The sequence below is a fragment of the Anser brachyrhynchus genome, assembly GCF_964034855.1.
Source record: "Anser brachyrhynchus genome assembly, chromosome: 14".
Lineage (NCBI taxonomy): Eukaryota > Metazoa > Chordata > Aves > Anseriformes > Anatidae > Anser > Anser brachyrhynchus.
This window is the reverse complement of record NC_137709.1, coordinates 3,361,815-3,431,499: the sequence shown is the minus strand read 5'-3', so window position 1 is coordinate 3,431,499 and position 69,685 is coordinate 3,361,815. Positions and strand designations below refer to the sequence as shown.

Below are 69,685 nucleotides of genomic sequence, written 5' to 3'. Positions count from 1 at the left end.
AGCGGCCGCGCTGACAGCCGCGGAGAGGGACACGCGTGGCCACCGAGCCCATCCCACGAGCTGCTTTTTTCATTATTTTTTTTTCTTCTTTTATTTTTTGTATTTCGATTTTTTTTATTATTATTTAAATAGTTATTAATCGATCGGGTCGAAGGGAAAGGGGGGACTCATCGGGGAGCGCGGTTTTGCCGGAGGTTTCTGAAGTAATGTCAGCTTTTGCCCGGGTTTGTTTTCCAGCTCGGGAGGTGCAGGCACGGAAAAAGATCTCTCTGTCAAAGGAGGCGGGTGGGGGGGGGGGAAGGAAAAAAAAATTAAAAATAAAATAAAAAAAAGCCCCGCAGAGCAGGAGAGGCGGCGTGGGGCCGCCGCGGAGGGGATGTGCGCGGCCGCGGAGAGGTTTCGCGCAGAGCTGCGCGCTCTGCAGAGGCTCCGGGCGCCCTGAGCACCATGTGCAAGGGCTGCAGGGAAAGCTGTGGTTTCCCAGTTTGTATTCAATTAAAGTAGCAACATTTCTAGGATGACAAGGAAAGCTAGGAGAAGGAAACAAAAGCTGCAGGAAGGAGCGTGATACCCGTTCTCCACCGAGACCTTCTCGGGAGAAGTTTATGTCTCATTTCGTTTCAATTTTTTTTCCGAGATGATGGTGCTCTTCTCGCTTTTAGCAGGTCCTATAATCTAGAGAGTGGCCGCGGCGCGGGCCAGTCCCGAAGTGGCACACGGTGATAAACGGGGGCTGGTTTGTGCCTCCCAGGCTGATTCGCAAACAAAGTTAGGGACCGGCGTCTGGAAGGGACTGCGAGATTAGAGGGGATTATTTGAGATTAGAGAGGGAGATTTGCTCCATTTTGCACTACCCCTGTATGTGACCCCTCGGTGCCGGGGCAGGGCTCAGGACCTGCCTGCTTTTCTTCTCCGAGCAGCTACAAAATACCTTCCACGATTTCTTTTCTTTCATTTTTTTTTTCTTTTTATTTTTCCTTTTTAAATTTTTATTATTTTTTTTTATTTTTAAAGGCGCAAATGCCAATTAAACGTCACGCGTGCTGTGTTTTGAAATTGTAGCAGGGCCGGGCTCGGAGGCCGGATTTTTACCGAAATCACGGCCAGGCTAAACCCGGCGCGGGGGCTGCGGCCGCAGCGCTTTGCCTTGTGCTCCCCCTGCCCGGGACCCTCTCGGCCCGGTTCCTGCGAGCCTTTCCCGGCCGGGAACGAGAGCAAAGGCAGCCCCGAGCCGGAGCCGTGCGGGTTTCTTTTATTTTGCTTTCTCTTTCCCGCGGCGCGGCCGGTCCAGCCCAGGCCGGGTAGCGATGTGCTGCTGCTGCTGCAGGCCGTGCTGGCTCTGCAAACCCCTCACCGCACACAGGGGCTGCGATCGGCCCCCACACCGCTTCGGGGTTTCCATTTCAGCTCTGCTCTCCCCCCACACACACCCCTTTTATTACGGGGGCGAAAAGCTATCGCTGGGTGACTTTGCAAGGACGAGCCCTCCCGGCCTTCGGATGCAACCCGCGATTATTTGTAGCCTCCCGGCCACCTCGCAGGGCTCGGGGCTGCACAAAAGCCCCCGAGCCCCCCCGGGCAAGCCGCCCCCGGGAGCCGGGCAGCGGGCCCCGAGCCCCGCCGGCTCCCCTTAGGCAGCAGCAGCAGGACGGGGCCGGGGGGGGGGGGGGTCGGTGGCAGCCCCCAGCCCCGCACCGCAGTGCCGGGGGGGGGACCCCGAGCCCCGGGCGCACCTTTCCCGGCCCTGCCCGTCTCGTTCCGGCCTTCCCACCCCATTCCCCGCGCCTAAACGCGGCCAAAGCCGGGCTGGGAGAGCAGAGAGGGGCGATAAGAAAGGGGAGCGGGGCTCTGTCCCCCGTGGCCGTGGGGCCTGGGAGGGATTCCTGCTTCCAGGCCGCGCAAATCCCCACCGCGAAAGCGCGCCTGGCTTTTTGTTTGTTTGTTTGTTTGCTCTTTTCGATAGGATTTTTTTTTTATTTATTTTATTTTATTTTATTTTTTTGCGGTGGGCTTTGCTCAGCCTCGGGTTAAAATAAACAGTGAAATCCTAAAAGCAGCTGAAGAAAATAAAAGAAAAAAAAAAAAAGAAAAAAAAAATCTGGGGAGTGGAGAGGTAGAGAGAGGGTGCCTTTTGCAATTAATTGCTGCTGCCTTTTACACCCCTACCTTGCCAAAGTTTCCTGTCGCGGCCGAGCACAACAAAGAAAATGGAGCAAAGATCGCGCCTTAGGTTTAAGGGAGTAAAAAGGTGCCGTGGTCGGGCAGAGAGGCCGGTGCTGCAGGGAACCCGCTCTCCCCCCCGGTTTTTCTCGCCCCTCGGGCCCGCTCCAAACCGGGCCGCCCCGGGGGTCTGGGTCCGGGCCGGGCTGGGCGCTGCCCCCCCCCCCGGGACGGGGAGCCCCTGCCTCCGTGCCGCGCTGGGTGCAGGGCCCCCGGGAGCCGGGTGGGTGCCCCCGGCAGGGCGGGCAGGGCCGGGGGCGGGGGGCGGCGAGTCTGCTTTGTGTGCCTGCATTTCTGTCTGAACAAAACGCAAACTAAAAAAAAAAAAAAAATAAGGAGGAAAAAAAAAAAAAAAAAAAACACCACGACACCCCACCGCAGAAAAAGAACGAAGCGGCGAGCAGAAAAACGAGGACGGGGCCGCCGACGACCCGGCGAAGAAGAAGAAGCAGCGGCGGCAGCGGACCCACTTCACCAGCCAGCAGCTGCAGGAGCTGGAGGCCACCTTCCAGCGGAACCGCTACCCCGACATGAGCATGCGGGAGGAGATCGCCGTCTGGACGAACCTCACCGAGCCCCGAGTCCGGGTAAGAGGGGTGTGGGGGGGGGGGGGTGCGGGGGGGCAGGGGAACAACCCCTCGCGGGAGCCGCTCCGGCCCTCCCTGGCCGTGATTTTGAATTGCTAAACTCGGCGGCGGGGCCGGCCAGGAGAAATTCACCTCCCGGCCTCGGAGATGCTGCCCCCGAAAAAGCTGCGCCCGGAGCCGGGGGGGAGGTCGGAGGAAGCCGGCTGCGGGGCGAAGCCCCCCCCCCCCCCGGTGGGCACCCCCCTCTCGCCCCCTTGGCTTCGCCAGCGCACGGGGAGGGCGATGTCCCGTGGCACGGCACTGCTCCCCCGCAACGCGGCCGCGGAATCGCGGCTCGGCCCCCGGGGACCGGCCCCAGCCCCAGCGCGGAGCCGTGCGGCCCCTCCGCGCCCCGCCGCGCATCTCCCGCGGCTCCCCCGGGGGCTCTTTGCAGAGGCCGTCGGTGGGCAACGTGAAGGGCAAGGGCTGCGGGGCGCTTACACTGCACAGGCAATAAGCCCTGCAGACGCGGAATTGTAAGGAGAAGGAGCCTGGTCTTTATACGCCTCGGAGCCGATGGCACCTCGGAATATATAGATATATATATATATATAGCCCCGGCTGTTATTTAGGGGGAGATTTACGCGTGAGATAGCGAGCGGCCAAAGCGGAGCGGCTCGGGCTGTGCTCACCCGCAGCCCCCCCGCTCTGTGCCTGCGCTGACACGGCTCGCCCGGCTCCCCTTGGCGTCCCCCCCCGGGACATTCAATTCCCCCGCGTGGAAAAGCGAGGCGGCAGCGCCCGGAGCAGGAGCCGGGGAGAAAAAAGGGGTGCGGGGAGAGCGGGGTCCCCCCCCGACCCAGAAAATCCGTTTTTGTCCCGGTCCTTAAACATCGAGTGGCCGAAACGGATGGCGAAGATTTTGTTTAAAATCTTGCAAGAGTAAACAGCCGCTGCATCGGAAAGCATTGTCCTAATTGCGTTTAAAACAAAACAAAGCCGGAGCGGAGACTAAACTGCATTAATATTGCTGGAATATTTCAGGAAACAAATAAAACTAATATATGAGTAGCCATTAACATAATTTCGTTCTCCCTCTGTGTGGAGATGTTTTGGTTTGATGTTCTGAGATTGCAGATTGCAAATCTAACCTTAATTTGCTGTGAGGGCCTTCCTTTAAAATGTCTAGGAGCCATAATTAAAACTATTACCCTCATTTTCAGGAAATTCCTGTCTGGAAGCACCTTCCGAGGAGTATATTACAGGTTTCGAACATGTTGGCTTTCGTTTCCTCTTCATATTTATACGGGATTCTTTTGATTATTGTTATTTTTTTTTTCAATAGACCCCGCCATCCCTTCCCTCCAAGTTTCCATCCCTGAGCCCACGGTTTACTAGGAGTTGCGCCATTCCTGCGCTGGGAGGGGAGGCCCCGGGAGCTGCCCCCGCGCCGGCTCCGGGGGGCGCGGGGAGGGAGCGCAGCCTCCGCGGGGCCGGGCGCACGGAGCCGCGGGGAGCCCGGGGGAGCCCGGCCGGAGAGGCTGGCGAGCCGGCAGCGGGGCCGTGCTGCTTTCTGAACCTGGGAAGAGAATTTGGGACTGCCCGGCCCCGGCCAGCTCCTCCTGCCCCGGCTCATGGCTCGCATCACGGGGGGCTCAAGCGCTTTGCGAGGGCTAAAAAAAAAAAAAAAAAAATACGAGAGAGCCTGGATCAGGTTTTTGCATCAAACACCAGGAGCGGCCCCCGCTTCTCTGTTCCCTAGTCAGGGCTGTAAATTCTCATTAGATATAAAGGCAGAGGCTGCATCCATCCAAGGGCGATGCAGGGCCTGATTTTTTTTTTTTTTTCAAACCTAAACATACTAATCCAATCCCCTTTTTTATGATCTGTAACAGGGGACTTTTATTACACAGCATTAGCATTCGGAAACACGGCGGAGCCGGGGCGAGCCGGCCCTAATCAGAGCGGGCCGTGCCTTCGCCCCGTGGAGAGGGGCGAGGAGCGGAGGGGGGGAGCCGGGGGGACGCGGCCGGGACCGAGGCGCGCACCCGCGGGCACCCGCGCAGCGGGGCTGGCAGATGCCGCCGACCGCTCCCTGCGCGCACAGCCGCGCAGAGGGATGCGCGGATTTTTGGCTCCCGTGGAGAGGGGGCTGGGGGCCGCGCAAGAGGCTGTGCGCGGCCGCGGAGCCCCGGCCGGAGCCTGCGGAGGTTGGGGGGCGTTTGGCCGGCCCCCGGCTGTCCCCTGGCCGCCCGCTTGCTCGGGGCGGGGGGCTCCGGGCGCGCATCTTTGCGCGCTGCGCGCATCCTCTGCGCGGCCGTCGTGCGCGCCTCGGCGCTGACCGTGCCGTGTCCGTCCTTCCCGCAGGTGTGGTTCAAGAACCGCCGAGCCAAGTGGAGAAAGCGGGAGCGGAACCAGCAGATGGACCTGTGCAAGAACGGCTACGTGCCGCAGTTCAGCGGGCTCATGCAGCCCTACGACGACATGTACGCCGGCTACCCCTACAACAACTGGGCCACCAAGAGCCTCACCCCGGCGCCTCTCTCCACCAAGAGCTTCACCTTCTTCAACTCCATGAGCCCCCTCTCGTCGCAGTCCATGTTCTCGGCTCCCAGCAGCATCTCCTCCATGAACATGCCGTCCAGTATGGGCCACTCGGCAGTGCCGGGCATGGCCAACTCCGGCCTCAACAACATCAACAACATCAGCGGCTCCTCGCTCAACTCGGCCATGTCCTCGCCGGCCTGTCCCTACGGGCCGCCGGGCTCGCCCTACAGCGTCTACCGGGACACTTGCAACTCCAGCTTAGCCAGCCTCAGACTGAAATCAAAGCAGCACTCCAGTTTCGGCTACAGCAGTTTGCAAAGCCCCGGCTCTAGTCTAAACGCCTGTCAGTACAACAGTTGACGGACTTGACACAAACCACCTCCGACAAACACCGCCGACAAAGCAAAGCAGAAACTAAGCGACGTTTAACGGAAAAGAAAAAAAAAAAAAAACAATAATAAAATAAAGTAAGAACCCGATGATGACTAAAAGCAAAACCCGAGCAAAGTGAGAGAGGAAAAAAAAAGTAAAAAAAAAGAAAAAAATATATATATAAAACCCGAAATCTCCGCGGACTTCGATTGTCGAAAAAAAATACTAATGAAAACCGACGACACAACCAACAAAGCAGCGCTTTTTAAAACAAAACAAAAAAAATTAAAAATTAAACATCAAAAAAAAAAAAAACGTAAACGGACCAGAAAACTTTTGCAAGAGACATCGAAATCTGGTACATGGATGAGTTGCAATTTTTCTCTGGATTATGCGGGTTGTATGTGTTTACTTGAACTTGCACAGGAGTTTGTAAGGCGGCCGCTTCCCCGCGGGGAGAGCGGCGAGGGAGGGAGACGCCTCGGTGGTAAGAGCTGGTGGGACGGTTCTTGGCCGCTTGTCGCACGGGAAGAGTTTGGTTAATGTTTACCACTGAGAAACAGAATCACACTCAAAAACGACAAAAAAAAAAGGGGGGGGGAGAAAAAAAAATATAATTCGCAGAGGAGTTTCTGCGGGAAAAAATGGTAAAAATATTAGGTATGAAACTATTAAAAATAATAATGACAAGGGTCAACCACTTATATAAGGTTATATTTATATCTGCCGTTACATTGTGCCGGATCATTGTCCTTGGCCGTTGAATAAACTGTTTTTAAAATGCATGATTCTTGATGTTTTTTCTTTAGTTGGAAGCTATAATCCAGTCATTCCTGATACTAAGCAGCTCAAGGTTCCTACCTCTTCATCCTTTCCAAAAGACTGCAGTATCCCCGGTTGTGAGAGAGCACAGATACCCTCCAGCGATGCAAAAACTGTTCAGCTTTTCCCCATCCAAAGTCTTATCCTGATAATGAAATTATCATTCACCTTTATTTAAATGCAGGTTTTTTTTTTCTCTTAAAAAAAATTAAAAAACATTTTTAGAGTGTCTAAAAAAAAAAAAAAGACCAAAAATGGTCTATTATGAAGTGAATCCAGATACTGCATCTCTGCTAGAGAAACAGCGAGCCTCGGCGTCCGGAAAGGTTGCTTAGCAAAGCTGAAAGCGTTCCTTGCTTTTCTAACTGTGAAGGAAAAACAAGGAACCAAAAATGATCTTAAGGTGTTATTATCTTAAGGTGTTATTATGTAAATGTAGATACTTTAACAAGTGCTTGTTGGCAAAAAAAGAAAAAAAAATGAAAAAAATGATAAATATGATCTTTATTAATACGCATACAAAACGCATATGAAGTTTAATTGCAGGCATATTTGTTGCTTATTTTTGTCGATACTTATTACCTGTAGATGACAAAGAAACATAATATAAAATGCACACGGTACTTCTTTCCCAGTGTATTTCACACCTGTGGTAAACGTTACGCTGGATGTTTCAATTATGCTGTTGTGGATAAGGATGCAGTATATATATTGTTTTATAAGTTATGTTTTGTGATTTTTTTTTTTCAAAATTAAGAGCATGGGAATAAAAAAGAAAAAAATGGAAAAAAAAAAAAACGAAACGAAATCTAGAAATGCCTTTAATGTTCTTTTCTGGCTGTGTTTAAGGGATCGACTGAGCGAGGAAAGCAGCTTTCTCCCCCCTCCCCGCCCCGCGGTGGAGTTTTGGGGAGGGCCCCTCCGCTTCCTCCCGGTAATTGCGCCGTCTCCCCGCGCCCCCCCGCCCCCCCCCCCCCGGAGCCGCCGGCCCGGGGGGACGAAGTCTCCCTTCCCCGGGGAGGGGGCCTGCCGCCCCCAGGGGCGGCCGCGGCGCTGGAAACCCTACCCCCTTCTAATTTTATGGCAGGCTTTTACCGCTGCTGTTTTGGCGACCCGGCGGGGTTTATGGGCGCAGCCCTCCTGGCCGCGTGGATTTCTGCTCCCACGGAATAATAACGCCTCCAGCCGTGGGATCACCCCCCCCCCCAAAAAAAAAAAATGAAATATATAAAAAAAAAAAAGCTAACCCTCGCACCCAGACGCCCCCCCTCGCTGTCACAGCTCCGCTGAGCCGTTTGCCCGTTTTGCCCAGGTGCGTTTTTCTCCTGCTCCCCCAAATCCCCCCGGATTCAGGACCCACACCTTCTTCTTCGATGCGTTTAATTTTTTTCCCGAGCCGTCGCAAGCACCGACGACCCGGCCGGCAGCAGTTACCGTTACAATCACCGTTTTGCGGAAAAAAAAAAAAAAAAAAAAGCCGCAACTGAGCCAACGCCTCGCTAATTTCTCCGCGCCGGGGCCGGCCCCGACGGCAGCCGCCCTCCTGCGCGGCGACAAAAGCCACCGACGGGGCGGCCTCTGCGCGCCCCCTGCGCGCTCTTTGCGCGCTCCAAGCGCGTTATTTTTGCGCGGAGGTCCCTCCGCAACCCGGCCCGGGGAGCTGTTCCCTGGCACCGGGGTGGGGGCACCGAGTCCCCGGCCCCCTCCAGCCCGGGGTCCCCGGTGCGCCCCGAGCTTGTGCCGGGGCTCGGGGGCGCACGGAAAGGGGCGCCCGGCGGTGGGAGCCGGGTCTCAACGGGAGCGTGGTCGCTTGGGGGGGCATGCACGTCAGGAGAGGAAAATTAGTGCTTTTCCCCTCCGGTTTCATCAGCCCGCGGGGTAGCTGAAAGCCCCGGGCTGTAAATTTAGCCTGGTTTTTTGTGTGTTCGTTTTTTTCTCGCTCCTGGAGGTAGCACGGCTAGTCCCAAATCAGAGCAGCGCTCCCGCTCAGCCAAATCCTGCCGCGAGTTGTTGCCAGAGCCCTGAAACCCCTGAAATTCAGCGTGTGCGAGGGATGCAGCCTGCTTTGGGTTCCTGTGCCCGTCGCCGGCACCAGCATCCCCCTTCCCCGCCCGTGTGCCAGGGAAAAAGCACCCGGGGCAATGGGGGCATCTCGGCTCAGTTAGGGCTGGGGGAAAGGGAGATTTCGAGGAGGCTTTGGGCAGAAAAGCAGCTCCTACACCTTCGCCGTGTACTTGTCCGGATGCCCTGCAGCAGCCTTTGGGTCTCCCCAGAATTGTCACACCGACTCGCTGGGGGGGGTTGGAGCACGGTTTGGCACCTCCCGGCCCTCGCACGGGGACATGGCCTCGGAGGGCGCCTCCGCAGCCCGGCTGTGTGCCCAGGCTGGCAGCAGCTAGGGGGGGGGGGGGGGGGGGGCTGTCATTTCACGGCCCCCCAGACCCCTCGAGGGAGGCCCCCCCACCTCTCCCCGCCGCTCTGCGCCCTTGGGTTTCGGAGCTCCCCCCGCCAGCGCCGTGCCCACGGGTATTCCCACGGCTTCCCCCCAACTTTCTCTCCCTCTCCCCACTCTTTCCTTGGGGGGGGTCCCCCCGGGGACTCCTGGAGCTGCCCCTCTTCTGCCCAGCGTGGCTCCGTCCCGGAGGGTCTCTGCCCCTCGCCGGGCTGCGGGGAGCCCCCGGGCTCCTGCCCACCGACGGCAGCCCCGCGTTCCTGGAGGTGAGCGGGTGCTTGGAGCCAGAGAAAGAGCTGAATCAAGTTTTCCATTTGTTCTGGGTGTGCTGGCTTACCTATTAGCATTTCCAAGGCAAGGCTGCCTGGGGAGCACTTTGCATACCTACCTGGGCTATGGGTTTGCCTGGGAGCCCTGGCCGGTCCTGAGGGGTCCCAGGCGGCCAAGCCAGAAGTTGCTGCACTGTGGAGGCTCCTATTGCACAGCCCAGATGAAGTTCACAAAGCCTTTATGCCTCAGACTGCGCTGTTCGTTCGAGATTAAATGTCTTCTAATAAAAAGCTGTGGTCAGTTTAACTCCAAACTGCATACTTTTCTTTATCTGTGGCCTGGAACTCTGCAAACTATGCAAAGTCCCATTTAAATTAATGGGATGCTTCAGTACTGATTTTAATGGGATTTTGTATAATAAAAATAACACTTAGAAATGCCCTAACATTTTGCTGCAAACTTGCAACAAAAGTCACTGGAACTGGGATAATAAAATACAGGCTTTATTTGAAACCTATGAAGGTTTTGTCATTAACTTCAATGGCACGGTTTCAGGCCTTATTATTTTAGTTTACCATTGTATATGTAAAAATTATTTTACCAATTAAGCAAGAATCTGTGACAACTTTTCTGACCCAGTCTGGCAACTTGTACGTGAAAATTTAGTTTGATATTATCAAAACGGCCAAGATATTCAGTCTCATAAACCAGCCTGTATACAAGGACAGAGAACAAATAAAAATAAGAAACTACACAATGTTGTTGCTCAGTAAGAGTTTGTCCACCGAACAATGCGAAGTTGTTACCTCTAAAAAATACCTCAGATCCTTCTTTTAATCTAACCGAGAGAACGGTTTTCTGCTCACCCTCGTAGAAAACAGTAAAAACCCCCTTCAAAGTAAAATATGTTTTAATTAACAGAGCTGCAAAATAAAATCCGCAGCTATGCAACAAGCCTCCTCTGCAGCTCACCATTGTGTGAACCACTCGGGCAGGCTGCACTTATTAACAAGCTACAGGCTACGCTCTGCGCCAAACTGATTAAGCACTAGGGCTGCAGGCAGATTTTCTATCAAAAATGTTTCAATGGCAGCCAGCCTTTTCTTTTGCGGCATGAATTTTTTTTTTTTAACAGGAAAAAATAATTTGTTTATCCCCAACTCCAATTTTTCTAATGAAGAAAGCATATGCACAAAATTTTTATTTAACAAAAAAAAAACCAAACTTCCCAACAAATAAAAATTCCCATAGGAAATAAAAAGAAAAACGAAAGAACATATGTGTTTGATTTTTCCCTTCTTCACCCAAGTAATTTCTTGCAAAAAGCCAGCAAACAATGCTCAGTCTCTGCTAGAGATGAGCGAATTCGCTCAGACAGCTTCCCAGGAGATCAGTAGAGCTGAGCGAAGGCTCGTGCCCACGGGCGAAGCCCTCCGATGGAAATGAGCAGCCCAGAACCAGCTCCTCCCGACACCTCTGCTGATGCAGACGCAAACTGCCGGCAGTGTGCGGTGCCTCCACAGAATAAGATGTAAAGCAGCACTCGATCCAGGTTGCTAATTCGAGTCTCACACAGCAGCTTCAGAGCTTCCAAAAAAATCTATGTGTTAATATGCAAGAAACAAAAATCTGCCTTAGTATGAGCAGGGACAAAGTAGTTGCTGTCCCACAGGAGCGCAAAGTAATTTATTTTACAGGCTTCAAAGTGATACATGCCTGGGTATAGGAGATTAGCAGTGGGATTTTCAAAAGCCCTATGTGAGTGAGGACCAGATTTTAAAAAAATGATTCAGTGAATCAGTCCTGGTGTGAGATTTTCCTAGAAGAGAGTTAGGCACCTGGGATTTAGACACTCAGAGTGAGACTTTTAGAGGGATTTAGATGTCTGAAGATACAGCTAAGTACATAGTGGGATCTTTAAAAGCACCCACTGCTGTGTGTACCAGGAGTGTCTCCGCTGGCTCCTTCGGAAGCTCCCCTGACTGCCTGGGTAACTGTGGGAACCCCAAAACCTTCCAAAGGCTGGCCGCGAGCACCCCGTGTCTCAGGCAGCTGGGCACCTTTACGAAATCCCGTTCTGCCTTCTTTCTCTTTCCCAGAAAGTCTAGAAAAAGCCTTCGCTCATTTAAGAGCCAGTTCAGGAAAGCACTTAAGCATGCCAGGAAAGCGCCCAGCGGGATGCCGTGCAGCCCTGGCCCCACCGAGGCCGCAGGGAGCTGGGCCGTGGGCTGCAGGGGGCTGGCGGTGGTCCCTGGGGAGCTGCAGCTCCGGTCCCACCCTGCTGCTTGCCCCCCACTGCGGGGCGAGCCGAGGGTGCTGCACATCACGGCTAAAGCCGAGCAAGGTGAAGGAAGCCTTTTGGAGACTCGTGCTCTCGTGAGGCAGTGTTTAAAGACAGGCGCTAAACCTAAAGGCAGGTTTAAAGACAGGTAGAGCCGAGCCAGCTGCAGGTGCTGGCATCCCTGATGGAGCGCGGCGCTCCGCACAGCTCGGGTGAAACACTTCCCCTGGGAAACAGCATGAGGAGAACAAAATACCGCAAGTCAGTGCAGATTCGGAGGGGGAGGAAGCCTTATTAGCCTTTATGGCAGGGAAGCATGCTTGCACCTCTCTGCACGCCCTGCGGTGCCTGCAGAGATGGTTCTTGGCTCCCCTGCTGAGCCATCCCAGTCCCACAGACCAGCCCAGTGGCAGACAGCTGGGCATAGCACAGCCCCTGCACAATTCCTCTGCCTGGCAAGGCAGCAAAAAGGGCTGGATCCTGTCCTCAGAGGACTCGTCCTCGTACCTTAAGTGCCCCTGGCCCCCTCCGCACGCCCTTGGTTGGCAACGTCCGTGTTCGGCAGGAGGCAGGCAGAGGTGGCCCAAAAGTAGGTTTGGGAGGACGGGGAGAGGCAGGCACCTGATGCACTGACCTGAGGTGGCTTCGCATGCCCTACCTCTGAACACACCAACCTCCTCCTTCCCAGCTGCCTGTCCGTCCATCCCAGCCCATCCATCCCATACATACCCCACCACACGCCCCATGGACGCGTGCTGTCCCCCTCCTGGGCTGTCCCCACCGCCCATGTGCTGCCACCTCCGCCCATCATATTTGAAGGGTCATAACTTGTAAAAGGCAGAAACTACTTGTCTACAGTTCTGCCTGCTTTCCTGACCCAAACCCGCTCCATTACCTTCCCCATACATTTCAGCAAGACCTGACACCGTACACTGCCACCCACCCACAGCCCCCGTGCCGTGTGTCCGCCTGCAGTACGTTTCCACCTCCCTCACTCCTTGCCTGCCTGTCCCCAATTTCCACACACCTACCTGGCCGTGGGACGTAGCTGCCCAGTTACATATATCACACTGTTCTGTGTATTTTCATCTGCCTGATCTTAGAGCTTGAATTTCTTATTTATTTGCACAGTCTGAGCTCTCTGGTACAACTCTTCTACACACATTTAATCTGCTCATCTCTGCCCCATACCCACTCATTTATCTACCCTTTCTACCCCCTGTAGCTGACAAATACCATATAACTTTATAGCACATTTAGCTGACAGCTCCATCTCAGGCATATTTATCTAGTCTTTCTTTTAACACAGTTTAGCATCAGCTGCATACAAATGCATCATCTATTTCTACCTGCTCCTCAAAGGTGAAAGGTTAAAATTAAATTAGGGCTAGGGTTAAGCTTACCTCTCAGAGGGGTCAGGGCTTGGTTAGGGCTGGGGGTTGGTTTAGAGTTAGGAATAGGGTTGGTTTGGCATTGAGGATTATGTCTGGGTTCTGGCTGAGTTAGGGAGATGCCTGGGTTAGGTTTAGGATAGGACTACGGTTAGTATCAGGGTCAGTGGTAGGTCTGGGCTTGTGCTAGGGTGAGGATTTCAGATAAGGTTAGGGCTGTGGCTTAGCACTATGTTCGGATACTGCTAGGGGTTAAGGTTAGGTTAGGCTTAGTGCTGTGCTAGGACAAGGTTAGGGTTGGGCTTGTGTCAGCATTTAAAATTAGGGTTAGTCATTAGGGTTAGTTTTAGGACTGGGTTCAGTCAGATTTCTGCCTTCATCATGTAAATTCTCTGTTTATTTCTTGTGCAAACAGCTCTTTGTTTCCCTTTGGAGTGCAGATCTATTCTTCTCTCCCACACATTCACACATCCAGGTGGTTATATTTGAGTTTCATAACACTTAGCAATCCATTTTCCATTTTCATAGATTCTCATTTCCCTGACCTCTTTGCCTATTTTGCATACATTCGTGTCTCACACATTTGCTCTATCTTGCATCTACTAATCGCTCTCAATTTTTCTTAAAGCACTAATGTATTCACCACTTCTCCTGTTGCCTATCATACCTAAGACATCAATGCAACTAATGCCACTATTAACCGATCCTTTTTGCAGTCTGTTCAATACATACTCATTACACTAATGTCTGTGACTACTTACCTATCTGATCCATCTCATGCAAATTCTAATTAATCTCTCTGGATTTCCATAGCACATGGTAAACTATATATTTTTGTCTTCCTGCTTGTTCCATCCATATTCATCTCCCTGCTCACCCATACCCACTCTGTCAAGCTTCCTGGTACCCGCTCATCTCTATGTGCACTCTCCTACTTCTTCATCAATCATCCTGTCCAGAATTAATCCCCTGTTTAACATCCCTCTAATTCGTACTTGATCATCAGGCTAATTTCTCAACACTCCCAGCTCATGAATACTCCTCTGTCTTTTTATCTACCCAATACCTAGTCCAACCTGTTAGTTCCCTAATTGTTCCAAGGTTGTCTTTTCAGCATAATCTCTTTATTGTGTATTTTATATGTAATCTATTTTCTCCGTGCCTATTTTACCTGACTCTTCCTTAAGTACTTTTTTGCTTTTTCCCATATCTACTTTTCTCTTGCATTTATGCACTTTTTTGTGTGTGTCTACCCAATACTTCTTTTGATCATCTGTCTTCTACATCTCCTTTTTCCCACTTCTCTGTCTACAAAGCTTCATGGTTAGCATGGTTAGCGACCAGCTAACCTCTCTGTGGGTGTTACTCATCTATTACTCTATTAACTACTCATCTATTAACTCTGTTATTGCACTTCTACTATCTGTTCCTCCCTCTATCCACATTCCCCGTAATCAATGCCCTATTCCCCCTATCAGTCCATATTCTCTGGCTGTATTAGTCACATATTTATTCCACCATTCCAGCTACCTTTCCGTCCCTTTACCTAGACAACACGTGTCCTGCCTGCCATAAACCTGTCCATCTCAATCTAATCTCTCTCTCTTTTGGCCTTTAATTTATTAAGCTGCTTTCTACACTTTTATCTAGTCCATCTTTCCAGTTCATGCAGACTTAGCTAATAATCTCTTTACTCTGTATACATACCCATCTATTCTTCCTTCCATCCGATTTTTACTCAGCTGACCTAACCCCAGAATGTTCTCAGTATTTATAGGGGATCATCCTTATATTCATTTCCCCATTTTAGATCTGCTTGGGTCAGTGTTACTCAGGTCTCTTTTATTTATTTTAGCCTGGAACATTGATACACTTATCAATTCATGTCTCCCTTTATTCCATATGCCCTGGTAAGTTTTCTATTATATCTGTACTTTTCTTCTTTCTGCCTGTTATAGCTATGTATGTATAACACCTACATATTTGCAAAAGCCCATGTTTCTATATTTATTCTGTCCACATTGCTTCTACTTTGCTTAACTTCCCAGCCATCCAGTAGTTACTTTACCTATCCAGCCTAGCTTTGTTTCTTTCACATTTATCTAGTCCACGCCTACTGAACAAGCTGATATGTGATATACGGACACCTATTTGCTCGTTTTAACCTGGCTATCAGGCTCAGGTATACTGCAATCCATCCCATAAATCTTTATCTGTCTAGCTAATTTGTCTTATTCCGAGCTATTCTAAGCTTATTCTGTGCTACATAACTAATCATTCTTTGTCTTTATTTTTCCCTCTATAGTTCTAACTCACACCTTGCTCTACATTTTTAAATATGGTTATTTTTATGGCAAACAGAGCCTCTTCTGGCTGCATGTTCACCCCAGGGATCCACAGAGCAGCCAGTCAGCTCTCTCATACCTCTCTACCTAGCTGTCCAGCCAGCTCCTACCTAAACTTTCCACCCACCCAGATGGGATTTGCTCTAACACAACCTAACCTACACCAATTTTTGTTATTTTGTTGTCCATTAAGTCCACAATCACCTACCCAACCCCCTGGCTAGGCTATCAATTCCATTTCAAATACATGCACTTTCCCTCCATCGTTACTTCATTCGTATTAATATGAAATTATCCGCCCTCTGCAAAGACCCTGTATGTTCCTATACAATTATGCCAGTTATTATAATTTATCCATCCTCGATGTACCTGTCTGTGTATCTCGAACCGTTCGTTCCTGTAACTTTATCTAACCTGTCCTTCAGTTTACAGCACAAAATCCAGCAGCCAGCCCAGGTGACCACGGGGTCCATGTGCCCAACATGCTCTCCCTCATTATACGAGAGGCAATTCTGTCCAAAGTAACCTTTAGCAATAATGCTCTTATCAATCCGTGCCCCAGCCTTGTGTCAAAACGAGAGATACAGGGGCAAGGAGAGCAAGCAGAGGTGTTGTCCGAGTAAAGCATCACACAGCTTCGTGCATCTCAGAGCAGAACTAACAGCCAAGTGGGAGTTTGCTCCTGGCACAGTGTGTGGGGGGATCAAGACCATCATGCCAATAAGCTGGAAAAACATGGACATCAGGAACAGACAAAATAATCCTCTCTTTGTCTGTGAAATGTGTGATTTCCCTGACATGGGACCCATTCCCCCAGCGGTACGGAGCCTCACAGGTGTGAGAGCTGCATGGGTGTTCTGTAGCGATGTCTGTCACCAGAGGTATCAGGACAAGACAAGGGACATCAAAGGTTCCTGTGTGAATTTTCCATTCCGTCCTTCCAGGTTTGATTTCCCAGTGGTTTTTTTCCCAAATCTTCCCCTGACCAGGCAAAGTACGTCTGCCTGCAACTGCTCGCAGGGGAGTTGTGTACTGCAAAAGAGGTACCGCCCCCACCCCCCACATCTATTTTTTTTCCTGCTAAAATTCTGGATCCTGACCTGGCCTCAGACAGGAGCCGCACAGGGTGAACCTGCACGTCTGACAGGGTGAAAACCTTTGAACCCCTGAGTTTGGAAGTGTTCAGACCCAGGAATTTGGATTATCAGGATGCTGAGCCATGCAATTTGGACTCGAATGCTTTGCTGCTATTTTATCTATTACTAATTACCCTCCAAAACCCAAACCGTATCACATTATGGCAAGAAATCCTTTGGGATCAGTGAACCATCAGGTGGCAAAGAGAGACAAAGCAAGCGGGGAAGCTCATGGCGTTGGGAGCCGAGGGAGAGCCGAGGAGCCACACACCCCAGGAACGTTTGCTGAGTCCTTGCAAGTCGGGCAAGGAGGGCAGGAGCCGGGAAGCTCTTGGGAAAGTGTCATAAATACCTCCCGATACGCGCCGAGATAGCAGAGCCCGGACAGGCGCTGGCGGCCGCAATCACCCGCCTGTGTCAGAAATTGTTTGTCTTGGTCTTTGTATCGGTAAATGCCCAACCCAAACTCACTGATAAAAGCAGACACCAAAAAAAAAAAAAAGAAAGAAAGAAAGAAAGAAAGAAAAAAAAATAAAGAAGAAAAAAAAAAGAGAGAGAAAACAACCCAGGGACAAGGTCTCCTTGGGCCCCCAATCAACAACAAAAAGGCAGCAAGCAGAGAGCCATTTAGTGAGCATCTCAAAGCTATCTACCGTCTGCTGGAGGGGCTTTAAAGACATCAGATTTGTGTGTTTGGCTCAAGCCAAGCGAATTGTAGTCTAAAGCTTTTCCTTGAATTCAAGGCTGTGTTTACTGCAGTCAGGGCAAGGGGAAGGAGGCAACCCCAAAGCCCTCCCTTCTCCTCTTCCCCCACCCTGCAAGCCCCAGGCTTGAAACTTGATTTAAAAAAAAAAAATACAAGATTGAATTTCAGTTTGCAGGATTAGGGAGACGACTTTTAGGGGCTGCTTGTTGGAAAAAAAGCAAAGCAAAGCAGCTGGGAGGGATTAGGCTGAGCTGGCGTCTGCACTTTCAACTGATTCAATTTTGCTCCACAAGACATTGTATCTGAGCCTTTCTGGAGACTATTCAAAGCAAATCATTTTCATTTTACCATTTGGTAAGTGATCAGAGTCTATTTTTAGTGTCTTGGAAGCGTCGGGTTTTTTTTCTCTCTCCTTTTCTTTTCTTTCCTTTTTTTTCCCCTTTCTCCCTTTTCTTCCACCATTGTGTATCTGCATTTGGGGTATCAAGAATGGGCATGTTTTGAGGGATTGTTTACCACAGCCAGCAGCTCCAATTTATTTTATGCCTCACTTCAAGAAGAAAAGGAACCAGAGAGAGCTTGGAGCTGGCAGATCTCAGGCTCTGCACCAGGTTTTTTTTTTTTTTTTTTTTTTTTTTCAGGTGATTCCTTACAATTTTGGCAAACCCAGCCAGTTGCAGGCAGGTCCCTGCAGCCTGAGGGCTGCTGGCAGGGGTCAGGGTCCCCCACACCAGGCAGGGAGAGGCTGCAGGAGGGCTGGGGGACGGGGCAGCCGCTGGGGGTCCCAGCTGATATTTTTCCAGCTGATCCTTCCCCCCCAGTTGATTTGCTGACCCTGTAATGTTTTGTAAAAACTGTGTTGCCCTTGCTGCATTTGTCACTGGAAAAAAAAAATATATATATATATAATAAGAATATATATAAACACCAGAAAATTATATAATTTTCTATATAATTTTATATATTTTTATACATATATAATTATATATTTTTATATATAATATTTTTTCTGGTATATATATATAAACCAGAAAAGTTTTATAAAAATAAGAAAAGGAAGAAAAAGGGAAGAAAAATGTCCGTACACACTTTGCAGGGGTAGGGGGGAGGTAACTGAGGAAATGCTTTTCCTTCCAGTTTAAATGTACATTGCCACATTGTACTTTTTCTTACATTCCCCTTTACTGAACACTGAATGTTTGCAGAGTGTTATTATTATTTTTCTTTCTTTCTTTTTGTTCTTGGACCTGTTTGGTTTGTTGCTCCATGAACCAAAGGGGTCACAGCGTGGCGATGGGGATGCCACAGCATCATCCTGCACAGCCGGAGCATGTTCCTTGGGCTTTGCATGCCCTCTCCAAAATCACTGCCTGGGAAAGGCTCTTACAAGCAATGGTTAACAACAGTTGTCTTGCTGGCCCTGCCACACAGATTCATTGTGTACCTTTAGGGCAAGTTATTTATTCTCCTTGCGTCTTCCCTTGTACAAAATGCCTGTAGCAAGGAGCAGAAAATGATAAAACGCTTGGGCGTCTTCCTCCCAGACTGTGTCACAAAACAGCAGCTTGCTCCGAGAGCGCCTTCCCCTGCTCCCTAACCCAGGGGTGACAGACAGAGACCTCACTATCAGACACTGCCTTTCCAAATCAGAAAGTCAGCCTCTGGAATACAGTCCCCTGGGATGAACGATTTTCTTTCTTCTCTTTCATTCTCCAGGAGGTGTTTTTCCTATTAGCGATGTCCGTAAAGCACCAGATTTGTGTAACAGCCCACAGCCTGCATCCCAAACAGCGCAGGTGAGTTTATTCAGTTTAGTCTGCCCAGCTGCAAAACAGGGACAGGCATCGTCCCTCCTGGAGGGGCATCCCCAGAGCAGTGTGAGCTCTTTCGGGGGGTGCTGGCAGCATCCCCCATGGGACCACCAGTCCTTAGGGAAGCTCAGGGCTGCCTGTGGTGGGCACCCAGGCTGGCAAGGTGCAGCTCAGGAGGATGGACTGAAGCCACAAGGAGAAATGCAACAAAACACTGCCTCTGCGCTGGGGAGAGGGCAGTGCAGCAAGTCCTAAAGGCACCAGACCCAAAACTGAAGCGAGGTCTGCGGGAAGCGGGGGCACTGACAAGGAGAGCACCCTCTGCCATGAGAAGGAGCTTTAGGTGAGATGGTTTTAGTCTGCTTTTCCTTAAACGGCAAAAAAAAAGGCCTTGTCCTGGTGTCCTGGGCTGAGCCTGTAGCCTGGCCGTGTTTTTGCCAAAGCAACCCCCTACCCCACAGAGCCAGGCAGCAAGAGCTGCTAGGTATTGTAATAGCAACAATTATTTATTCACAAGCTGGAGCAAAGAGGAATCTGCAAGCAGGGGGAGGGAAGGGTGAGCAAAACACAACCTGATCTTGTAAAAAAGTGCCTTAAAAATACCATACATGAAGGTCCTTGTACAAGGCTTTTATTTATCAGTCTGCAGCTAGAAGAGGAGAATGCAATAAGAGCGTGGCACACAGGGAGCTGGGGGTAGGAGGGTCTCTTATAATAAAACAGAACGGGTCTGAACAAAGCAAAAGGTTCTGCTAAACTGATGGTGGCAGATGGCATCAGCCCCACCATGTTCCCCTTCAATTGCGGGAAAATATAGTAAAGCAATTTAATGAAAACGCTTAAATAAGCAAACAGCGCAGTTAATTGAACCCATATGCATTAGGAAGGAAATCTAAAGTATACTGATTCATTAAGTTTTATATAACTGTAAACCCCCAGAACCTAAGAAGGAGTAAGAAGCCATGATGAAGTGCCAACTAGAAGGAGCCCTTCTCCCAAACTTCACTTCGATCTGTTTTGTTATGACAAGAACAAGTGGTTTTAACAAGTACGCCATAAATCAGGAGTGCGCGCCCCAGCCCGGAGTCTTCCAGGTACCAAACTGTGCTGCAAGCTCACATTCCTTTTCTTCTGGTCGGGTTTTTCATTTTCCAAGACAGAAATAACTGGAATTTGGATGCTGCCATCTGCAAGGAAAATGAGTAACAAGGAGCTGGTCCTCGAGGCTGTTATTAGAGCTGTTATTGAAGAAAGCTTACAGCAGGATCTAGACGACGCTCTCCGAGTCTTGTCTAAGCGAAGGCCACAGGTTCGCCACGCCTGGCTTTGGTCTGTAAAACAAAATCCTCTCTTCTGCAGTGACCGTGCCTCTCCGGCCACGACTCGTTGTGCAGAGAGCTGCTGCAGGCGGCAGAGGCAGAGCTGGTTTCTGTCCAGCCGGCTCCTCTCTCCCAGCGAGTACCCTCCGTCTAAAGACTGTCTTGGGGGGAACATAATTCTGGTCCTGCTAAAGCAGGTGATGATAACAAGGCCAGAATCTCACCTACAAATCAGGAAAACTATGGAAAAGTTTGGTTCTGGATTCTCCTTGGACGGTTTGGGCCTGGAGGTACCAACGCTGTTTGCCTCCTTTACCACGCTCTGGCTGGCCTGTGACACCAGGTTCGCTCTGTTTTCAGAACCTGATGTGCTGCAAAGAAAAGCCGGCAAGCAAATGAGGAAAACTTGATCCCAAGCCACAGAAACGACGGCAAACCAGGGTTCAGGGCTCCTGGTGATGCTGATTCGAAGTGCCAGTGGCCAGGAAGGGAAGCCTTCAGTCCCAGCGAACTCTGCCTGGAGGTGAAGGTGAGAGACCTGCAGCCAAGAAGAGTCCCAGGCTGATCTTGGAGCATCCAGGAAAAGAGTCTCAGGCTGACCCTAGGGCATCCAGGCTGGCTTAGGAGGTCTCTGGCAACCCATGAGGGCCTTTCCCATTCATATCTGCCTGCTGATACTCACTACTCAGTGAACGGGGCAGGTAGTAGAAGAAAAAGTTATAACAGCAAAAATAGCAAAATTAAGTTTTCACGCACTAAGGTTGACCAGAGAGGCTAAATCATTGCACAGTGTACCTCTTGGTCCTCAGGGTTAAAATAATAATAATAATAATAATAATAATAATAATAAAGCATAAAGCAAACAGACGTCTTTAAAAAACATATAAAATATTAGTGAAAAATATCTCAATTAAAAAAGAAAAAAAAAAACATTAAAAATAAAGAGATGACTCCTAGAAGGGATTTTCATAGAGGCTTATGAGTGTCACAGTTCCTCACCAGGTGATCCTATGGGGTGTGGGGCTCCCCCGGGGCGATGGGGCCATGAGGATGCCCAGGACACCCTGACCCTGCCGCCCTGAGCACAAAATCGATGCAGCCACCCTCCGAAGGGGAAAGCAACGCCGGTAGGTGAACGCAGCGGTCCCTGTTTGAGTTTCCTGGATGTCAGGCACGGTTAATGCGAGTGAGACAGAGGGAGAGCTGAAGTGTTGGCCCCAATTCAACAAAGCACTTAAGCACGAGCTTAACTGTAAGTGCGTACTTAAGTCCCTCCTCGTGCAGCAGGACATATGTTGACGCCCGCTGAAGCCCGCGCTAAGTGCCTGCTTAAAGTTAAGTGTCTGCTTAAGGGCTTTGTCGGGTCGGGGCTGTTGTTTACTTCCAACAATTGATGTCTCCTGGAATATCCACGTTTCTGGTCGCAAACCTGACACATCTGTTTTCTCTTAGCGTTATTAATAGAGCCCTTCTTTAAAAAATACACGACGAGGCAATCTGTGAAAATCTGCGATCGCTGCTCTCGGGAGAGCAAGTGACCAACAGGTCCTGAGCACGGCCATGGACACCCCCGGTGTTTTTCCCATATGCTATATTTCCATTTTATTCAGAGGAATTTTAGGAGAAGCAACAGAGTTACAAAAAAATCTGGGGTCACCAAATAATTTGAATTTAGCTTGACTAGAAAAAAATGTGCTACTAATGTGAAGAAATCTTGAACTGTCAAAGATTGCTGGTATATAAACTTGTAAATTAATATTTGATTCTCAACATAAGTGTGTGTCAAATTAAGGTATACATGTAAATATCATAAATATACAGTTCTTCTCTTAGAATAGCTGTGTTAGGAAATCCTGAGCTGTGAGAGATTACTGGAATATGGCTTAACACCACCATCAGGCTGCAGAGGGGACGTCTTACAGACATGAAGATAATTCACAGCCTGGGTTCGTCTCAGAGACACGCACCCGTAGCCAGCGGGATCAGCCCCCGTGGAACCAACGCTCCTCCCTGGGCTCCACTGCGGTGTGCCCACCAGGATGCTCTCGGGCTGCTGCGGCAGGTAAGGCACAGAGCAATATTCTGTGGCTCTGCTCATCCTTTTTTAACGTTTATTTTATTATCTCTCCTGCATCCTGCTGTCCTGTGGGAGCAAGGCAGATCACTCCAACACCCCGGGCGGGCGCGGATCCGGCTCAGCCCTCCTGGCCCTGCCAAGCGGTTTCCCGGCGATGCTGGAGACTTAGACCACAATAGAAGGAAATCACTAAAGCTGAATTGCTCCAAGTAAGTCCTCAGCAGGGTTTGACTGGTAAATATTTAACAAGGAGAACTCCCTATCCTCTCCTGGTACGTATTAAACTAATACATTTATTTTAACAAGGGAAATGGTTTCCCCAAGCTCCTGCTCAATTTGAGCCCCCGACTTCTACAAAAGCCTAAGTAAGGGAGGCTTCCTGGGGCTCGGTAATTCACTGGGACTAAACGAGAGATGGCTCCGAGCCACGAACATGGAGCCTGGAGGCAACAGGACCTCCCCAGGGTTGGGGAGAGCTTGGTGCTGGGGCTTCCATGGCCACCCGTCCCCAGAGAGGTCCCCTGCCTGCCTCCAGCATCCCTGCTGCCACCACTTCCCGACCGCTTCAGCCATCTCATGGAGCCGGGTTGATAGTAACTCACTCATGGTTTCCTTGTGCTGGAAACGGTTCCCACACCTCCAGGTGGGTTTTGGGGCTTGGTTGGGGCTTGAGGGTGAGGTCCCGGTCAGAGATGCAATGCTGCCTAAGGTACAAAGCCAAGCAGAGCAGCAGCCTCAGGAGAGCGAGCAGCTCCCGTCCCTGCTCCTGGGCAGGTGGTGCTGAGGCTTCACCCACCCCTGGTCCCACTGCACAGGGCAGAGGGGAACCAGTAAACCCCAAGAGCCAAACACGCCGCACAGACTGATGCAGCAAAAGCTAAAAACCTGCCGTATCTCCTGCTGGTTCCTGACCTGGGCTGCACACAGGCGGGTGCGCAGCGTGCAGGGCTGGCTGTGCCCCCTGTGCTCTGAGCAGGAAGGGGATGGTGGGGCAGGATCAGCCCCATCTCTACGGCGCTGGCACGACCTCTGCGGGTGCAGGCAGGCCCCGAGGCGGCAGGAGGCTCTCCTGCTCCCGCGCTCGCCTTTCTCAGACTTGCCTGCGAGGAAACGAAAAGCTCGGAAAGCAACTCCCAGCTTTGCATCTTTGCTCAGAGCCATCCCATGGCTCCGGCACTTCCACTCTGACTCACGGGCGAGAGGGCAGGTTCCAACAGCTGTGGTCACCTCTGCCAAGGCAATTAGAGCTCCTGGCGTCACGGCCCAAAACTCCCTGGGAAACTTTCCCCCGGCTCAGCTTACCCCAGTTGCTGTGCATGCGGCGGAGGCTCCAGCCCGCGAGCAGCCGCGGGCAATGCCCGGCTTTCCCAGGACAGCGTGGGTGCTTGGAGGTGGAAAGGGCAGATGTAAAACCTCACTGCCTTGGTAAGAGCAAGCTGGTACCACCGAGCATCCTCTGCTCCACAGCCCACGGAGCACAGAGGCTGCCCCTGCATCTCCCTTGGTGCCCTGCAGGTGGGTGGTGTGGAGAACCCCTTGTAGATGGGGCCTTGAGCAGGGAAACATCCAGAAAAAAAACACTTTGGCCAGCATCTGATGCTTTTTGTGCTGCCGTCACATCAACAACATCATGCATGGTCCAACATCATGCCTAGCCTTCATCACCACCAAAAACTAACCCATTAAATGTGCCTCGAGTAACCTCCAAGTATTGCAGTCTGCCTTCAGTCCTTCCCAACATTTAACAAACCTCCCTCTCAGAAAGAGTAGAGACCCATGGAACACCCCTAAGCATTTCCTCACCCTCCTGAGCACGCAGAGACCTCGACCCTGTCCCCCACCTGCCCCAGCCTGTGGCAGGCCAAGGGCTCTCTCCCACCACCGACGGGATCAGCAGGAAAATCCTTTCCTCTTTCTGTTTTTCTGGGACTGTTCTTCCAGCACAGAGCAGCTTGGCAGTACAGTAAATAAGAAACAGATTTCCAAATGTTTTGTTTTACCATTTTCTTCCTCGTAGCACTGGGCGCAGACGCCGAGGACCTGGCTCCCCACGGCCTCCCCCTGGCTGGCCAAGCTCTGCCCCCCGGCAGCCATCCTGCAGGGCGCAGGAGCCAGGCACGGGCACGGTTTCCCAGGCGGGTACAGGGGGCAGAGTGCCCACCTCACCCCCCACCTCATCAGGTCAACACAACGGCACGGACAAGTGCTCGTAAGGGCCCAATTTCTACGCAAAATGGAGAGCTGGAAAGGAAGCACGGCTTCTGGGGCATTCCCCGTGCCACGGATAGCAAGCGGTGCAATGTCCATCGCAGTCCTTTGCTCTCTGGGCCAGGGCTACAGCAGCTTCTGTGCTGGTCTGAGATTTTATTTTGCTTCTTATCCCCAAGGACTTTGCTTCCATGTGCTCTCACACCTCTGAGCATTAATGTCAGGTCTGAAAACTCTGGGACCGACTCTCCTCCCATGCCAGGATCAGTACAGAATAACTTAACCCTGGTGCGCTGGTACACAAGAGGAATATGAACCAAGTAATTCATCTTTTGGCCAGGTAGTTGCCTCTATTACAACATAAATCCAACTGTAGGCCTTTTATTAATCTCCTTCTAGCCGGACTCCCCAGTGGCTGACCCCGGGGAAGTCCCCACCGAGATCAGCCCCTCCTCTGTGAGGATCCTGCAGCTGGGGCAGGCGCTGGGGACGGTTCTGGGTCTTGTGGCATTTATGTGTCAGAGCGTGATGCTACCCGGGAGCCTTGTATCAAACACAGCGTCCCTCTGGAGGGACCTCCTGGGCGGGAAGAGGCCGGACTCACGCAGTAGCACAGTTTTAGAACAAATTTGGAAAGTTCCAAGGAAAATCCTTCTGGGATAGGGTGATCTTGTCAAATAAAGGCTGAACCACACACAGGATGACTAAGTACACAAAACATTCCTCAGCCCGTGTGCTACTCACAGGTCTTTCATCTACTGACATGTCCACAGCCGAAAACCATGGTGCACCCAAGTGACTGTGGAGGGCAGTGATGGTGGGGACGGCCCCGGGTGTGCCTTACACCACCACCCCACCATGATGCCATTACCAGGACCCCTGCTGTCCCCCGTGTCGCTGTCCCACAGCGCTGTGGGGTCCTGCAGCCCCGCAGGAACACACGTCATGAGATCCTGAGGGAGCCAACACCAGCCTCTGGTATGTATGCAAAAGCCTCCAAACGTCTTTATCCTCATAAATGGATATTTCCCTTTTAAAAGCAACGTTTCACACATTGCAGATTAGTTTTCAGAATACATCAGAGCCGCTTAATGAGGCAGATTAGCCCTACACTTGTTTCAGCTAGAGCCAGAAGTGGCAATAATCGCAGTGATCCAGCCTCTACTGCCAGCACGCCTCCGGGCACCCCCAGGAGCTCTTGTGCAAGGCTGACTTGCAAAGCAGGCAGCTAAATTGCGTGCTTCTGCGTTTGGCAATGTCGGCACTCGGCTGCTTGCCACGCTGCTTGGTAATCGCTGAGGATCACGGAGGTGGCATTACGAGTGGAGAGCTCCACAGCAGAGTCTGGAGGCTGCAGGAACCAATGCTGGCATGGAGTAGTTCCCAGCTACTGCTCTCTCCATCAGTGTTTTTTGTTGTTCTTTTGGATTTTTGCTATTACGGCCGTTGCTTCCAAGTCACCCGGAGGAGCAGAGTGAAAGCAGATCAGCAGCACCGCTGCTACAGGGGACGATCCCTCCTGTAGCCACAGCCACAATGGGAGGGAGGACCCCGAGCTCAGCACCTTCCACGTTGGGCTCTCAGCTCCCAGCTATGCTTCTCCCAGTGTGGGCGCCCCTTCTGAGCCTGGAGCTGAGCCTGGAGCTGCAGACACAGGTGCACGCAGCCTATGAGCAATAGGCCTAGGCAAAGAAGTTACGGTGGGCAGGGGGTTGTATTAAATAGACACGATCCTGTTGGGTTATAAGACAAAATCAGCATCACCCTGCTTAGTGACTTAGGAAGTAATTAAGAGTGGTTTTATAGGTACAAGTTCCCGCTGTGCAATAGACCAGTAAAACCATGTCTGAGTCTTCTGATGGACGCATGCGAGGACGCGTGTGACACGCGGGCAGGGCTCGTGCCACGGGTGTGCCTGCGCCTGCTCATCCCCAGCCGGTCAGAAAGCCATCGGGCACTTTATACGGACCCAAATCCCTGCTCACGTCCACCCAGTACATACACGGCCATGGCTCCATCGGGGCTTTGTGGGCCAGCTTGGACAGCAGTGCCCGGGGACCCCTCATGTCCCTAGGGGCTGGCCACTGCAGCCTGCAAGCAGGGCTTCCAGGATCGGAGGCAACCAGCAAGAGCCAGGCATTTCCTCAGATCCAAGTTTCACTCTTTAGTAGCTCAACATTAGCAGGACGGGCAGGAGGACACTTCCAAAACTCCAGAATGAACGGCAGGGATGGGACCCACCAAGGCTCGAGTCCCTCCTTCCCCAGGGCTCGAGAGCCAGCCTCCTGCTGGCAGAGCAAGGCGACGTTTTTCCACGCCGGTTTCAACCATTAATTATCATCTCTACAAAACCCTCGCAGGCTTCCAAAGCTATGTAAACAGAAGTGAATTAAAATTATTTTTTCCATCGCTGTTTAAAACGTGCGATGTTTTCTCTAAATGGCCCCACGAGCAGAAGGCAGAGGGTGAGGCTGAAGCGGCCCCCTGGAGCCCGGCCAGGCCCCAGCCAGTACTTTATATTTCACTCCGAGCTGGTCGGAGCGGAGGTTTAAGAGGCTTTGAACACAAACAGCGCGAGGTTAGCTAAGTCCTGCTTTGACCAGCGCTGAGCGTTGGAGACATAAACAGATTTCATTTGAACTGGGCTTAATGTAGCTGGGTTTACAGACCCGCAGCCGATGTCGACATACATCAGGGGTGTTGTATATTTAGCGTGGTCCAACGGCAAGGGCGAGCGCGGCAATTCGTAGCCGTGTCCCCGCGCCGCCACTGACCCCTGCACCCCTCGGCAATCCCGGCCCTTCCTTTATCTGCAAAATGGAAAGAGCTGACCTACTTCACAGAGCAAACCTGGAATCAATTAATGTCTAGCCTGCATTTAGGAGAGGCAAAACACTATATAAACATTATGTATCATTTAGCTTCTGAGGAAAAGCCATCGCCTGACAAAAGGGGCCTCTCTTCTTTATTTTATGGAGTCCGGCTTACACTGGTACAGCCCTCCTGACTTCTTTGACCTGGTCCTAATTTACACCGGCCCGAAGAGCAGGAGAAGCACACTCACAAATACATTAATTTTCCTCATTAATATGTGGGGTCTCTTTGCTGAGCACCCACAGCTCTCACTTGGCTGCCCTAGGACAAAGCCGAGGCGCAGCATCATGCTGCGTGATGCTCGGCCCTTGGGCTCTGGTTTTTGGCCACTTTAGCAGAGAAATTGGGTCATTTTTGGAGAGGAGGAGCTGTGTGCCCAGCTCGGGGGGGCTGTATGGCACAGAGGGAGGGGAAGCAGCGCTATGAAGCTGCCTGCCCAGGTGAGTCCTCCAGCCCCTGAAATGCAGCCTGTCTCCTAGCAAGCCTCCTGCTCCCTGCAGGTTATTTTATGATTTACAGGTTGCTCTGCCCACGTACCGCACGTCCCCAGGTGCCATACTGCAGCCTGTCCGCTCTCCATCCTGGTATTGAGGCTTTTTGCACCCAAAAAGCAGCCCATGGCACACACCTCGCCCCAGCCCTCTGCAGCTCCCAACCTGGGACACACACACACACTGCTCCCCAAACCGACAGGCTGAGAGGGCTCTTCCAAAGCAGCAACATTTCTGGCCATCAGGCACGGCCACAAGTATTTTAAGGAATCTGAACGACTTGAGAGTGCTTTGCCTTTTCCAGCTGCGAATCAGAAACCCATCAGCAGGGTGGAGGTTTTAACACTCTCCACCTTTTTGGTCATTACCTCCAATTGCTGTCCTCTACTTTCATCCTGAATCACACATCAGTATCCCAATATCCCTGCTGCACTTCCCTGGCCTTAGACTTTTATTTTCAGTTTACAATTAACCTCAGACCATTTATGACTGGCATCCTTTTGCACTGTTTGCTGTCCCGCAGTCTCTGCCTCCCGTGTGCCATTTTCTCAGCCCGCCTGAGCCCTTCTTATAAACACAGGGAGGCTTAGGATTGTTTTACACATTACACAAAAGTTTTATCTTACCACTAAAATAATGAAAAGCAGGATTACCACCAGCCCGCATCCCGTGCTGGGGACACCCAGCTGCTCGGGCACGGTGCTGCTGGCAGTGACATCGACAGTAGGGCAGTGACGCTGTCCCACTGACGTCTCAGTCCTACCCACCTTAGAGGGATTTGTTAATTCAGATAAGCAAAGTTCCTGTAACCTTGGCATTATCAGCTTTGGAGCCTGCAGAAACTCTCTCTCGGATGAGTGTTTGCTTCCCCCTGTCCTTGGAGAAGGCACAGGAGCAAACCTGCGCTTCGGATAAAATCCCAGGTGATGCACAGGGACCTGCACGGGCACAGGGGTTACCTGCAGAAAAAGGGAGGAGAAAAAATTTAAATAATGTATCAGCAAGAGAATTTACCTGGAGATTGCGGAAACAAGAAGCACATGCAATATTTCTGGAGGGATGGGCGGTGAGGGCACGCAGCAGGAAGGCCTGGTACCTGCACTCCTCCGCGTGCCTGGCTTGGTGGAGCGCATCCCATATAGCTGTCAGGGAAAAGCAGGTTTTGATCTAGTCCCTCCCCCAAAAAGGCCACATCGTGTACTAGAGCACCACATGTGTTTCCATCATGTCGGGGAAGTTTTAGGAAGTATCCCTCATAAAACGCAAAATTATTACAAACGAGAACATGAAAAACAAATTCAGCAGGATCTCATGTCAGGGGTTTCTCTCCAGCCCTTTTACGAGGAGCTCCCATTGCGGATCCGAGCCCCCTCGGGACGCTCGGGGCCCGGGGCCGCCGCCTGCTGCTCTGCTGCCAGCGGTGCCACGAGGGATGGGGCACAGTGCTGCTGGTGCTGGTGCTGCTGGGATTTACGGGGATGTTTTCTAGATGTTCCAGCCCCCAAACCCAGCACCCCCGGGTGCTTTCATCCCCCTCCAACTCTGATTTCTCGGTTCCTGACACCGTGTGCCGGCAGGGAACAGTGTGGCAGGTAAGCAGAGATGTGCGAGCGCGCCCCGCTCTGCTAATCCCGGCTGTCTGCACAGCCAGAGCAGGTCACGGTGGCTCGTCCCTGTCACCTCGGGCGGGTCGAGCTCTGCGCTCACCGCCGTCGTGCTGTGGAGCTGTACCTGTGAGCAGTACGCCCCGCACCACAGGGCTCCTCTGGCCTTACCCGAGGCCACGTGGCTGGGTGTGCGTTAAAACCATCGGATGGATCCGAGCAGGTTACTCGAGGATGCCAAAGCGTACCCCAGCACAGAAAGGAGCTGCTTCATGGCGAGATATTATGCCCCACTTCCTTAGCACGGTTCTGCTTTCTGTGGCTCCAAGCAGCCCCTTAGTTTCCCCTAGCAGAGCTTTTAATTTGTCGTCTTCTCGTCCGACATATTTTTCTTTCATCTCTCTCGATAAGCCAGCAAGTTCACAGTAGAGAAGCTGCAACCTGCAGTGAGAGAAGAGCACGGTAAAAATATCCCACTAGCAGCTGGATCGCGTTCAAATACCATGCGAAATGCCAGGGTGTAAGGCAGACAGAGAGCAGCACCCCCTCAAACTCCGCTCCCTTCGCCCGGGGGGTGAAAAGCTCCCACTGATTCTGCATGAGCCCTTGCTCCGCAGATTTTCTTTAGCGTCCTTTTATCTATTTTTGTCCCCAAAATCAGATGTGAACGGCAGAAGTGCAGCCTGGGACTGGATCAGCAACATGTGCATGTGCACAGAGGAAGATTTTGGGAAGCATTAGTCCTGACCCGCGCGTTCAAATCACAGGGGGAAAAGTAATATTCAGACTCCTGAGAGGAACCTGGGTTGCTTGGGGAACGGGGAAAAAGGGAATTTTGGAAATAACGGGGTCTATGGCAGAGGTGGGCGCTGTGGCCGGGCAGTCTGCAGCTCTGCAAGCGGAGGGCAGGGGAAGCAGCTGAAAAGGTTGCAGAACGCCAGGCCAGACCGCAGCTCGGTTAAACAATAGGTACCAAGCTGTGATCACAGGCTTGCATCGCATTAAGGTTAACCCAAGACATGTAAAATTCAGCAGTCCCCATTTGGGGGATTTGTGGGAGGATTTTCTGGTTACACGGTTTAAACTAAGTGCCTGGGGTTAGGCGTTTCCCTCAACGGGATGCCGAGAGTCCACTGCCGAGGCAGAGCTCCGGCCAGCCCGTTCCGGCGCTGCAGGCAGAACAGCCCCGTGCTCCTGCCTCCCCACCTCCTGAATTCGGGGACAAACACCTCCTCCAGCCCCACTGCCCGAGAGTCCGGGACATGCTCCTGCCTTCTCCCAGGGATGCTGGAGGAGAAGCACGGGGGCCCTGCCGGGAGGGTGGAGCCCAGTCAGGGCTCCAATTCAACTCAACGTTGAATTTACCAGCCATAAACTGAGCACGCTGGTGACGGACCCACGTCCTGCGTGCTCACGGCCCGATCCCACAAGGGCACTGAGTCCTTTGCAGGCTCTCCCAGGAGCTGGGAGGTGTGGGAAAAAACCAGTCCTGTTTCTAGCATGTGCCATATATTGGGACCTTCCTAGGCTCTCAGCACTGCTCGTGCTGACGCCAGCAGCATTTTCCTCAGGGACTACAGCCTCAAAACGCTCACCTCTTCCAAAGAAATAACTCGGTACATCAAAAGGGCATCTTTTTTTTTTGTGACTTGGAGTCTCTCTCATGCTCAACATTATTGACCTGGTCGTTTCGTAACCCCAGAGGCTCCGAACCACCAAACACAGGTCAGTAAATGGGATGCTGAAACAAACCCCCCGTAACGATGGTATCAGAGTGACACAACCTTTTTGATGTCCTCCGCCAGCAAACTGAACTCTTTAAACGGAGTGATTTTCTGGGGTGAAAAAGAACAAGCCCAGGAAACAAAACACTGCTGGCGAGGAGGAGGTGACATGGGGCTGTCACCTGCCAGCCCCTCCGTGGGCTTTGCACCAGCTGCGGGCTGGCAGCGGGGCCACCTGCACCCCATCCCCACGGGGCTGTGGGATCAGCCAGGCTGTGTCCTGGTGCAGGAGGTCCCAGGGGGTCCCCAGTGCCCCTGCAGGTCCCACAGCTCTGCTGGCACCCCGAGCCACAACCCAGAGCACCCCCCCCCAAAACCGGTGCCTCCGGCCAGTCCTGGAACCAGCGGCTCTCTGGCCCGAGGGCAGGAACCACCGAGCCATCCTGAACTGATTATTTTCAAATTACATTTGCTAAAAGCAACCAAGAGCAGAAGAGTCGGGGGAAACAGAGAGTCACGTCGCTCTAATCATTTACATTTCAGTGACAGCTTTATGCATTTATTTCAAGTCAGCTTTGCAGAAGCCCTTTGTCAAGCAGTGTGAAGCTCTCCTATGGGCTCCGCAGGGTGAGTTCCCAGCCCCTGGTAACATTTTGGATACTTGGCATCACCGGGCTGTGCAGGGAGGAGCGCGACCTCCCTCGAGCACCGGCAGAGAGCGAGTCCAAGGCCCTTCTGGACAGGGCTCTTGGCTTGACATGACCTGAAAGGATTTCTTTAACTTCTCTTTGAAGTTAAACAAACTCAGACTAAACACATCGAAGTTGATTAGGAGTTCTCCTAGACCTTTGTAATGTTTTAACCACTCTGAGCCATCGCAATACTTCCAGCTGCACATGCGATGATCCCACCAAACTGACCCACGGATGCTACAGCCTGCTTTATTATAATACAGGGGGGGAGGAAAGAAAAGGAACTTATTCCCCTGCTGAAGAGGGCTCATCCATACCTCACCCTATTAAGCAGCACCAAAAATGTGCAGAGGCTGCTCCCAGCCCGCAGCTGCCCGCAGCCCACCTGCCGGAGTGTGACTTCGCTCACGTTCGCCCTCTGCTTTCTCAGGATCTCCTTTTTCTTGGCCCAACAGGCAGCCGCCTCCTCCGCCTTGCGATTGCGTTCGTACTCCTGAGTGAAGCCCTGCCAACGCAAACCACGGCGATGGGGCCTCCGAGCGCCGCCGTGCAGAGCTCGCCGACCTCGCTGGAGTTAACCACGAGTGCCACGAACTGTTGAAGAGGACGAGGTGGCCCAGCAAGACGAACGTGGTGATGAACAAGGAGCTCCTGCTACACCCGTACCTCCCCACTCCTTTCTGCAAGTCCATCCAACCATCAGCCTGCAAATGTATTTAAGCAGACCAGGGGTTGCTTCCAAACCACAGCATAACTCACAAGCCGTATGAAGTCTTTCTCTTCTTTTTCTTCCTTTTTTTTTAAATTGAACACGGTTTCTCTGTTCCTCAGAGGTTCGGGTTTAGCTCAGCTAGCACAGGCCTCGTTGCTGTTGGCTTGGGAGATTTTTCCCCTCTGAATTTGCAGCACCAGGTGGGGAAGTTTGTGTGTCAAAGGAAATTCTCCCAGGGATCTGGAACATGAGCTCACTGAAGAGCAGTGCACGCTCCCCCTGCTGCGCTCACAGGTTGGTTGAAGGCCTCCAGCAGCACTCCAAGGTCCAGAGTTCGTCATTTGGCTGAGGCAGCCTGGAAAATGCTGTGCTGACAGTCACTGAACCAAAGCCTGCGAAGAGGGCAGTGGGGATGTTGCTGACTGTGCCATGAATAACCAAGGGTGAAGACGTTCCGGACTCACGGCCGTGCTGTTGGGCTTTGTGCTGAGATGGGTGAAAGCAGCAAAGGCGTTTTACATAAAACCACCCCAAGCACTGTGTTTCTCCATCTGCTCTTGACCTGCCAGTGTCTTCAGCAGCTGCTTTGCCCCTGTGCTTTCACAGTCGGGAGCAAGCTGCTTTAAAACACCTCCGCTGCACCCAGAAAAGGCGCTCAGCAGCTCGCAGCATCCCCATGGGCTTTAGCATGGATTTTAGCCCAATTTTGCACGAATGCCCAAGGCGTTGGTGAACACCAGCACCACATGATGCTCAGCCACAGATGCCATAGTCCTGGCCCTGAACATACAGCTTGAAACCCACCAAGAGCAAGGTGCCAACCACTCCGAGCACAGAGGAGGTGATGCCGAGCCCCACCAGCAGCATCCAACACGAGGACAACCCACGCAGAAGCATCTCAAAATCAAAGCAGCAGTCCAAGAGCCATCCCATCTGGTCCAAGCTCCCAGGGGATGGAGGAGCCTCTGCCTACCCACCCCTCCTGGAGGGACTCGCGGGGACCCAGCACCGCTCGCCCCAGCATTTTTGCCAAGTTGTGTCACGGCGTCGGGCAGGTCGGGGCCGTGGAACGCGGTCGTAAAGAAAAACAGCCACCCAGAGCCGGGGTGACGAGAGGGCCGTAAAACGCTGCCGGCAGCGGCGGTGCCTCCCGCGCGGGACCGTCACCGCTGCCCATTGCCCAGGCGGCTCCGGGAACCGCCCCGGAGCCCTCTGAGCTTTTATTAAGAAGGAGCTTTGTGGCCCGCAGGCTGCACAGGTAGTAAACTACCTCGGAATTAATCCCAAATATATTTTTTAAAAAAGCAGAGAAGTCGATTTATTTTTATTTTTTCTTTTCAAAGAACAGCTTGGCGTTCTTAAAGTTTATTTTGAAATCGAAAGAAAGATGAATGGGGCCTACACTAGAAGAGGGATTGCAGCTAACAGAACGTCTCTGTATGGAATACAACAAGGAAATTATTTCCTCAAGGTGGAAATTTATTGCTCCAAGGTGGAAGGCAGAGTGTTTTAAAGAGGTTTTTAATTAATAAAGGGAAAAGTGCCAAGAATGTGTTGCATGTTTGAGCTCTCTGCCTCAAATACTGCTAACCTGTTGAGGGCTAATTTAGACTTCAATTAATAAATTACTATATACACGGAGAATAAACAGCCTCCCGCACCTTCAGCAAAATGCATTTAGACAGCCCTATCACGTTTTAAACCAAATGTTAAGCCAAGAGGTGCTGTCCCTTGGGATGCCAAATGGCCCAGGGCTCTTGTCCCCCAGGTCAGGACACCAAGGTGGGCACTGGTGCCCTGGGGTGGCAGAGCAGCGGCGTGGCAGGGCTGTGCGGGATACTTCAAGCACCTCTGGAACAGGAAAGGACTCTTAGAGCCTAAAGGATTTTCCTCTTCAGTATTTTTTTTCCCCAAATAATGCCATTAGAGGCGTTCATGCCCAAAGTCAGGATACGATTTCCCCGTGGCCCCGGTCCCTTAGGTGCTAAGTCCCGTTGACTTCCATCAAAACTTGGTTTTGCACGGACCAGATTTTCATAGGCGTTTAGGCTCTTAAACCTGCAGATCTGTGCCACGTGCGATTTTTCAAAGCACCTCAATATTTTAAGCGCCTCGGGGGAGAACGGTGCCAAATCTTACCCTACAGCTCTTACTCCCAGTCCCCAGATGTGGCATCTTGGGGCAGCGACTTCCACGAGGCAAATGTGCACTGCAAGGCTCAAACCAGCACGCACACGTGTCCTGACCCGATGCAAACATCTTCCCCATCCTGCCACATGTCCGCATGCCCCTTTATTACCAGCCAGCCCAGACAGGAGCATCTGATTCACCACGCCAAAACCACTCATTATTTCATGCACTTCTCCATGTCCCCTCTCCCGGTGACACAGAATAATTAACATATAAAAGTCTGGTGATAAGTGAAGTTTACGATCCAAACCAGTGGAATGAAGGCTCAGAAGTGAACGTTATAAGAGCCCTGTGCCCATAAACATCCCACTTCTGGTGGGCTACCCAGCCAATTAATCACACGCAGAAATGCTGGCGGAGCATTCATTGCCCACATAAGCTCCTTGCTGAAAAACAAACCTCCAGAGCTGTCAGGAGAATAGTAAGTAGGAGATGGCGTGCTGGAGAGAAAAATACACACCGACCAAGAATAGGACGTGACCTGGATTTTACAGGGTGGTGGGGGTGGGTTTTTTGTTTGTGTGTCTGCTCTGCTGTAGTAAAAAAGAAAATCTCTCCCCTCTGTGGGGGAAGGAGAAACAGGGGAAATAAATGACGGCTGAGTCCATCAGAAAATCAGGAATTACTCATTTTTCACCTTGATTTCTGAGCTACTGCAAGCATCAGCCCCTCTTGGGCCACGGCAAAGTGCTGGGGGGCGCTCGCTGTTAGTGGTATCGGCCAGAACTGGCCCCCTCCTTTGGGTCTGGATGGATTTATTTACACAAGGTGACCATAAGGAAGGGGAAGGGCTCTTGTGGCCACGGGGTCGAAGTCCAGGTAGACGGCAGAGGTGAGGACGATGGCGTCCAAGATGCTGCAGCCCCTCGTCCCGTAGCCGCTGGTCTCCACGTGCAGCTTCAGCAGGGGCTCGGCGCAAACAGAGAAGAAAATCGCGTCTGCCAGCAGCACGGAGATGAGCCCGGGCAGCGGCTGGACCCCGCGTGCCACTTCCTTACCCAGTTCCCGGTTTCCTTATCCAGCTCCCAGTTTCACATCAAACACCCACAAGAACCAGCTCCTGCCCCTAGGGACCATTTCAAATCCAGCCAAGCTCCCCCCACCACTGGGAGGGCTCTGGTCACATCCCAAAGCGTCCCCACCGACCCTGGACACGCTCCCCGTGCTCCCGCACAGCCGGCGGCTGCGGTCGGAGCTTTCTGCAACATCCGAGCCCGTGGCTGGGTTTCTGACGTTAGCCAGGCCCGGCTCTGTATTACTGGGAGACGTAATTAAGGCACAGAGGCTGGCGTACAGTAGCTGGCTTGTAGGAGACAAGAGAACCAGGGACTGTGACCACCAGGGATTTTCAGTGTGAAAATTGAGTATTAAAAGGGCGCTTAAAGGTAGGTGTGCCAAAACCGCGGGGGGGGGGGGGGAAGAGCCGCCATGGAAAGCACCAAACAGTTGTGTTTTAAGAACAATAATTATCGAATTAGTGGAGAGGTTTGAAGCTTGCCTCTGAAATGAAGAAAGGCCATCCTAAATGGACTTGGCACCGCGTGTACCTGAGCTGGAAGAAGCGAGGGAATCTTTCATCCGCATCATGGAGAGAAGGGAAGGGTTTAGTAAGAGAGCTGGAGATGTCTCATCCACCCTGGGAAGTCTGGAAGCTCCGCGGTCCCCCCGTGAAGCGGCCGGCTGCTCCTCCATGGGGAATTTTACTGTCTGATGCCACCGCCTTACGAGGTCGCCTCCAGCCGAGGGGAACACACCGGGGCCAGCTCCAGGATAAACAGAACTTCTGCGCTACAAGCACCACAGGCAGACGCTGATTATTCTTAATTAACCGGGTTCGCATCACTGAATAGTTTAGGCAAACAATACGAATTTTGGCTAGAGATTTATGGAAATTGTTATTGGCAAAAGTGCTTTTAATCCAGCGCTGGACCGGGGGCAGATCACAGGGGCACTGACAGCCTCCCAGGGGCTTTGCCTCCTCCAGCCATGGTTGTGTTTTAGCTGAACTCCTAATTTGTTGAAAACGACTCAAAAATGAGAGCCTCTCTGTCTGCACGGGGAAGCTCGAGCACCTCTCCCGTGCCCCAGCATATTTCTGAGCCCGAAACAGCCCTGGTGCAACCTGAAATTACGCCAGCACCTCCGAGGAGCATCATCACGGCAGGGAGCTGCCTCTTTTGTGGCCGGACACTGCCCAGCTCCTCAGCGTAAGGCACACGGCGGCTGTTTGGCAGCAACACGTCCGTTATTGAGGAGTGAGGAGCCAGCAGGAGACCCTTGGCCGCGGCGTCCCCAGCGCTGCCCAAGCCGGCTCCGTGCTGGGATGCTTGGAAGCCCCCAAACCTCCCCACACACCCACGTCCTGTCCCTGGGGTGGAAACCTGCACCAGCATCAGCGGCCACACGCTGTGTGCTCGAGCTTTGCGGGGCCATCCTCTTCCTGCTCCCACCGTCTGCCCTGGGGAAGGTGCAGGAGCCCAGGCACAGCCTCCGCTCGTGCTGCAGCCCCTCCTGCAGCTCCTGCGGCCCCGCAGCCCGTGGGGCTGGCCCGGCTCGAACCGGAGCCTCGCTGGCAGCCGTGCCTGGGCTATTTCCAAAGTCCGTTCGCAGGCGAGTTGTCAGCTCCTCACCGAAGGGTCCAACTCTGCAACAGATCTTCAGCATGAGTAGCGCTTACATAAACACGGGCTTTGATGTCTGCGCGATAACTCACATCCATGTTTGCTTTCTGCCTTGTTTCTTCGGGGAAAAGAGAAAGGGAATTAACGACTGCCAATTTATTCCGGTTAGTCAGCATCTCCGTGCCTGCTCTCCTGGCCGCACTGCGAGCACTTGTTCCAGGACACACACACGTGCTTGCCTTATCCTGAGGACAACAAATACTTGGTGCTTGATGCAAACGACCGTGAAAAACTGAAACTAGCTCACACAGATGATCTCGTTAGCTCCAGTTAAATGGCAACTGGTTCGTTAACCTGAGGTTGGAAAGGCCAGAGGAGGCGCACACAACTACCAGAAGCTGCGGAAAGCTTGAGGCCTTCAAAACTGTTCTGCAGGCACAGGGAGCACTCGCAGGCAAGGAAGAGCCCTCACGTTGGGCCAGGAGGAGGCCACCTCGCAGCTACATCCACTGCGACCGTGGCAGTTTGCTGGGCCCCGGGCTCCCATTTTGGGGAGAGGACGGGGTAATTCTGGTCCTGCTCCAGGGGCTGCCCTGCGAAGGTGCCATCCCCACGGGGGGCTGAGCAGCAGCAGCCCCGAAACTCGCGGGACCCCAGCAGTGACCCCAAGCAAGGAGCATGCTGCAGGCGTCCTTCACGCTCTGCTCTCAGCCTCGTGGGTTAGCTTTTTAATTTCCTGCGCCCGCGGAGCAGCGTCGGAGGGGCTCGCAGGGGCCGTGGGGTGGGCTGGTAGGGGGGGGGGGGCACAGCGAGGGAACGGCCAAGGTGTGGGAAGTAGTTCTCAAGGTGAAGGCTGTTTTGAGATCGATTATCCATGCCACAATCAGCCTTAAAGCAAAAAAATAATAATTAAAAAAAAAATACAAGATGAAGACAAAAAGAAGACAAGATAGATGATGAAGACGAAAAGAAGATAAGATGAAGAAGACAGGAAAGGGGAAAGGGAAAAGGAAAGGGAAAATTCCTCTTTCCAGAGGAATATTTGACCTGGTGGCTGCTAGCCATGCGCTGCACCTCACAGTAAGCAGGGAAACCTTATTGGTTTGTAAGAGCAGAGCTGTCCCACATGAGGGTGGGATCCTGCAGGCTGATGGGGAGCAGGCACCAGCACCAGCCCGGCGCAGCCCTCGGACCTGCCCCAGGAGGAGCTGGACCAGCGGGGGACGCCGTATTTTGGGCAGCCGCTGGATCCCAGCAGAGCAGCCCAAGTCGCCATCACCTGGAAAAAAACCCAAAGCCTGGGGTCTGGCTACTTTTGTTCAGCGTGGAGCCAACGATGCTCTTCGCAGCTCAGCCTCGGGCTGGCTTTCCTGGCCGAAATCCAGCGCCTGTCACTGAATCTGTGCTGTGTTCATGTCCCATGGAGTTCCAGCTCGGTCAGGGAGGCTGTGCCCTGCCTCCCCTCCGTGCCCCCAGCATCCTGCGCTCGCCACGCACCACCAGCAGACGCAGGTGGAGGAGAGCCGAGGAGATGCAGGAACGGGGCTGGGGGGCTCACACCTGGCTCCCAGCAGGGATTTAGGGAGCCACGGGAGGAGGAGTTGATGCTCCCCTGCCCGGCTCTGCAGGGAGCAGCGAGCCGGGGGGGCTGCAGGGACAGGGAGTTCAGCAGGGGTTCACCGCAGATTTGGGCTGCGGTTCAAAAATGCCGGGAATTCCATTAAAAAAGGAAAAATAAAATAAAATAAAATAAAAAAGCACTTTTATAATAGGAGAAATCTCCGGTGCCTGCAAGAGGAAGCAAACCCCAGGGCAGGGCCGCTGCTTCCCAAGCCGAGCCCGTGGGAGCACAGGGCACCGCAGCACAGCCCAAGGGCGATTTGCTATTTTTATTTTATTGTCATTAGATTTGCATAGCAATGCTCACAAAAGGCACCAGCAGGTCTTCGTGCTGCCCCAGAAGTTAACAGCGAGCGGTGGCTAAACAAGCACTAACGCAGAAACCACGCTGCTGTGAGCGTTTCGAAGCCGTGCTCCTCTTTTGGGGCTGTTTCGGCCTCTTCACCAGGCTGGGAGCCGCAGAACACATGGGCTGCACAGCCCTGTGCCACAGCGAGACAGTGCAGCGCTCAGGGGAAAACTAGTCGGGGGGGATTTTCTCCTCGGAGTATGTAAATAAATATCAATATTCTAAACCAAAGACCTCCCAGTAACTAAATATTATTTATCTTAAAACTAAACAGCTTTGTCACATATGTATAATAATAAAGAAACAAATTACAAAGGAGGAATTTGATTTTATTGGTTTTGTTCAAAGCGTTTGCATTATATATCAATTTCTAACAACAGAGTTTTCACAGTTCATTAGAGACATTGTCAAAACGTTGGGTGAAGCTCGTTTCGTTTCCCCACCAGTAACAGGAGACATCCCAGCCTGATTGTTTGTTTTAATTGCATTCATTCCTCACAACAGTGACCGATTTCAAACCATATCAGGGAAATCCGCCGCTTCAGCGGGGAAAGGCACGTCGGAGCAAGGAACATTTGAGCACGCAGCCTGAGTTTGGGTTTCTCTCGGACTTGATATCCCAAGTATGGTCAGCGACAGTAAATCCCCACCTTTTCCATTTCGCTTCCCGCTAACAATTAGCGTGTGGCAGTATGCTCGCTAAGGATTAACAAAAAACACCTTTCTTATTTTACCGACGCGGCTATCTGCGGGTCAGCTATTGGCATTCTGCATCCCGAATAGCTGAGAGACCACACACTTCGCACACGCGCCCGATATAGATTTTGGCAGCGACTGCCCCTTCGGTATGCATCTCATTCCTCAGCAGTTCGTAAGCTTGCCTTCGGTGCCCCTCTAGCTATGTGCTGGGCATTTCACAGGTGTCACTCTGCTGGCGGCTGCGCCCCGAGGGGCTCGCGGGGCACGCGGGTGCAGGCTGCAGCACGAGGGAGGCCCTGCCGCAGCCCTTCGGCGGGCTGAAATCTCCCTGCTGGCAGGGAAATCTGTCCCGGCGAGGATCACGGGATAAAAACAAAGACTTTGAAAACGCGGAAGAAATTATTTTAGAGCTAGTCGGTGGGATCCGCAGCTCTCGGAGCAAGGCTCTCGGTGAGTAATTGCAGCTACAAGGAGGGTGAGCATAGCTTCAGCCGAGCCCAGCTTAGCAAGAATCCTGCTAATGCCTCTTCCTCCGCTGCCGGCGGCTGCGGGCGCCCGGCCAAGCTCCCCCTCCTCTCCTGCAGGTATGAGCACTGCAGCAGAAATAACAGCTCCATCCTGCAACGCGCGGCCACGGCCTGACCCAGCACAGCACCTAAGTGCACTTCGTTTAATTGTCCCGGTGCCAGGAGCTCACCGGGATGTGCGGCTGTTTGCTGGACCAGAGCTGGAATTTCTCCTCCACCGCAGGACCCCGCACCTCAGGCAGGGGACAGCTCCCCGGCACGCAGTGTCACTTTTCCCTGCCAAAGCCGCTAGGCTGGGGACGCCCCGCCTGGCCCCTGTCCCATCCTCCGGAGCACAGGGGTGTGCAAATTGAGAAATGGAAGTGGGAGGCGTGGGGCACGCTCGTGGGGCAGCTGGCACCAGCCCCAACTCCCCTGGGGTTGGGAAACGTGGACACTTGCGGCCGGGTGCTAGCTTTCACTGCAGCTTCTTTTGCTTTCTAGGAAAGGATTGTTCTAACCCAATTCGTTGCTGTTTTATCCCCTACATCCTCACGTGGAGCCAGCAATGAAAAAGGACGAGCGCAGGCATTCCGAGGGGTCTCTCAGATAAAGGTCTTAAAAGCAAACGAAGCCAAGCCACCCTTTACAAAATCCCTTGTCCTCCCAGGGGGGGTGTGAAATCGGAGTCACAGTGAATGAGGAACACCAATTAAACACAAGATACAGACGGATGATGCACTGAAACTCTTTACACCTGTGTTACACTGAGGCGGCAGCTTTGTCAATGAACTGAGCCAGCTTCACATCTCTCTTCGTCAGCCCACCGCAGTCATGCGAAATGAGGGTGATCTGAACCTGAAAGGAAAAGCGAGGTGTTACAACAGCCACGCTGAGCCCGGCAGGCAGCAAGGCCAGCGCTTCACAGAGAGCCCTGGGGGCTGTGCAGGGAGCGAGCCGGGTCCCACTGCTCCCATCGCCCAGGGGAGGTGGTAGGTGAAGGGGCTCAGCAGAACCTGAGGACTAAAGCTCCACGCCACCAAAACTGGCGTAGCACCCCTGGGTTTCCCCAAGGAGAGGTGTCTGATTAAATAACTCGTTCTTTGTGTTTAAATTCTACATATCGGTTTCACGAAGGACTTGGGTCAAGCAGAGTCAGCGGCTCAAGTGTTTTGCTACACCTGGAGGTGACAAAATTGTTGAGTTTGTTGCAGGTTAACTAGTTGCCAGCTCTGAACCATGCAGCTGGCAGCAAACAATTGTAAAAAAAAAATGGGTTCCTGGTGCCACCTCAGCACCACGATCGCAGTATCTCTTCAAAGACTCAAATCCCTTTAAAAAGACACAGCCTCTCTCTGTTCCCTTCTCCCTTCCATTGTATACAAGCTACAAAAGAGGCACCGAGGACGTGCCAGAGTTTTGGTCTACTTAATTTGCAGTGGTGGCGACTAGGGCTGGTGGACACGTTCGTTACCTTGCTGTAGACATTAAACCACTCCGGGTGGTGATTCATCTTCTCCGCTTGTAGAGCGACTCGTGTCATAAATCCGAAAGCCTAGGAGAGAAAGAACAGAGAGGAAAGCCCTCCTCCACCTGCAAGGACACTGATGGAAGTTCCTCTAGAAGCTGATCAAGGCTTGCTCCAAGATCTCAAAAGCTGCTGGAGATGCTCCAGACTACTGCACCCCATCCTGGAGCGTGTTGGGGGAGCAACTCACCTTCCCAAGCCACTGATGCATTTCTGCACTGCCAAAAATCATCCCCTTCAGGTCCCGCTAAATCACTCTGCTCAACGTTACTTACTCCAGGACTCAAAGCCATTGCGTGGGGGCAGTGATTTTACCTTTGGCATCCGACAGTGATTTTAAACATCCACCCCGAGAGCCCTCACCCCTCGCTGCCTCTTTGCCAACGTGCCATTTCTAATTAAGCGCCACGCCACAGTACTCCTGCACCGGACAGATACCATTTCCAGAACCACGTCCTTTCACATAACTCTTTTGCTATTTATTTTACTTGCAGGGAGAGAGGTGGCAGGTGGCTTTGCCTCTCTGCTTTATGAGAAAATATTTTACCTTAAGTGAGTTAAAATAAGTTTCCCAATCCTCCGCCCCTATATTCTGCATGGCACTTTCCCCCAGGATGCAGGTTTTATCGCAGGCTCTAGAAGAAAATAATAGCATACCCTTGCCAAAATGCTTAAGAGCAAATCACTACATTATAAAGAAAATGAGAATGTCCATGTAAATCAAGAATGCAATTACGCAGTGGGGCCCAAAGGGCCTCAGTGCGTGCGCAGAACGCCTCCAAGTCAATGGGCTTTGTTCGTGCTGTGCTCCATCCATCGGGGTTCAGGACCTCAATTAACATGCAAAGCATAAGTAACATCCACGTTATAGTCTGGTTCACATTATAATACAACGATCTCAACAAAGACCTACCTGATTTAGGTAGGTTTTTAGTGCTAATTTATGGAAGAGAATGTATATAGCCCACATTCCACCAAGCGATGGCCGTTTCAAACAAACATGTGGTCAATGAATAACATATAATGGTTGATAATAGTTTCAGTCTTTTCTCCTCTCACAAATTACAAAAACCTTTAAGAAAAAAAAAAAAATCAGTGCCTGGATGAAGTATGACTCTGTTAGTCGCTTTGCCAGTCAAATGAATGCAAACGTTATAATCAGAGAAAATCATTCCAATGAGGTTTGTCATTTGGAAATCGCCAAACTGTCAGCAATTAAAAAGCTTTTTTCTTTGACCCAAGAACATTCCAAAATTCGGGAAACCTAACTTCCCTTGAAGCTCTTGTTTAGTTTAATTTTGCTCGGAGTGAACAATTACTTTTAAAAATTTTCCAATGTTTCGGCAGCACGCTTTGAAGCAGAACGCGGGAAGTTGTGCACTAGGCAGTGACAATTTGGAACACGCACGCATTAACAGTTCAAAAACAAATTTTATTTAAATGATTTTAGAGAGCCCGCGGTCTTGATGGGAAAGTTATTTCCAACAGTCTGTACGTTTCTGCGGCAGCCTATATGCAGAAAGGTTCGCAGAAGTTTAAAACAGCAATGCCGCTGCAGCTAGGCTGCCTCTGTGCAAACAAACAGCAAAGGAAAAAGCCGCTCCGCAACCTTCCTTCGTGCAGCTCGCCGGCCAGCAGACCCCTCTCACCTCGCTCCCCCGGGGCTGTGGGTGCTGGTGTGAAGGCGACGTGCCCTGCCGAGGGTCCCCCCGCCACCGCGAGGGCTTCCACGGCCATGCTCCTGCCGTGCGGCCACGACTGTCCCAGCCGGGGCACGTGGCATCCGTGGGGGGCCACGCACAAAGGATCGCGTGCGTGCCCCGCCGCTCTCCCTCGCTGCGAACCACCGCGAGCAACTTACTTTTCGTATTTCAGTTTATTTTATTTCTACGCAAAACGCAAGTGTCTCCCCGCTAAGAAAATGAGCTGCAGTTCTAGCGGGCAATTTCACCAGCGCAATCTCCATTAAGGTCCTAAATACTTCCTCTGCTAATTAAATGAATTGGAACGCTATTGTTTATGAATCACCTTTGTATTTGTAGAGCCGTAACCTTTCTTTGAGAAAATACAATTGGCTCTGGAAGGAAAAGATATTTAGGCTTGATTAGATATGAAAACACTATTACATAAAATCAGTTTGGACATTTCTTCACGTCTTGAAACTTGATCGGTAATTTGGTCTAATTGGTGATCAAGGAAACTATCTTGTGATCAATTAAAGTAATTACCACATTCCGGCAACACAACCAACCTTAATTTGAGCAGGAGTCTGCACTTCTTCAACTTTAATTAAAAATAATGAAAATTATTAAGCAGTCTGCAGTGCAAGATCATTGTCAAGACTGCATTGGTGGGCAAAATTTATCAGACCATCACACATTGCTTGATGAAAGTGGGACAAGTACTTTGCTTACACCGGTAAGACACAACGTGGTCACGAGCTTCTCTGTATTAACAACAGACTTCTGCAGCCCCTCAGCCACCAACGGGAACTTTTTCAGATCTTTCCTTGGAAAAGAAAGAGAGAGGGGCAAGAAAGGATTGGTGCATTTTCTAGAAGCCATAAAGAAATACTTAAAGAGACTTTGCTGTATTAACTACTATGAACTATTCTGATAGTTCAGTAACAGGTATATTTGGTGGGTATTTCCAGCCTAATCCTTTTAGGACATTCTGGCTGAAGTAACACCCGGACACACAGGTTACCCTAAGTAAGTTCACCACATCACCAAAGCCCCAGAAGGCAGCAGAATCCCTGCAGCCAGCCAGAAACAGCAGTACAGGAGCGAGGAGGGAAGCAACTCCGAACTGCCAAGGAGATGCCGTAGGTGTGCAGTACGTCTCTTTCCTTCATGTCTTTTCACATCATAAAAGAACAGAAAACTACGGGTGTTTCAGTCGTAACATCACTTCTAAAATTATTTTTAAACACTAGCAGCCACAGGGCGCTTCCATGAGATAAAAATCAGAGCTGCTCTCAGAAGAACAAGTTAACCTAATAAAAAAAACCAAAACAAACAAAAAACCCACAACTTTTTTAAAAAAATGCATCTGTCACATCTTGGTCAAAGGGTGTTTCAGGGCTGGCCAAACCGCTCTGGAAAGTGACAAAACATGCTGCTATCACCAAATAAGACTTAAGGCGACTTCTGTTGCCTGAGAATGGGAAAACCAGAGCTGGCCGCGTTGCTCTCAGCGGTGGGAGGAAAGATGAAATTCCATCCAACGCTCTGCGCCGCGCCGCGCTTAACAGCTCTGGGAGAATCGCGGGATCCCGGAGCTAATCTGCTATTATTCTTCCTCTCACACTTCTTAAGCGAGGAATCCATTCATCTTAATACTTTTTAAGCATGCTGCTTTTGTACGGCGCTTGCCAACATTATCTTGATGAGTTCTACATCAAAGCGGCGCAGGTCGACGTGTCGTGCTAATATATCACCGCGCGGCGCGTCCCCAGTAATAGATTACCGCAGTGCATCTCCAGAGCTAGCAGCTGACAGTACTTGACTCGAAAACGGAGATATTCAAGAAAAAACAGCCGAAAGGCTCAACAATGTAACCATACAAGGTTTTTTATTTATTTGTTTTAAAATGTGTGAGCTACAAAGAGAGTACCCAGGCTTCCTAAATCCTTCAGACGCTCAGCCAAGGAAACCATATGCTAATCACGAGTACATTAAGGTTTCTGCCTCCCATCTGTCATTATAACGCTGGAGGTAGCATTAACCTTGACCTTGCGTAGTGTGAGGGCTACCTGTCTTCCCTTCCCCACCCATCCGGGCTGCATCTGTACCATTTATCAGTGGGAAACGAATAAATAAAACAAGTTACGGCGATGCTGTCATACATGGCAAGAGACGACTGCTCTTTGCACATTTGCTTTCCATTCACCCAAACAGAAAATATCCCTGCGCACAGCACGTAGCACGTGTTCTCCTCAGCAGTTTGACACTTACAACAATAAACGCAGATCATTAAGGTTCATTCCCAAGCTTTCACATAGCCAGCTTCCATTACTACCTCCTGGCGAGCTATGGGTCAGCAGAGAAAAGGGAAAAGCTCTTTGATGGCAAGCTATAGTAAGCAATGTTTAGCTAGTCACGAGGCTTTAACTCAATCTCATGACATTTTGTGGTGTGCTCACCAGAAGAACCCATGGTTTGTTTTGTTTTTATTCTATTTGCTCCATTAGGAAATACTTCCACCTTATAAATATGCAAAAATTGTCTTACAAGGAAGAATGTTTAACTAATGTTTAAGAAGGTGAAGGCAGCGCACGAGGACAGGTATTCATTCAGCCTCAAAGCCACGTGCCCAGTCTAGGACTGGTTCCTACTGGCACCACTGGCCTGTGTGAACCACCCCAGGGAACTGGCTTGCCTCGGGGCTTTCGTCCTGCCTGGATTCACACACAACATGAACCAGAGCAACGTGTTCCCATTGCTCTTCCCCCTTTCACCATTGTTCCGAGCAGCGCCATCCTGCATAAGAACGCAACAAGACCGTGCCCCAAACCACAAGGAGACCGAGCCCCAGACCACAGCTAAACTCCGGGTGATTCAGCCCTTCCTGGGAACGTGCCCTGCATCAGCACGTCCTGGAGAACCGCTCTTCTGCCCCTCACCTGCCTGCCCGGAGCCGGGCAAACCACGTCCCCATCTCTTCCTGGGGGAGCTGCGAGCACATTTTGGCCGTTTGTCCCCATCCCCTCCATCCCCAGCAGGAGCCGGGAGGGCAACGGCCCCCAGCAAACCGGGGAGAAAAGGTTTTTTCTCCTCTTTAGCAGCTTGAGCAGCAAAACCTTGTGAATGCAGGCAGCCCTCCCTTTGCCCAAGCACCGCTCGGCATTTGGGACAAGAGCGAGCATAGCCCTGAAGGACACCAATAAGGGAAAGGGTGGAAGTGGAGCGCCGCAGATATGCTGGCCTGTGCTGAGATGCCACTGCTGCCTTCGTAAAGAAGCTGTGTGAAACAAAGCAAAACGAAAGCAAAAAGCAAACCCCTCTAAAAAAAAAAAAAAACCAAAAGCCCTAAAATTCCCAACTTAATTGTCTACACTTTTCTGCATTTACAATACCCTTTTACAACCCGTAGCTGCCTGCTCACATCCCCCATGCTTAGCTGCACACATCATTTATACAAACGTGAAACCTTGCTTTGCTCTCTAAAAAAAGTTACCTATTTATATTCAGATCGTGGCTGTAAACACTGCTCTCCAAGCTCGCCGTTAGATCTGCGGCAGCGTATGTGAAAACCTTCACACTGCGCTCCACAAAGAACGCTGGTTCTGTCTCCCAACACTTGTTTACAATTATGTCGGTGAAGAAACTAGCTAGCCAGCTCTATATCAAACATTTTTGACAGCAAAAGCACAAACACTGATCTATTCTAAGTAGTTTGCCACTCTATGTAATCTTGGAAAAGGCATTCCTGCCTTTGATTCTAAAAATGTTTATACTTCATACATTATGCAAATAGTTTTTATATATTAAGAAATAATGCAAGCAAAGCTCAAGTTAAATTAAATTCTTCAACAATAACCTTGCCAAAGCACTGATTTTCCTATAAAAAAATTATTCCAATTTGTTGATCTTACATTGGATGAAACATACTGTAACAATCTTCATAATTTATGTCCTGTTGGGACACTATGATTTAAAGTAACATAATACAGACCAGCATCACTGCTAATCTAAACCACCTGACCAGATAAACAACAGTTTCCCCTTCTCTCTTCATTGAGGGTATTTCTGTTTATTGTCATATGATTTACCAATTTGAAGAACATGAAGAATAAATGGAGGCGAGCAGAGCCGGAGCTCTGAGGCATGGCCTTTCGGAGCAGGGGCGTTCGCTCACGCAGGTACCGGTACAATGTCAAGCGCCGCAGGAGATGACAGACGGCAGCCTCAGGAATTCTGGCCGCGGGAAAGCCGCCGGCGGCGCGGGGAGCTTGGAGCTTGGCGGCCGCGTGGTGCGACCCCGACCAGGTGTGGTGGTGCGATGCTCCAACCAGGCCGCTCCTCCGCCGAGCTGCTCCTCCGCCGAGCTGCTCCTCCATCGAGATGCTCCTCCATCGAGATGCTCCTCCATCGAGATGCTCCTCCATCGAGATGCTCCTCCGCCGAGATGCTCCTCCGCCGAGATGCTCCTCCGCCGAGATGCTCCTCCGCCGAGATGCTCCTCCGCCGAGATGCTCCTCCGCCGAGATGCTCCTCCGCCGAGATGCTCCTCCAACCCCGGCAGCGACCTCGGCAGTGCCAGCGGCTGGCCATAAAGCAGGTGCAGCCACAACCTGCCCCGTCCGAGGCTCTACACGGTCTGAAAAATACACATTTTCTGCGGAGGCCGAGGGATACGGGGAGTCAGTGGAAGAGAAAGGGTCAGGGGAAGGTGTAAGAGCCCCGACCTGCTCCCCTGGCTCGACTCTTCCCTCGTGTCCGCCGCGTGCGTGAGGTGCTCACCCGCCAGCCGCCCCACAAATCCCGGCCTTATCTTTTGCTAATGTCAGCGTTTTCCTAACTGCTGAGCTCGGGCCTATTTTTCTCTTACTGGTGACAAGATGATACGAAACGGTACATCTGTTCCCCTCTTCCTTGTCACATTTTTACTTTTCCAGCAGCGCCGGGGATCATTTTTCCCCTTCTCCTTTTTATTACAGTAAGTGATTGCACCTGGGTTTCATGAAGAGAAAGCAGATAATACGCACAGTGATTCAGGGAACAGACTTCACGCCCAAGTTAATCACCTAATCCACCAAAAAGATTTATAAACTCGACGGAGTGGAAGTGAGGTGTCTTAAACCGGCATTACAACTTCTTTCTGCGAGGGACGAACGGTTCGAGGCTCGGTACAGCCAGATCACACCGTGTGCTTGGAGACGCATAAAAGCGATTACAGTTGCCCGTAAAGTCTACTGCAAAATGCGCAGAAGTCCTGAATTTAAAATCCCTGCCAGAGCTGGGACAAGGGCACCCTGAAAGGTGCCGTCCCCCAGGGGCAGAGCCCGGGGCTGATCCCCACGCGTGTCACAGCCACGGTCCCATCACGGCACCGCGGTGCCCATCCTCACCCTGAGCTCTGTGCATCGCCCGGTCCCAGTAACGCTGGGTGCCTCCAGGTGGAAGTCAACTGGCTCAGGGTCAACACAGATCAAAGACAGGAGGGAGCAAGAGCAAAGATTTAGTGGCACTTTCTTCACTCGCCGCTGAATTAATTCCATCGTAGCAGCTTCAGTGTCGAACCCACGGCAGCTAAAATCAGATATAATTCCAAGGATTTTCATACATGGCATTCGTGATGTATTACTTTATATGGAAGCATTCTGAATAAATGCCTTTTTTAAAACTATTTTTGCAGTTCCAGTTCCTTCAGTACTCTAGGCAAACATAGCCTCATAAATATTATTTTATTTATTCAAAATTGGGTTTGGTCAGATTTTAGAGATCCGTACCCAGTTTTAACAAGCTCCACTTGTCCTTCTCCTTAATATCACTCTTACTTGCTCAACACAGGAAAAAGACAGAAAATAATCACAGGTTTCAGGACTGAACTGGAACGGGGAAGAAATCCTCCAGCTCAAACAAGGAATGTGAAGGTTGCACTTAGGAGGTTTACACCAAATAAAATGGCTATTTCACAAAACGTGATTTTTCTAAATGAGCTTTTTGCACCCAACCTATAAACATTAAATAATACAGCGAAGCCCCCATTAACTGAGCACCTGCTAAAGCAATCAGTAACTTAAAATAATAAACTCTCTTGGCTGCGCAACTGAAGGAACAATGATAATTTTACTTGTTAAAACAAATGTTTGGCCCAGCAAATCAAAACTCTAGCTGAATGAAGCTGTCACAGCAAACACTGTAAAAATAAACTAGCAGCGAGATGCCGTCAGCCCCCAGCTCCCACCTTTTCCATTCCCACCCCTGGACCCGTGCCACGTCTCCGCTCACATAGGGGCTTCTTGTTGCACACCAAGAGGCAGAAAAACACCCGTGCCCACGCCGTGCCAGCCCATCCCACAAAGCTGTCCTCTAACAGAGCGAATGAGAACCCAAATAAGCGACGCCCCAACTTCAGCAATGTCCCCAAACCCTCCTGTACAGAGCTCAGGTGCTTTCTCCGCTGGAAAACTTTTCTGAATTGGTGCGAAAGAGCAGGGAAGCTCACTACCCCATTGCACCGCTCTTTGGACGGAACAGACCTGGCTATAGCAGAATAAAACTCTCCTCTTTTTACCCAATGCTTCTTCTAACTTGTATGCGAAGGGATGATTTCATTCTGTAGACACGAAAATGAGGTTTGCATGCCATATATGCCGCTGATAACAATAAGAAGCGCTCAGACCAAATTTTCCTTGGTCTTTTGGCCAAGATTACACGTACTACCAGTTTAATATACAAAATATTCTTTGCTGAGTATCCAAGGGCAATCATATCCTGCCTCTGATAATCCTTTAAATCTCTGCCATTTATGATCCTAAGAAAACATCAAAGAGTGATAAGAAAGGCATTGCTTTATGATGGATTAAGAAAGGCAGCAGCTGGTCTCACAATCCTATCATCCTTCACTATCCTCTTACCACTATACTGTGAGCTTTTTCGGTTTGGTTTTTTAAAAGACAAGGTCAATAATTCACACATGCGACAGAAGAAATCACGACGGAGGTGTGAGGAGTTTGGAGGGGTCTTCTGGCCACCCTCCTGGCCAAGCCAGAGCCTAAGAGACCCAAAGCCGTGAAATACCACAAATAACCACTGCCCGCAGGCCTACTCAGGGATTTTACCCAGCCGAGCTGCTGAAAACATCCTCAGGTACTGTCGGAGCAAGTCTGCGGGCCTGTATGCCTCTTTTAGTAGGAGAGAGTAGATTACAGGTGGGCGCAGTGAACGCAGCAGGAGACCTCCCTGCGTGAGCATCAGTAGGCTTCTGAGTCAGATGGCGATGTACAATTCAAACGTTATTTTGCAGACAGACGTTTCAAGTCTAGAAGCGACAGAGGCTTTGAAAGGAGAGTAGGAGCAAGCACCTCCCCAGACGGCACGTTTCTCTTTGGGAAACCCTCCCAGCCCGGAGCAGTTGGGTAGTTTGCCTCCTCTCTCACAGCGCCCGCTGCTCTCGGTGCGATGAAGCCTCTGCAGCCCGTACGAGCACCCCGACCTGCACATTCGTCTCCTGCACTCGCTGGCTGGAAGAACGGCTGGCACAGGGAGTGGAGAAATGGACAAAGGGACCTACGTGAAGCTGCATTATTGAAAAAAAAAAAGGATTGCTAACTGCCAACAATTTGGATAGAAGTACACAACCCGTGTTTAACGCTTTCTGCTGTCCTCAGCCCTCCCCGTGCCCCAAGCACGTTCCTGGAAGCAGCAGGGTACATTCAAGGTGCTGTGTTATGAGAGGACCCATGGGTGCTCCCGCTGGCTGTGTGTTTACCAAGGGTTCCCCTGGGGAACCCACCCCATTTTGTACATCCCTGCATCTGGAAACAGGCAGATGGGCGCAAGAGCAGGCAAATACTGATTCCTGGCCCTTCAGTGAACACCAAATTTCCTTCAGAAATTCATATCAGCACACCACGAACGGAAACCCCCCGCACAGCTCCGATTCTCCATTAGACTGGGCATTAAAAGAAGCACGCCTCGGCACAACGAAATGAGCTCGTAAAGCCAGGGGTACTTCTGCTCGCTGCAAGCACCCACTACTCATACCACGGAATAAAGCCTCTCCCGTCAAGGCACCCCTTGGTCCTACACAGACATGGATGTGAACACCGCGTGCCATTCTCATCGCAGCACAAGGAAAATCTCACACCAGAGCCTGAAATGAACGAATGAGGGCTCCAAACCTGACTCAGCATGGGGTGAGCTCTTCGCTCAGCCCCACCAAGCCCCTCCAAGCCATCCGCCAGTCCGCGGTCTTCAAAAGGCACGCGACTTGTCGTCTTCAGCCCAACCAAATTAAAGGAAGAAAAAGGGCAGCAGAGAGAGGGGAAAGGGAGGACGGGAAGTTCTCCCCCCCCCAAAACCCATTTGAAGCTGGTTTACAGCTTTATGAAAGACGAATGAAAAATTATACTCACATCACACTGATAAACTGTGGGTCTGCCAGTGGCTTTTCAGAGCAGATGTAACATTTTAGCAAATGTGATTGTTTGTGAAAGAAATAATTCTGATCAAAAACGAAATTGCAGCCAGCACGAGCGCTGGGCTTCGTCACTCTAATCCGCCCTGACAGGAAGCAGCGAGTGGAGATTCCTACTGTGAGAGCAGCAGATGTGAAAGGTCAGCGCTGGCCTGCGACTTCAAAACCGTTAACGTGTAAAACAGTGTGCATTAAAGCCCGAGACGGCTAACCGCCGGATTAACGGATGTCCGCTAAGTGGGTTTGATGTGCTTTTGGCAAGTAATGGTTAATTTTTAAATAGGTGCCCCGCCAACTTATTTTATATTATTCTGCCAGCCAGAGTCCATTTTTAATTACAGTCGCAGAGGGTAACATCCCAAAGCACGTCTTTCCTTCGTGCTATTTTTTGGAGAGACTATGAGCAAGCGGGGAAACTGCAAAAAGCAACTTACGGTTTGGAAATGTAGCCAGGCATCACCCCAAAACAAGGGGACGCAGAAGGTTAAGCAACCAAGAGGGAGAGATGTGCTGTTTGCACTTAATCAGCATCTTTCCAGCACCCCTGTAAACATAAATTTTAATGCACGAGGAGTTACGAGACACGAGGCTTCCCTAAGAGAAAAGGTAAAGCGTTATTCTGGCTGAGCATCTTCTTCGGAAGAGGCAACGTGAGTCCTCTTCTGGACCTGGGGCAGGTAGCAGGAGGGAGCCCCAGCTCCAGCCACCAGCACCAACCCGCTCACGCTCGCCGCATTTTGGTGCAGGCACACAGTGGCCCTGCCCGTGTGGCTGCTCCAACATTTCTTCCACTTAATTCCGAAATTCAGACGGAGGGGACAATCACCGTGCGCCCAACGCACAGCTGAGAGGAGGGAGAAACATCTCTTCCCCTTCGGATCTACAAGAAGCCTTGCGAAACCCAAAAGGCACTTTGACAAATAATTCCTATCTGCGCTTTCAGCTTAATGCCTGGAACAAGCAGCAGGCAAACGCCGTCATAATTTCTACTAAAGTGATAATAAATCCATCTTTTAAGGGAAGCGTTTGTATCGGAGCCAACTGGAGAGCAGCCCGGAGGTCGGCCGGACAGATGTCGGCAGGGCCCGCTTAAATCAAGACCCAACAGGTCTGCCGGGCGCGGCAGGCCCGGCGATTCGAAACGCCACCGCCCCCGACGATTATAAGCAATAAAACAAGGGCTTCGTCTCCAGAGAGCCGTGACTTAGCTCGTCAGGAACACGAGCGCCCCTAATTGCGGGTAGGTCCTAGCGAAGGATCAGCGGATGTCACTCGTGCGACCCTGGGAGGTGGCACCCGGCCACCAGCCCGCTCCCAGCCTTCAAGTTCTTGCAGCACCGTGCCGGGACCCTGGCCGAGGAGGGGACGTGCCCAGCCAGGCAGCGTCTCCCCAACACGTTACAGAACTTGGGTGAAGGGGCCGAAAGGAGGGGATGGCTCCCAAGAAGCCCCCCTTGCTCAGAGGGGAGCCGAGGCATCGGGCACGGCAGCACCCGAGTGACACACACGCAGCTGCCATCGGGGCCAAAACAAAGCAGGTCTCACAGCAATACAGCAGCACCCAGGCGTGGAAGGGGAGGCTGGATTGAGAAGGACTTTAAAAGACATACGAGGCAGCTGATGCACTACGGCAACTTCATTTAAAACAGAAAAAACATTGCCAAGTGCAAAACATTTGTCTGAAAATATCCTGGAGCACAGGCTGACTTTACACATGTTTTTGTACCCCGAGATGAAAATAAATCCAGTGTTTCCCAACTCCCAGCCCCAAGGATTTACTTTCTGCCTAGATGCAACCCAACAGCATATTTCCACCGCTGCGGCTTTGCAGTATTGCTCATCAGGAGAAAAAACACTCGCTGCTGGCTGACTGCAAGTGTTACTGGGAACAGGACACGCTGACAGGCGCCTCCTCCTCCTTTAAAGTTGAGGATGGAGATTGTTCAGCTTGCAAATGATCCACCCGACCGGCACCTCCAGGCAACGGCACCCAGCCTGGTGCAGGGGGTGGGTGGATGGACAGACGGATGGATGGATGGACGGATGGATGGGGTCCCAGTCCCGCAGCTGGAGCCTGCCCCTGGGTGCTATCCCCTCGGCCCACAAGCTGCAGCTCCAGGAAGGAGCGACCCTCCAGCAATACCCTGCACTTACCACGCTCTGTTCCAAGACGCCAGCCCGCTCACGCTGGGTTAGCCCACAGGTTAACCTTTGCCAGTCCCAAGAATTTCGCTATCGGTTTCCAATAAAGGAAAATGTCAGCAGGCAGATACGCCAGAAATTCATTATTTTCAGATACGAAGATTTTCTCGACTCTGTAAAGCCACTCGTAAATAATCCTGATTTATTGCAAATCAGTTATTGTATTCATAAACGCAGGGAAGTCAGCGAACAACGTAACTACCAAAAGAAATACTTTCATAACTTTGCAGGTGCACAAATCATGGCATATGGGAGAGGACTCAAAGGATAATGGAAAATGAAGCGGTTTAGGAAGGAGTATATGAAAAACAGCACCTACCTAGGCGGATAAAAAAAAAAAATCGATTATTTTCATTCAACAGGCAACCTAACGCAGAACTCTAGCAGAGGGAGCAAGCAGACAAATACTACATGAAAAATAGCACATTCCCCCCGCCCAAACAAATGAAAAGGGGCTCGTCCTTTGATTGCCAAAGCTGATGAGAAGGGGCAGCTCTGCAGGCTGCTCGCTCCTTGAGGCTAAACACAACCGACATGAGCCACACCTGAAACCAATCAGTGCCCAGGCTTTGAGAAGATTCACACCCGAGGACTAAATTTGTCGCAAATGGGTTGGTTTCCGATCCTAATGTAGCCAACTTGCTTTATTCTGACCTCCATTTAACAAATCAACTTAATGGGCACTGGGAGTGCTATAAAACTTAACAATGGAGTGATTTTAACTTTTAAAATACAGTTATGAAGCAAAATGTTGGAGAGCTCCTTCAATACTGGAAATCAAATTAAATCTAGACATTTTTTAACAGTCTTGACAGATATAATCCTAGTTACCATGTAAATTTATGGTAAGCTGCTGTGATATTAGCCACAGGTGCTACTTTTAATATATGGCCCGCATCTGGCTGGGAATAAAATTTCTCAGAGGACTGAAAATGACCTCACTATCAGACAATGGAGAAGAAAAAAAAAAACAAGACCACTGTGGCATATAAAAAGCTGGAGATGTGGCCCACAACCGAATATTTTACATAAAATTCATTTTAACTCTGCAGACTGTAGGTTAAAGGCTATTATGTTTTAATACGTAAAAGGCGTGGACATATTTCAGCCAAACAGCCAAAAGATTATGTCCATAAAGCAGCAATGAAATCCACTGCCTACATATATAAAAACAAATTTTCCAATACCTTTGATCAACACAGAGGACAAAGCAATGTGCCGGAGGAGAAAAGGGAAGTATCAGCACAGTTCCAGCTGGAGCACGGGCACAGCACCGATTCCTGCTAGAGAGCTGGCAAAGCTGGACAGGACATGCAAAGTGCGAATAATAATTTATTTAACAGCTCTAGATTTTTAGCGCATCTCTAAGTAAGCTCTTAAAACACAAGACTCCCCAACTGCAACAAAACACATGCTTCCGCCCTCCCCGAGCCATCCTCCAAAGCGTTTCCTCACTGTCATCTCCACTCAGGCTCATCCTTCACCTGCGTCCTGCATCCCCAAAACAGAAAACACATTTAAAATAACCCTAAAAAGTCTTAGAACGTTTGATTTCCTGTCATTTTATAAAATGACATTAGAGGTCTTACAGAGACTTCCTATGTGAAATTTAGGAAAAAAAAAAAAACACTTAATTAAAAACTTACCCAGTAAAAGAAAGCAGCTGTAAATACTGAACCTGGCCATCAGCAAACATGCCCACCTTCGTAATTTCCTAACTGCGTTTTCTGCTTTGGCGTGATTACCTAAGGAAATGCAATCACACAGGCAGTTGCCCCTTAAGCCCTCCAGCCAAATCCAGCCAAATTTGACAAGAGCCATGGAAGTCCCGACGTTGCGATGTTCCTGCGGGTCTGGCGAAAATGAGCAGTGGGACGAGGGACCCGAACCTGCCGCAGAGACGGAGCTGGGGACGTATGGGCGAGGGGAGCTGGAGGTATCACGCAGCTGGGGCAAAAGCCATGGAGGAGACAGGCCGGGAGGACAAATCCCTCGAAACCCAGGTCTCAGCCGTTTCACTGCTCCCAGAGCGGTTTCCTTGCTCCGCAGGCATCACCGCTGCCCGCAGAAACCGTGCAAGGAACTTATTGGGAGTGCTGAGGAAAAGAAACGACTGGCTGCGTGCAAAGCGACCGAGCCACGCGGAGACTTTCAACAGAACTTTTGCATTACTTCTAGGCGCGCTTTGCGCAAGCAGGAAGGCATGGCATTTTCAGCGATTCCGGGTTTTAAGCAAGGTCTGTCCCCTTTGCGTGATCACCCCTCCCAAAGCGTTCTGGACTGACATACCGGGAACACTCGCGGAAACTCCTGAGATCCAGACCAGGACTCTGAGGTCTGCAGCACGCCACCCTCCCTCGGTGACCACCTCTTAACATTTAGCCCTAAGGTTTCTGCAGTTTCTTGTCTGGGATCCCAGCAGCACCACCGGAGTTGGTTACGCTTCTGTCCCGATTCTGAATGCTGCGGAGGGCTCACCCTACAGCTGGAAGGTGAACATTTTGTTTCCATCACCCAGGTACGTGCAGGCTCTACAGCACGCCCTCCTGATGGCACTAAGAGCCCCCCAAAGCCTTGGCAACTTCTTCTGCTCTTCCTTTCTCCCCACAACTGCTCCCTGCAACACAATTCAGCAGCCGGATTCTCCCTCCTACAAGAGAGAACAGGAACAGCAGAGGAAAACCAAGAAGCGATGCGTGGGCAAGGCGGAACGGGCACATCGATACGGCCAGCGCAGCTCTCCTCTACAGCTGAGCTGTGTTTGTATTTCTTCCCTCTACCCAGTACATTCTGTATTTTCTACAGGCTTAGAGCACGTACCCACCACAAGCCTACCTCACACTAAAGGAAGACAGAACACGGGTCTTCGGGGAGGATGCAGAAAATCTTGTCTGGATACGCGACGGTGCTTCAGGGGCAAGCTGCAGGGGACGGGGAGGGGACACGGGGACACGAGCAGCAGCACCACCACGGTGGGAGAGGAACCCGCCGTGCCCAGGAAGGAGCCCCAGCGGGCACCAGCCCCTTCTCCCCGGGCAGGATCCAGCCCCGCTCCCCCCAGGACCAGCGCACGCTGGGCATCCACAGCACACAGCTCACAAACAGCTTCCAGCGGGGGCTTCAGGCCGCTTTCCAGCTCGTTTCAGGGAATTGTGTCTCCAAAGCCCGTTTTCATGAAAATGTATCTTCAGACTAACCAACAGCATCAGCAGTTTCAAGCTCTGCGTTACAAAATAATTCCATAAGCCAGAAGTGTCATTAGCTTGTCAGTTGTTAAAGAGGCAGCCCATTTCTGATCGCTTTTAACCAAGCTAATCTCAGCCTGAAAGCTTCAGGAATCTAAATAACTCTTGTTTCACAGAAGTTTCATTTCATTCTCATGCTGAAAATAATATACATAAACCAAGTTCATGTCTACACATTTGCACGACTTTATAATAAAAGTTGTGTTTATATTCTTAACATCTGTTGACATACACAGACTTTGTAAACCTGGCATAGATTTTAAAGCCACAGAATTTTCCATGCATCATGAACACTATCTGTGAGAAGCAATAAAAAAAGCAATGAATACATTAATCATACCAATATCATCTGCAAAGCATAAATCTGAAATACCTTTCATGTCAGCTCCACTACTCGGTTTTTTACACACCTGATTTTATGCCATCTGCAAAGAGCAGAAGGAAGACCACTGAGGAAATAATATTTCTCAGTGCTCTGACGTCTACTGAATACTCATACTTTAAATATTGTAAACAGAAAACGTACTCCCGGGAATAAAAGGAGTTGCACCTAAAAGCCTCGATCCTAACTGGAGGCACACAGAGGACCTGCCCTCTGGTTTGCCCCCCCAGCAGAAAGCCCAGGTGGGCTCCGACAGCCCCGGCACGACGTCTGCCAAGGGAAACCAGGAACGGCACGCGGGCTGCACCAACACCTTCCAGGCAGTTCAAGCAGCAATTTTTTTTGGAGTACCATTTGTAAGCTGACACACGTTGGAAGTATAAATGTATACTTCTTAATTTACCCTTTGAGTAAGTACACGCAATTTCCTACGCTGGCATACGCTTCATCAGTCTTCAAGTTAGGAAGACCTATGAATATCTCCCTATTTCGTAAGATAAATCTGTACACTCAAAAAACACAACTTTTTAGATTTTTCCTGAAGCAGTGGGTTTTCTAGATATCTGCTGGTGGGCCCCCCTGCCTTGTCTCTTGACCTGTCCATTGGCACGCTGCCTGAGTCCATCCGATCAAACCGATTTCTTTACTTACAGCGTGCAAAAATACTTTTCATTAAGTTTGGAGTAAAACTCTCTCTGGTTGCACTGAACCAACAGACTTTGACCGTGCGCTGGCAGGGACGGCGTTTCATGAATATTTGAGTCCCAAAGGCTAAAACCCCCACTCTGCATTGCCAGGTCTATCTCATCGTGTCAAGCGCGCTGTCCTCCTCCTGGTGGTTCCAGCTCCTTGAGCTGCCTTTGCACCTCCCCAAGGTTTCATGTGAGCTCCCTCTCATGGACTTCCCCATCTGCGTTGCCTCATGAATTAGCTGATACGGTTTTATTTGTTCTACTATTAAACCTCAGGACTGAAGTGCGATCCAGGACAAATGTGCCCAGGGCTCTGTCCGTGCTCACCGACCAGCACGGTCCTGCTCCTGGGCCGTGTTTCCCTGCCGTTGTTCTCTCGTTTTCCTTCGCCCTGCTCTGAGCAGCCCAGGAGCTCTGCTCCCACCTGCTCTCTGCTGCTGAGCTTCCCAAACCATGACAACTACTGCCTGAAACAGCACAAACAGAGCCAGCGTTACAAATCATGGTTTATCCAGCTCACTGGGATTTCCCAAAAACCTTGGTCTGGGTTTAGGCAGCGCCACGTAAATGAACAGATCTCACTCGGTCGCTGTACACAGACGAACGCACGGCCTGAAGCCTGGAGCTGGCTACGTCCTTCCCATGGGGGAGAAAAGAGCCACCTCTGAGAGCAATCGCCCTAAGAAAACCCTGCGTGTCCTCTCCCACCCGAGGAAGCGCTCGCTGCGCTCTCAGAAATAAAACGGAGTGGGGATTGTCCTCCATCCCTTCCACACTCTTGCTGTTTTCTGTTATTGTAACAAAATCAGCCTTTTGTCACTGCCATCATGTCCTACAAATAAAACGTTAACATATTGTAACTCTCTGCGACTTTGCCCGGAAGAAAAAGACTGAATTTACACAACAGATCCGAGTGGAAAAGCACCGGCGGCATTCACACACCTTAGAGCAGGCTTTCAAAAGATTCAGCATGCAAAGCAGTGCGCTATAAATGTTCACCTTTTGGCAATGTCTCCTTAAATCGGACCTTAAACCCAACTAAAAAGGCTAGCTACATCAAAGGTGTAGATAAATATTTTCCTTAATTCTAGTTTTGGTGAAATTGACAAAGATGCACTTTTCTGTACAAACTCAGAAATTCAGACCGCAGCAAGAAAATGCCACGCAGACATTTAATGCAGTTAACTCCAGCTCCTGGAGCAGCACCTTTTTAAGCAAATTCACAATTCCTCAAAATAAATGGGGTGAGGGGGAATATTAAGTAAGTAGAATGCAGCTGACCACAAATCTCAAGCAAAATTCAGTATTTCCAAAGAAAGCTTGTAACCGATGTCACAGACACGTTCTTGTGATTTGAAAAATGGTCAGGACTCGCACTTCAAATACAAACCCGGCAGGGTCTGACCAGGAATCTGCTGCGCTGAAGACATTGCGAGATCAGCTCCAACAATTCATTCAAGAATATGTATCAGACTTCTGGCTTCCTGCTTAGAAGGTGAAATGTTTTTCCCACCTCGTTTCCCAAAAGTTTGTATTCTTATATTTACCCATTTTTCTCAGTTTTTCCGCACAAAAAAAAAACTCCACTATTCAACGTTTACATATTTCTAGCATTAATTCAGGAGTGCTAGTAATGAAAAAAAAATCAGGACTAAATATTATTTGCCTAATCCCATAGTACCGACCCTGACCTTGGCCCTAATATTATAATCAAAAAATTACAATTTTAGAATAATAAATCTACTTAACAACTACAAAATGGATTTAATTTACTCCACCTAATGAGATTGGAATCAGAGAACAATTCACTGAGGCAAACCCAACAGGGTTGGCCCTAGCAAGATACTCCCAGCCTTCTGAATACAAATATTTTCCCACCAGGATCATATGGAAATTAAAGCAATTATATCGCCTTTATATTAAAAGTGGTATATAACAATAATTACCTGATTAAAATTTTTGAAGTTGAATTCTTTGTAGATGGCATCTCTTTCGCCTAACTCAGACCAGCCTGAAGCTTTGAGATCCAGTAAAACTTGGTTCCTCTCCTCTGTTGTCAGCCAGTGGGACTGCGAAGACTATTAAGGAAAAAAAATAAAACCCATTACACTAGTGAGACCGAGGTTCCTTTATACAACAATAAGAAAACCGCATGATGAAATGACCATAATGTATTGTAGAGAAGTACACGTTTAAGACGCAAGAGGTGGAAAATTCACTGTACTGTGTGTTACTTTTTGTAATTTCAGAGAGCAGCCTAACTCATGTAACTTGTAACACCGAGAAGCACCGCTTCTGTTTGGTCAGCTAAGTTTGGATAAACGCTTTTGTACAAACTAGACAAGAGCATCGGGCTGGTTTATGGCAATGAACACAGACAGCAGCATACCTGTGCCCAATACCTCATTCACCTGAATGATCCAGACGCTGTAGCACTTTAATTAATTTTCTACTATTCCACTTTGCCATATAAATAAGAGATTATTCACATGATGCGCTAAATGTACAATTACAAGGCTAAAGGGTGTATCAGGGGAATATACGGATTTTAAAAGACAGAAACAACAACAATAGGTAGTATACACAACTTGTACTTCGTTATTCCTAGAAAAGCAGGAATAGATTTAAAAATAGCAAGCGCGGTGTTAATACTAAAAGCAATAGAGCGCTTCTTAACTAACGCCGAAAAGAAATACAAGTGATAATACAACAAGTTACAAGCTCATGGTACAAGCACAGGATTCTGCAGAGCGTGTTTTTTCAGGTATGCCTTATTTTAGACAAAAGGAGCCCTCCTGAAGCCACTGGGACACGGAGAAGGCCAAGCGTACGAGTGGAGAACTAGACTTTGGCACAGCCGGGTCCCAGGCTCCCGCTACGAGGCGAGGCTGGAAGGGGAGGATGCCCCGCGCCGGAGCAGCGTTCAGAGGGCTTCAGCCCGCGGCCCCCAGCAGCTCCGGGCGATGCGCCGGGGGTCGCAGCGCGGCTCAGCGCCGGCACCCCCAAGGACACCCCCGGGGCCCCGCCGCTCGGAGCCGCCGCGGGTCCCAGCGGCAGCCCCCCGGGCCACCAGGTGGTGCTGTGAGCCTGAGCAGCGCCGAAATCAGCGCAATTAACGCCGCCCGAGCAAGGCTGGAAGCTCGAGCTCCGTTAGCAAGTGGCGCTTCGTGGGAGGTAACAGCACGGAGAAAATAGTTGAAACCTCTGCAATGGCCGAAGAGCAACATTTTCACCAATAACTCGGGACAAAGATACGCGGTGGCAGCATCACTGCAACTGTCTGCGCTCGGTGGGGCACCTCCTTCCCAATGGGCGGGTTTTACACACCCCACTGAACCCATTCAGGCTCTTTTTGCTCCAAATTTAGCTTTGGGTTTGTAAAAGCACAAATGCTCAACGTGTTGTCGCCGCAGCGGCAGGCGCGGGCATGAATCCCTCGCGCCGCCCTCCAGCACACGCGAGGATCGCCGAAGCTCGGCCCGCGTTTCACCAGAGCTGTTCTGGGGCAAGAGGCGAAACCCGCAGCTCGTCGCGGAGACCTCGCGGGGTGGGATTTTCTGAGGTCGCCAAGTGCAGGGCTGCGGGCAGGAGGCAGCACAAAGGCCGTGCCCCGGCTGGCGGGGAGATGTCACCGGCTTGGCCTCGGGGACACCTCAGGCGCCCGCCTGCGGCCTCGCTGGGGCACGCAGACACCGAGGGGCGCGGAGGCGCTAAATCCGCTCACGTCCTCCGCAGTACGAATACGGAGACCGAGGGTGACAGAGCCCCGGGCGGGCACCGGTTGGGGCAGCTCAGACCACGTCCGAGCCGGCTGTGCCCACGTCCACCTGCTTCGGTCGCAGCCAGGAGTCGGGGAAAGGCCGCCCGCCTGCGGCGCGTGAGGGCGCGGTGGGCCCGGGCTCGGCGAGACGGAAGGGTCGGGCAGCGCAAACGCGCAAGCCGCAGAGCAAACCAGCACCGCGCGGCCAGCGCTTACGGCACGAGGGCGTTAATTTGCACGTCCAATTAGCCACGCGGTCGTTACGCTAAAGGAGCAGCCCCTCGCCCGCCTGGGGGCACCCCCCGCAGGGAGGAAGGGGCCCGGCCCGGCCCGGCCCGGCCCGAGATGGCGGCGCGGCCCCGCAGCGCCCGGTCCCGGCCCGGCCTCACCATGGCGGCGGCTCCGCTCCCGGCCGCGGCTCCCCTCAGCGCCGCCGCCCGCCTCGCTCCCAGCAGCGCCAGCCGCAGCCCGGCCCCGCCGCCCGGCATCGCCCCGGGCCCCGCCGCCTCCGCCCCGCCGAGCGCGGCCAGCGGGAGGAGCCGGGCGGCGGGGAGGGACGGCACCGGGCACCGGAGGGCGAGGGTGGAGGGGGGGGGGGGATTTGTCGCCAAAAAGGGGCTCCCCCGAAGGCCTGAGGGGGGTTTTGTGGTGCCAACGTTGTTTGGTTTTATAGGGAGGGAGAGGATTACCGGGGGGAGTCTGTCCTGCTGCCTCCCAGACCAGCCGGAGGCAGGGAACTCCCCACCTCTTTGCTCAAAATCTTCAGGCTTTCGATTATTAATAAAATTCTGCCTACCTTTATCTTCAGTGATATTTAAGTTTTATCAACGCTTCTAAGCACAGAAATACAGGACCTGACCCTTCCTAAGCAGAAAGGTACAGGCACCAGAAAAGTACCCAAAGCATTACAACACAGGGATACGAGCTCTTTGCCAACAAATCTTATTAATATCTTTGCTTCTTCTTACTTTAATTCACACTCTAAAACTTCATGTCAGTGTTTATATGTGGCAGCGGTTTGCTGTAACACCCTAAGTGATAATCAAAAAAAAAAAAAACAAAAAACCACACCAAAAAGATAAGTATATTCCTTATATAAACTGTTCCATACTAATCAAAACTAAAAAAAGAAAAAATTCTTTACATAGCCTCACCCCCAGACTTTGCAACCTGCAAACACATTAGTAGAGTTTAAATAAATGTCAAGACTATTCTTGCTAATTTAGACATGTGATCTGTACTTCCGAAGTCATCTTTTCAATGCTGTAAGTGCCTTAAAAGATTACACTAAAAATGGGATTTATTTTTTTTTAAAAGTGAGGACAATGAATGCAACTTAATTCTAGAGGGAAGTGGTAAACAAATTGCACACATACAATGAGGTAAGCTTTGGAAATGATTCTAAACCTTATGAAGAACTGCCACTAAGTCAAAAGTCATAGAATACAGTGAGCACCTAACCCCGGTGTATCACAGGTGGAAAACAGGCACCTGTCAAGAGCTGTAAAACAAAATTCGGAATTTTTATTATTGCTGGTATTACTGTACCCCACAGTACAAAGCAAATACATACAGTTAATATTAAAATCGTTTCAGACAGTGGAATAACCCATTTGAAGCACATTGTGTTTTAAAACTTTTTTCCTCTTCGTAGTTCACTTTACTGACAAAATAATTTAGTAACACCATTCACCAGCATATCCCTGTAAGGTTTTATTGTTTCAGGAATACATGAGCCAAAAGTTGAGTTACGATCTGTGTGGGCCAATGCATCCTAATTCAACCATGTTTACCACATCAGCCATGTGGAAACATTAGTTCATACATCTGTAGGTTCTGTAAAAGAAGATTCCATCATTCCATCAAAGCAGTTCGACTCCCGAGCCAAGCAGTACCACGTACAGAGGCCAGGATACTGCAGAAATCTTATCCTATCTACAAAGTTTGGGGACCTCTTCAGAAAAGCCAAGTAGAACTGTATCACATATTTACATTAAAGTTCATGAAAAATAAGCAGGTCAGAGGACTTCAATAAATACTTTCTTAGTTCGTGTTTCTTCGCATTTGTCTACTTACCATTTTAATTGCCTCAGCTGGCTTTTTACGGATTCAGTAGTGGATAAATAAAGCCAATTTTGAGTCAACATTATAAATTACAACCAACAAATTCAATAGTTCATTCTTACGTAGTTCCAGTCCGCACAAATTCCCGCTTTACCAACGCCCGGGAAATTTTGTCCATGTTTCAGCATCTCGAATTATTCTTGATGTTCATGCTCTTGCCCTGGGATCAGCCACCGAATGCTCTCAGTTCGAATGGTAGCATACATGATAAAGCTAGCCAGAAAGAGCAAAGAAAACAGGAGTAGCCAGTCTATTCCTTTTGTCAGGACACTTGGCAGGGGCCCGGCCCAGTCTTCCTCTGTCACAGTCACATCGCTTTTAGCTTCTATACCTGAAAAAGAAAGCATTTGATCAACCCCCGTAACGATCATTAAATATAGAGAAGCTTTATGTATTTGGAGCTTTGTTCTCGTTCTCAAATTAAGGCACGTGCACGGTTAGACTTAGCATTTTGCTGAGACAGTCCTTGTGTTTTAACACGCTGAGTATGTAGTTTGCTTATATAAAAGCAAAACGTTATCAACGTGTATGCAAATTTTTGTAACAGGAAAAGGGTTGTTTTGTCCTTCCACAGCAGGGCCTTTTGTGTGTCTGCGGGGGAGTTGTTTTAAAATATCTCTGCTGCATTAGCAAATATAACAACCTGTGGCCTCTAATGAAGGCGGACATAGGCCTGTGCATAGGGTTTTTGGTTTTCCTTCCTGAACACAGCACAGTAGGACTAGAGAGGCACGGAGCTCATAACGTGGACAGCCATATCAAGGAAACTGGAATCCTTTTGTCTCTTCTAGCACAAGAACTGAAATTGTCTTTTCCCCCAGCTGCCACGCATGGCAATGTTCCCACGGTTCACCTGCCTTTATTCCCAAATTAAGTATTTGGGCATGAAGATGTGCTCAATCCCCCTAGCTAAACCCCACCATTTCCCCCTACTCTGTGAAAGCAGCCCAATAAGTTCCTGGTTTCAGCGTGCCCCAAAACCCAGCTCACTGCAGCAACCTCTGCCAGATCCTCTCAGGGTTTTCATCAAATTCATTTTAAAAACCAACCAACAGGAGGAGGAAAGCTGCATTTGGAGCTAAAAGCCAACCTGTTCTTCCTTTTGATGCATCAGAGCTGATTTACATACCTGTTTGATTAAAAATGAAGTCTTTCAGTGTTTCCAGCGTTCTGTCTGTATGATTAAATCTCGCCATAGGTTTAGCGCCTTGGAAAAGGAGGATATTGGGCACGGCTACAGTTCCAAACCTAGTTGATAAACTGTTGAACACAAAGCAAATACAAGGTATAAGGAAAAGAAATCCACTGGAGAAAGAAACAAAGGTAGCCACAATGCAGGAAGCGTCAGTTTTACTAAATTAATTTCTCTCTTCGTAAGAAAACAACGTGTAACCACTTTGTGCAGTACTGGGGAGGTTTGCTAATGAGTTATGTCAATAACGCAAGATTCAGCAGTGAATCAGTACGTTGCTTCTTCACACATGTATCATATGGATAAAAGTTTTGTTATTGAAGGACATATACGAGGGTAAATGGAATATTTAACACTTTTCAGAATAATGAAACCCAAAAGCCAGCTCACAGAACACAGCTTCCAGGTTAATTATAGCTATTGTTGGAGTAGTAGTTCCTTTCTGTAACGTTGTCCATAGGAAAAAAAAATGGAAACAGCATAGCCAAAAATAAAAGGGCCACATAACCATTTATATTAAACATTAAAATAAAACACTCCTGTTTTGTAAAACACAAAACTTGCTATTGTAAATAAGACACCAGAGCATAGGATGTGTAAATTACCTGCTATGTTGTGATGCATCCAGTGCCAGGAAGCGAAGAGTTGGAAATGCTCGAGGTAAAGAATTAAAATGAGGGGCCAGACTAACAGAAAAGCGGCACCACGGCGTGTAGAACAGGACTAAGGTACAGTCACTGCTGTTTGGGTTTAGGAACTCCATCAGATCCTTAAAGAAAGCAGAACAGACACAGATAATGAAACATTTAACAGAACAATCCTACGTAGAAATGCATCATGCAGCAAACAATTAGATACTTGACAAGATTTATCAAGTAACTGCACGTTTGTTTTAAAACTTTTTAAAATAAATGGACAAGTGTTTAAAATAACCCTTTGATGAGGTTAAACAAATGTATTAATTAAAAAAAAACATCCTTTATTACAAGAAAGAACTAGAAATAGGCAAAGGAACCGGCAATAAGGGCCATTAACAATTCTAGAGACACTAATGCACCGTGCGTGAAGGCTGACCATTCGCTACAGGCTCACAGGCTTGTGGATTGAGCCATTTCTCCACTTTTTCTACTCAGAATGACACAAACAGCTTTCTCGCTCAGATTTTTTCCCTTGTCAATATCAGAAAGGCTGTAAGGCAAGGAAATCCAACAAATCAAATACTGAAGAAACAGACCCACACAGCACGGAGCCGTAAAATGGGTGGGCCGCTTACCTGGGACACGTTCAGGATCTGCAGTGTGAAGTTGCTGATCCCGGTCACGTTCCTCTCCTCGCAGGCCACCTTGGGGGTCTTCACGCTCTCAGTGCCGTTGGGCTCCTCAGCAGTACCAGGCAGCACGGTCTCCAGCACAACGGGCGAGCCTGCTGCGTGCTCGCGGCCCTGCGTGTCGGGCTGGGCGAGGGGAGCCGAGGGCCTGCTCCCTGCGCCGCACTCCCCACTGCCGCCCGCCGCCGCCTCACAAGTCCCAGTCATGGCAGCAGTGGACTCCTGCTCTTCCCTCGCCTCCCCCGGCACCACCGAGAGCCCCACGGCCTGCTGGGCTGGGAGCCCGCTGCCCAGCATCGCGTCGGCCATTTCTGCAGTCCGGTACCGCACCGCTTCGCCGCTGCCAACCTGCGCGGAGCCAACAGCAGCGGCCGGGGGGGTCCCAGCGGCATTCAGCTCCGTCACGGCCCCTGCACCAGAATCACAGAATCATTACTGTTGGAAATGCCCTCCAAGATTATCCGGACCAACCATCCCCCTACCACTGTCACCCACTAAGCCATGTCCCTAAGTGCCAGATCCAACCTGTCCTTGAACACCCCCAGGGATGGTGACTCCACCACCTCCCTAGGCAACCCGTCCCAGTGCCTGACGGCTCTTTCTGAGAAGAAATGTCTCCTCATTTCCAACCCGAACCTCCCCTGGCACAACCTGAGGCCATTCCCTCTAGTCCTACCGCTGGTTAGCTGTGAGAAGAGGCCGACCCCCAGCTCCCCACCCCTTCCTTTCAGGCAGTTGCAGAGAGCGATGAGCTCTGCCCTGAGCCTCCTCTTCCCCAGACCAGACACCCCCAGCTCCCTCAGCCGCCCTCACAGGACCTGTGCTCCGGGCCCTCCACCAGCACCCCGATGCCCTTCCTGTACCGAGAGCCCAAACCGAGCTCAGCACCGAGGGGCGGCCTCGGGCTCGGAGCACGTCACAGGGGGGACACCAGCCCCGCTCCCCGCCCGCCGCCGCCCTCACCGGCCGCCAGGGCCCCGCCGAGCCCGGCCAGCGCCAGCAGCAGCCGCCACATCCCGGCCCCGCCGCGCTCCGTCTCCCCGGACAACCGCCGCTTCCGCCGGGGCTCCGGGCACCGCTTCCGCTTCCGGCTCAGCCCCGCTTCCCGCCCCTGCGCAGTGCGTGGTGGTGGCGGCGGGCGGGCGGGAGAGAGGGCGGCGGGCGCCATCTTGGGCGCGCTGAGGCGGGCGCTGCCCCGGGCGGCACCGAGAACGCCTCGCTGTTAAGGCGGGGTTATCCGCACACCGCCGGAGCTCAGCGCTCCAGGACAATAAAGCGTTTACATAAACTGCGCATAATAAAGAACTTTTACCCAATTTTCTCGCCTTTGCCCCTCTGAACCGCCCCGCCGTCCCCCGGGGGAGCAGCTCCGCCTGGGGCTGCTTCCACCTCCCCCTGCACCGAGAGGCACAGATTCAGTTTGGCGTGGGTCTTCAGTAGCTCCTGAGGAGCTTTTCCATACAGCCAGATGGGCAAAAAGCCCACAGACTAAAGGCATATATGCGTGTGTGTATATATTTACAGCTAAAAAGAAAAGAGAGGGCCTGTCCACCATATCAAGCAAAGCATCCAAGCTGAAAGATAAATAATCTTTTTAAAAAATAATAAAATGGTCCTGTCACAGAATTAGTTCTTCCTTGCTTTCAGTTTAATAGTGAAGCTTCATGACTATTTGGGACCTGTGGAGAGTGGACGCAGTACTTCAGCTGCGGACACCCACTTTTTACTGTGTGCCTTAAAACCGTCAGCACCACGCAATGAGACTGGGCCAAAGCCACACATTTGTCAAAACAGAGAACGAAGAGCGTGGAGAGTATGAACTATACATACATACTGGGGAAAAAAAAAACACCAAGGAAAACACAGTACATGCACATAAATTAATATGGATGTCAGAGCTTTATTATGGAAATGGGATTTTTGTCTTTGCTTTTACTGTGGGGCATATCAACTCCTTTCTTATAGCACACGTTTTCTTTCTTGGAAAAATGTTTTTATTTTTCTTACCTTCCAAGTACCATTTGCATGAACATTAATATTGAAACTATGGTAGCCTAAAGATATAAAACGTGAGGCTTGCAAATAGAAAATATTTAATTAGACTGGTTGATACAGATCAAGCAAGCAAACTTGAGAGCCAACGCACATAGGAATCCATGTTGCTGTGGGCTAATCAGGAAAAACTCCCCCATTCCTCACTGTGGCAAGAAAAGTGGCATTTTCAAGCTCAGCCCCATTTCTCCCTCCTGGCCAAGGACTACGTGTTGTTCCAGCTCTTGGCTCTGTGCCGTCAGAGTCTTAAGAGTCCTTCACCTACCGATGCCCTGGACGGTGTCAGATCTCAAACACGAGCGATGGTGTTTCAAATCTCTAAAACAACAGATAGCTTTGTGGCAACATACCTGCATCTGAGATACTTCTCAGATTTAATCCTAACCTAATACTCTTCCTACCATAACAGAAAGCAAAACGTTTGTGCAAT

At 50.7% G+C, this 69,685-nt stretch overlaps 3 protein-coding genes and 1 long non-coding RNA gene across 8 annotated transcripts in view; 2 read left to right on the top strand and 2 right to left on the bottom strand.

The window, feature by feature from the left end:
• The window catches only part of PITX1 (paired like homeodomain 1), a 16,898-nt gene extending 9,573 nt beyond the window's left edge, over positions 1-7,325 (top strand). For all 3 annotated transcript variants that reach the window (XM_080555021.1, XM_080555020.1, XM_080555019.1), the window contains 2 exons: positions 2,602-2,807; positions 5,154-7,325. In XM_080555021.1, coding sequence (XP_080411147.1) covers positions 2,602-2,807; positions 5,154-5,693 — 746 coding nt within the window. In that variant the 3' untranslated portion in view covers positions 5,694-7,325. The remainder of the gene's footprint in view (positions 1-2,601; positions 2,808-5,153) is intronic.
• An 8,652-nt stretch (positions 7,326-15,977) lies between these two features.
• On the top strand, positions 15,978-29,927 carry LOC308177505. Of its 3 annotated transcripts, none has more exons than XR_013939177.1 (3): positions 15,978-17,462; positions 18,825-18,904; positions 19,859-29,927. It is a non-coding gene; the product is annotated as an uncharacterized lncRNA (long non-coding RNA). The 3 variants fall into 3 exon arrangements; XR_013939178.1 differs by having other exon boundaries at positions 19,074-29,927; XR_013939179.1 differs by having other exon boundaries at positions 18,825-19,262.
• A 9,784-nt stretch (positions 29,928-39,711) lies between these two features.
• On the bottom strand, positions 39,712-63,110 carry PCBD2 (pterin-4 alpha-carbinolamine dehydratase 2). Its single transcript, XM_080555511.1, has 4 exons — positions 62,950-63,110; positions 60,747-60,878; positions 42,080-42,160; positions 39,712-41,463 (listed from the first exon to the last, which is right to left on the bottom strand). The coding sequence occupies exons 1-4, from the start codon at positions 63,046-63,048 to the stop codon at positions 41,368-41,370; spliced, it is 408 nt and encodes a 135-aa protein (XP_080411637.1). The 5' UTR covers positions 63,049-63,110; the 3' UTR covers positions 39,712-41,367.
• A 954-nt stretch (positions 63,111-64,064) lies between these two features.
• TXNDC15 (thioredoxin domain containing 15) lies at positions 64,065-69,421 on the bottom strand. Its single transcript, XM_080555508.1, has 5 exons — positions 68,167-69,421; positions 67,150-67,613; positions 66,482-66,645; positions 65,814-65,944; positions 64,065-65,015 (listed from the first exon to the last, which is right to left on the bottom strand). Exons 1-5 carry the CDS (start codon positions 68,369-68,371, stop codon positions 64,819-64,821), a joined length of 1,161 nt encoding a protein of 386 aa, XP_080411634.1. The 5' UTR covers positions 68,372-69,421; the 3' UTR covers positions 64,065-64,818.
• Positions 69,422-69,685: the final 264 nt, after the last annotated feature.

Coding starts and splice junctions, on each gene's coding strand:
- PCBD2 (XM_080555511.1), bottom strand. CDS start 63,048: ATGCCGGGCGGCGGGGCCGGGCTGCGGCTGGCGCTGCTGGGAGCGAGG. Junction 60,879..62,949: donor GGAGCGGAGCCGCCGCCATG/GTGAGGCCGGGC, acceptor TTTCCTTAATAG/TCTTCGCAGTCCCACTGGCT. Junction 41,464..42,079: donor GGTTTAATGTCTACAGCAAG/GTAACGAACGTG, acceptor TTTTCCTTTCAG/GTTCAGATCACCCTCATTTC.
- TXNDC15 (XM_080555508.1), bottom strand. CDS start 68,371: ATGGCGCCCGCCGCCCTCTCTCCCGCCCGCCCGCCGCCACCACCACGC. Junction 67,614..68,166: donor CGGCGGGGCCCTGGCGGCCG/GTGAGGGCGGCG, acceptor ATTCTGGTGCAG/GGGCCGTGACGGAGCTGAAT. Junction 66,646..67,149: donor AGATCCTGAACGTGTCCCAG/GTAAGCGGCCCA, acceptor GCTTTCTTTAAG/GATCTGATGGAGTTCCTAAA.